The sequence below is a fragment of the Heterodontus francisci genome, chromosome 29 (assembly GCF_036365525.1).
Source record: "Heterodontus francisci isolate sHetFra1 chromosome 29, sHetFra1.hap1, whole genome shotgun sequence".
NCBI lineage: Eukaryota > Metazoa > Chordata > Chondrichthyes > Heterodontiformes > Heterodontidae > Heterodontus > Heterodontus francisci.
The window spans coordinates 15,712,841-15,784,929 of NC_090399.1; the positions used below are offsets into that span (position 1 = coordinate 15,712,841).

General features: G+C 45.7%; 1 protein-coding gene across 2 annotated transcripts; it reads left to right on the forward strand.

Moving 5' to 3' along the window:
• The first annotated feature begins 1,574 nt into the window (after positions 1-1,574).
• On the forward strand, positions 1,575-24,600 carry LOC137345953 (E3 ubiquitin-protein ligase TRIM39-like). Of its 2 annotated transcripts, XM_068009207.1 has the most exons (6): positions 1,576-2,294; positions 3,815-3,910; positions 4,729-4,959; positions 12,014-12,036; positions 20,232-20,347; positions 23,462-24,600. In XM_068009207.1, exons 1-6 carry the CDS (start codon positions 1,884-1,886, stop codon positions 23,974-23,976), a joined length of 1,392 nt encoding a protein of 463 aa, XP_067865308.1. In that variant the 5' UTR covers positions 1,576-1,883; the 3' UTR covers positions 23,977-24,600. The 2 variants fall into 2 exon arrangements, with proteins under 2 accessions (XP_067865309.1, XP_067865308.1); XM_068009208.1 differs by lacking the exon at positions 3,815-3,910 and having other exon boundaries at positions 1,575-2,294.
• The last annotated feature ends 47,489 nt before the right edge of the window (positions 24,601-72,089 follow it).

Consider the following 72,089-nt stretch of genomic DNA (forward strand, 5'->3'; position numbering starts at 1 on the left):
TGCACTATCCCCCGAACCCTAGATTCTCTTAGTATCCCAAAATTGATCGATCTCTGACTTGAATATACTCACCAAGTCAACATCCACAGGCAATTCCAAAGATTCACAGCGCTATCAGTGAAGAAATTTCACCTCATCCCAATCTTAATGGGCTGATCCTTTATTTTGTGCTTCCTAGGTCTGGACTCCCCAGCCAGAGAAAACTGTGCCCAATTTTAGGAGGAAAGAAGGCTGTAGAGAGTTCCTCCTCACCAAGTCAAGTCAAGTCAGCTGAGGAAACATCAGGAAGCCAGACTACAGGATCACAAGAGTTAACTGACTCCACACTGCATCATGAAATCATGCAGCATTGAATGAGGCAATTCTTCACATTATGCCTGTACCTGTTTGTTTCCCCATAGCCCTGCAAGTTTTTTCCAAGTATGGATCCAATTGCCATTATGACCCAATGCCTTTAGGAATGTAGGGCCAAATACAACATCGGAAAGCAACATTTCCACGTATTAATCTCACCGCCTGTCCATTCTATCACCCCTTCCATTCAATAGCCCCCTCTGTCAAAGCTTACTCATGACTATTGAAATCTATTGCATGTTCTGATACCATTATGAGTCCACAGCAAGTGTGTGTGCCGGGTGGGGTAGGGGGAAATGGGGGATATATACAAAATAAACAAGCCCCAAATTATACCGGAGATTCTCGGCCTATATTTTGTGACATGTAGCACTTGGTCAAAAAAAAATTGAAAGGTTTCGGAAGTGAGCTGTTTGGCTTTTAATGGACAACATATCAAGGTTGATGACAGATTAAGTACAGACACATTTAATCAAGAGGATTACGTCAGAGCAGAAGCACAGAATTGTTACAGCACAGAAGGAGGCCATTTGGCCCGTCGTGTCAGTGCTGGCTCTCTGAAGGGTCAATTTACCTAGTGCCACTCCCCCAGCTTTTCCCCGCAGTCCTGCACATTCTCCCTTTTCAGAGAACAATCCAATCCCCTCTTGAATGCCTCCATCGAACCTGCCTCCACCGCACTCTCAGGCGGTGCATTCCAGATCCCGACCACTCGCTGCGTGATACAGCTTTTCCTCATTTTGCCATTGCTTCTTTTGCCAATTATCTTAAATCTGAGACCTCTGCTTCTTGATCCTTCCACCAGTGGGAACGGCTTTTTTTCCCCCTATCTACCCCGTCCAGACCCCTCATGTCAGGATTGTGGGCTACAAACGGTGATGGGAAAATTCAGGAGGAATCTCCTCACACCAAGTGTTGAACACTCGGAAGGGTGCACAGGCCAGAGAAAGGGGTGCAGAGCTTAAGATGGATTCTGGAGTCTGTCAGTTGAGTTGGATGGGGGTGGGGAATACGTAATTCCTTTATTGTGAATGACAGGGTTAAGTTAGACCCCAGAACCTCCTTTCCCCTGTGCCTGTGCCTATACTAATGACTTCCTGCACAATGCAATCACCCAAGGCTTCACTTCCGCCCGACCAGCTCCTGCGTTTCTATCAGTTTCCGGCCACCACAGCGCCGCCTGTTGGCCGCCGATGGGGACTACAGCGGCAGAGCAATTGAAAAAAAAACCCTTGGAGACGTCACTTAGACCGGGTCAGTGCCGGCAACTGACGAAGGCAGTTCGAGTCCAGCAACTGCAATGAAATACACAATTATTAAAGACATTTGCAACTTGCGGCAGAAGGTGGGCGAGGAACAGATGGGAAAGGCGCTCGGCATTTCAGATGGGCAAGTAAGATCTGCTTTACAACCTCGCCGGTAATTGACAAGAAACTGACACGAAACTCTGCCAAAAGGAAGAGGGGCGAGAGGGAGGAGGTGGGTGTGGGTGTGAGGGTGGGAGATTAGAGGAAAAGATTGCCGGTGACATGGCAACCGAGAAGGATTTGGAAAACCTCATCAACGAGGCGATCTGCTCCATCTGCCTGGAGTTTTACCAGGAGCCAGTGATGATCGACTGCGGCCACAACTTCTGCAAAGCCTGCATCCTGAACTACTGGGATAAGCAGAAGGAAATCGCCTCCTGCCCCAAATGCCGAGAGGAGGTTCCGCAGAGGAATATCAGGCTCAACCGCTTTGCGGCCAACATGGTCGAGAGCGTCCGCAAGATCAGCCTCAAGCCCAAGGAGGGCAACGTCCTGCGGTGCGACCTGCACGACGAGAAGCTCAAACTCTTCTGCGAGGACGACAAGTCGGCCATCTGCGTCGTCTGCGCCGTTTCTCATGAGCACAAGAACCACAAAATCAGCCCCCTGAAAGACGTCGCCGAGGTCTACAAGGTAGGGTGGCTCTGGGAGCGCCCGCCCGCGGTTATAATTGGGCGGAAAGCCGGCGGGGATTGGCCGTTTTGGAGTGAGCTGGGTTGCCAGCCCAGTGCCCCAACGATTAGACGACACCTCGAAGAGTTTGTGTGCTTGGGTTGGGCTGAGAAACCAATCAGGAGGGGCAAAGTGTGGAGAACGGACGCACTTGTACTGAAGCAGACAAGGGTCGAAGAAGAAGGACGGTTTGCATTTCTATACAGCCTTTCGCAGATACTCCAGCCAGTGTCCACTCTTTCTGTAATGGGCAGTGGGAGTGGGGGGTGGGTTCCCCATTGGAAAATGCTTCCTTTTAGCAGTTCAGACCTGCCAGGGGTTGGTTGGCACCTTGCAGTCGGGAGGTCTGAAAATTCTGCACCCCCTCCCCCATTGCGTGGACGTAAAAGATCCCATGGCCTGATTTCAAAGTGTTGGGGGGGGGGGGGGGGGGAACAGGGGGAGTTACCCCTGGTAACTGATAGATAGTTATTCCTCAACCAACATCACTAGCATAGATTATCTAGCCACCATCACATTGCTGTCGGTGGGAGCTTGCTGTGCCGCCTTAAACTACAACATACATACACATGTGAAATTGACAGACAGGAAAAGGGCAACTTGTCCAACAAGCCCGCCCCGCGCTCCCACTGGCTGGAGTATCCTGAGTCGAGACTCCTTCCCTCCCTCTTTCCATTCCCCGCCTCATTGTAATCTCCTGAGAGAGTGGGAAAGGCAGCAATAATACTTTAAAAGTCATTGCTGTCAGCACCAAGGGATTTCCTGAGCTGCGAAAGGCTGTATAGAAATGCAAACCGTCCTTCTTCTTAGACCCTTGTCTGCTTCAGGACAAGTCCGTCCGTTCTCCACACTTTCCCCCTCCTGATTGGTTTCTCAGCCCAACCCAAGCACACAAACTCTTCAAAGTGTCGTCTAATCGTTGGGGCACTGGGCTGGCAACCCAGAGCTCCTCGGACCAGATGGGTTCTGCAAATGTGGGTTAGCTCCCAAAAAGTGATGGTGGAGGCTGTCGGATTGTCATTTATAAAAAAAGCCCATGGGTTCAGGGAGAGGGAACCCACTTACATGTGACTGCAAGTTCAGTTGAGTCTTACTGCCTTGTGAAATGACCCAGAAAGTGACGCTGTCAGTTCAGGAAGGCAACGTCCAACCATCAACTTCTCAGCTGAACTCTCAATCTAGCTCGGGTTGGGCAATAGGTCGTTCCTCGGTCTTGAGGACAAATGAATGTTGTGCTTGCCTTGTAAAACATGGGACTGACGTTCCCCTTAACTGCCTTAAGTCCAGAGAGGGAAATCAGGCAGAGGGAATATCGCACACTGAGTGGGATGCTATGGGTGGGGGGAGGGGTGGTGTTTTTTTATGGGACCTCCCACACAATTTTCCTCCCTGCTCCAGTGATACTTAACACCCTCAGCTCAAAGTCTACTCCGTGCCGTCTCAAGGCAGCATGCCATTTAATCATCCCATGTTCCTTTCAGGGAAAGCTGCAAATGGCGCTGGACTTACTCAACAAGCAAGCGGATGAGATTTCCAGCAGCCAAAGCAACCAAAAGGCCAACATAACGGAGCTGAAGGTGAGGCACTGACCTGGTCGCTGACCTGCTCTATATGGTGGCAGCAACATCCGGGCTACAAGGGAGGCTGAAAGCTCAGTATTGGTAATCGAGAAAAGGGGGCCACGGGCGAGAATGTCAGCTGAAAATTCAAACAAAATGGGGAAATCAGCAAGAGATGAATGGGCTTCGAAGTAGGGAGGAGGGGTAGTCTGAAGGAGGTAAGCACTTCCACAGTTTGGAGATCCTGGGAAAGAATGAGTAATTTTGGGGAGGGGGGCAGCTGAAGCTAACCCACCCATCGGGAGATGGACGGCATCATGTGCAGCACTGGTTTTCCTCATTCCCCCTCCCTGCCCTGACTTTACACCCTGTTGACATCAGTGGAGTTAATATTGGGCTGGTTGTAAGACCAGTGCTCCACCAGATCCCATGGGATTCCTGCCTGTTAGGTTAAAGTTAGCCCCCAAAGTGACTGAGTGAGGAACCTTCATTCGAGGACCTGGAGGTTGCAGGGTAGAGGAAGGATGTGGGGAAGAAAGGAAGTTACCCAGTGGGAGGGTGGGAGTTGAACATTCTAGTGTGGAAAATGGAGGAAGTTGCCACAGTGGGGGAAGGTTAGAGGCTAAAGGTGAGAGACGGTCCCCTCATGGAGGCCAAACGTGCTCCATTGTCCAGATGTTCAAGGGAGACATGTTAAAAGAGCCTGCTGGGATAAAAGACCAATATTAAAGCCTTGGGAGGACTTGATCAATGGTTAAGAGATGTCGGGGGGAGGGGTGAGGAGCCTCTGCTTCCTTCGGTCACTGCTGCCCAAATGCCATGTTCTCTTCATCCAGAAACAAGCCGACGCGATGCGGAAGAACATCGAGTCTGAATTTGCCAAACTCCGCCAGTATCTCCGGGACGAGGAGAAGGTCCTAATGGGAAAGATTAAAAAGAAGGAAGACAGCATCTTGCAGCATCTGGAAGCAAATCTGAAGGCTGCCGTGTCAGAAAGGGCCCTGATGAACCAACGAATCAGCAATCTACAGGAGAGGATGACCCTGCAGGATGCCGAGATTCTCAAGGTAAGGCACCTTCATGCCTCATACGTGAAATCAGGAATGCTGATGTTGTGGTAAAATTAAAATACCGCAGATGCTGAAAACCTGAAATAAAAACCCAAAGTGCTGGAAGTACTCAGCAGGTCTGGCAGCATCTGTGGAGAGAGAAGCAGAGTTAACGTTTCAGGTCTGTGACTTTTCATCAGAACTGGCAAACCTTAGAAATGTGATAACGTTATGGGCCTAATCGGCACCAAATTTGCCAGGAGGGAAATGCCTCACCCACCCAACATTGCTCCCCACTGACCTCACGGAGAGTAATATTGGGGCTGCGGGGTGAGGGGGGTTAAACCAGTGCTGCACGCTATCCCGTCCTTCCCCGGCACAGGCTGGGTTAAAATTGCTCCCACCTCAGGATACAGCATCTGAGACACGGTCGAGCTCACAATCACGTTGCATCTTGAGACGTGGGCAGAGCTGAAGCTTACGGATCCAAACAGTTGTGGTCCGAGGGCTGAGTGTGCGAAAGGCCAAACAGAATCACAATATGTCGGGACAAGATGCAAGGAGACAGTGCGAGGGGGCAGTCAGTACATTGGTAACATCATTCACAAGATGGATTGTAGTGCAGGAGGAGGAAGGAATTTGTTTCAGCTGATGCAAATATTTCGCAGGAGTGAATTTTCCAGCGGGGGAAATATTTCGCAGGGGGAAAATATTCTGGAGGAGAATATTCCGCACTGGGGAGAATGTTCAGGCAAGGGGAGAATGTTTCCAGAGGAGAATATTCCACAAGGGGAGAATGTTCAGGCAAGGGGAGAATGTTCCCAGAGGAGAATATTCCGCAAGGGGAGAATGTTCCCAGAGGAGAATATTCCGCATTGGGGAGAATGTTCAGGCAAGGGGAGAATGTTTCCAGAGGAGAATATTCCGCAAGGGGAGAATGTTCCCGGAGGAGAATATTCCGCATTGGGGAGAATGTTCAGGCAAGGGGAGAATGTTTCCAGAGGAGAATATTCCGCAAGGGGAGAATGTTCCCGGAGGAGAATATTCCGCATTGGGGAGAATGTTCAGGCAAGGGGAGAATGTTTCCAGAGGAGAATATTCCGCAAGGGGAGAATGTTCCCGGAGGAGAATATTCCGCATTGGGGAGAATGTTCAGGCAAGGGGAGAATGTTCCCGGAGGAGAATATTCCGCATTGGGGAGAATGTTCCCGGAGGAGAATATTCCGCATTGGGGAGAATGTTCAGGCAAGGGGAGAATATTCCCAGAGGAGAATATTCCGCAGGGGGAGAATGTTCAGGCAAGGGGAGAATGTTCCCAGAGGAGAATATTCCGCAGGGGGAGAATGTTCGGTCAAGGGGAGAATATTCCCAGAGGAGAATATTCCGCAGGGGGAGAATGTTCAGGCAAGGGAGAATGTTCCCAGAGGAGAATATTCCGCAAGGGGAGAATGTTCCCAGAGGAGAATATTCCGCAGGGGGAGAATGTTCAGGCAAGGGGAGAATGTTCCCAGAGGAGAATATTGCGCAGGGGGAGAATGTTCCCAGAGGAGAATATTCCGCAAGGGGAGAATGTTCCCAGAGGAGAATATTCCGCAGGGGGAGAATGTTCAGGCAAGGGGAGAATGTTTCCAGAGGAGAATATTCCGCAAGGGGAGAATGTTCCCAGAGGAGAATATTCCGCAGGGGGAGAATGTTCGGTCAAGGGGAGAATATTCCCAGAGGAGAATATTCCGCAGGGGGAGAATGTTCAGGCAAGGGAGAATGTTCCCAGAGGAGAATATTCCGCAAGGGGAGAATGTTCCCAGAGGAGAATATTCCGCAGGGGGAGAATGTTCAGGCAAGGGGAGAATGTTCCCAGAGGAGAATATTCCGCAAGGGGAGAATGTTCCCAGAGGAGAATATTCCGCAAGGGGAGAATGTTCCCAGAGGAGAATATTCCGCAGGGGGAGAATGTTCGGTCAAGGGGAGAATATTCCCAGAGGAGAATATTCCGCAGGGGGAGAATGTTCGGTCAAGGGGAGAATATTCCCAGAGGAGAATATTCCGCAGGGGGAGAATGTTCAGGCAAGGGAGAATGTTCCCAGAGGAGAATATTCCGCAGGGGGAGAATGTTCAGGCAAGGGGAGAATGTTCCCAGAGGAGAATATTCCGCAGGGGGAGAATGTTCAGGCAAGGGGAGAATGTTCCCAGAGGAGAATATTCCGCAGGGGGAGAATGTTCAGGCAAGGGGAGAATGTTCCCAGAGGAGAATATTCCACAAGGGGAGAATGTTCAGGCAAGGGGAGAATATTCCCAGAGGGGAATATTCCGGCAAGGGGAGAATATTCCCAGAGGGGAATATTCCGGCAAGGGGAGAATATTCCGGCAAGAGGAGAATATTCCAGCAGGGGGAAGGTATTCCGCAGGAGGAGAATATTCTGCAGGAGCAAAATATTCCGACAGGGGAAGAATATTCCACAGGGAAGAATATTCCTGGGGAGAATAATCCTACAAGGGGAGTATATTCGCAGGGGAGAAGGTTCTGTCAGGGGGAGAATATTCCACCGTGGGTGAATATTCTGGCAGGAGGTGAATGTTCCAGCAGGGGGATAATATTCTGCAGGGGTGAATATTCCCAGGGGAGAATATTCCCAGGGTACAATATTCCAGCAAGGGGAGAATATTCTGCAGCGGGAGAATATTCCAGCAAGTGGAGAATGTTCGCCAGGCTGGGGATATTCCGGCAGGGGGAGAATATTCCACATGGGAAGAATGTTCCAGCGTGGGGAGAATATTCCGGCTGAGGGAAAATATTCCACAGGGGGAGAATATTCTGGCAGATAGAGTATTCTAGCAGGGGTGAATATTCCGTCTGGAGGGAGAATATTCTGCAGGAGGAGAATATTCCGGCAAGGGGAGAATATTCCGGGGTATAATATTCTGCAGGGAGGGAATATTCCTCGGGGGTGAATATTGTGGCAGGAGGAGAATATTCCAGCAGGGGAAGAATTTTCCGGCAGGGGAGAATGTTCTACAGGGAGAGAATATACTGGCAACGGGAGAATATAGCCGCAGGGGATAATATTCCACAGGGGAGAATATTCCAGCAAGGGGTGAATATTCCTACAGGGAGAAAATATTCCGCAGGATGAGAATGTTCCAGCAAGTGGAGAACATTCCAGCAGAGTTGAATATTCCGGCAGGAGGAGAATATTCCTTCAGGTGAAGAAGATTCCAGTGGGAGGAGAATATTCTGGCAGGAGGAGAATATTCCAGCGGGGAATATTCTATAGTGGAGAGAATATTCCAGCTGGAGGAGAATATTCTGGCAGAGGAGGAATATTCCTGTGGGAGGGGAATACTCCAGTTGGAGGGGATTATTCTAGGAGGGGGAGAATATTCCCGGGATGAATATTCCACAGGGATGAATATTTCTGCAAGGGGAGAATATTCCAGCAAGGGGGGGTGAATATTCCAGCAAAGGGAGAATATTCCGGTAGGTAGAGAATATTCTGGCAGGGGGAGAATATTCCACAGGAGGAGAATATTCTGTCAGAGTTGAATATCCTGGCAGGAGGAGAATATTCCTCAGGGAGAGAATATTCTGGCAGAGTTGAATATCCTGGCAGGAGGAGAATATTCCTCAGGGAGAGAATATTCTGGCAGAGTTGAATATCCTGGCAGGAGGAGAATATTCCTCAGGGAGAGAATATTCCTGCAAGGGGAGAATATTGCAGAGAGGGGTCTGGTTATAAATTACTGGTACCTAGTGTAAAACAGCGTGAGGTGGAGCTGCGAATAATATAGTCACGGCTGGTCTGAGAGTGATAGACATGGAGTCTGGGTTAGGGTAATAGTGTCACAGTGGGGTTTAGGGTCTCTGGAGTTTAAGGTAATAGGGTCTCAGTGGGGTTTAAGGTAATAGAATCTCAGTGGGGTTTAGGGTCACAGTGGGGATTAGGGTAATAGGGTCACTGCGGTTTAAGGTCACAGTGCGGTTTATGGTGATAGGTCATAGTGGGGTTTAGGATAATAGGGTCACTGTGGGGTTTAGGGTCATGGTGGGGTTCAGGGTAATGGGGTCACAGTGGTGTTTCGGGTCATAGTGGGGTTTAGGGTAATTAGGTCACAGTGGGGTTTAAGGTTTCAGTGGAGTTTAGGGTCTCAGTGGGGTTTAGGGTAATAGCATCACAGTGGGGTTTAGGGTCACAGTGGGGTTTAGAGTGTCAGTGGGGATTAGGGTAATAGGATCACAGCGGGCTTTAGGGTAACAGGGTCACAGTAGGGTTTAGGGTCACAGTCGGGTTTAGGGTCACAGTGGAGATTAGGGTAATAGGGTCTCAGTGGAGTTTAGGGTCTCAGTGGGGATTAGGGTAATAGGGTCACAGTGGGGTTTAGGGTCACAACTGGGTTTAGGGTCACATTGGGGTTTAGGGTCACAATGCAGTTTATGGTAATAGGTTCATAGTGGGGTTTAGGATAATAGGGTCACAGTGGGGTTTAGGGTCATAGTGGGGTATAGGGTCATAGTGGGGTTTAGGGTAATATGGTCACAGTGGGGTTTAGGGTCACAGTGGGGTTTAGGGTAATAGGGTCATGGTGGGGTTTAGGGTAATAGGGTCACGGTGGGGTTTAGGGTCACAGTGGGGTTTATGGTAATAGGTTCATAGTGGGGTTTAGGATGATAGGATCACAGTGGGGTTTAGGGTCACAGTGGGGTTTAGGTTCACAGTGGGGTTTAGGGTCACAGTGTCACAGTGGGTTTTAGGGTCACAGTGGCGTTTAGGGTCACAGTGTCACAGTGGGTTTTAGGGTTACAGTGGGGTTTAGGGTAATAAGGTCATAGTGGGGTTTAGGATAATAGGGTCATAGTGGGGTTTAGGGTAATAGGGTCACAGTGGGGTTTAGGTTCACAGTGGGATTTAGGGTAACAGTGCCACATAGGGTAATAGGATCACAGTGTTGTTTAGGGTAATAGGGTCATAGTGGGGTTTAGGGTAATAGGGTCACGGTGGGGTTTAGGGTCACAGTGGGGTTTATGGTAATAGGTTCATAGTGGGGTTTAGGATGATAGGATCACAGTGGGGTTTAGGGTCACAGTGGCGTTTAGGGTCACAGTGTCACAGTGGGTTTTAGGGTTACAGTGGGGTTTAGGGTAATAAGGTCATAGTGGGGTTTAGGATAATAGGGTCATAGTGGGGTTTAGGGTAATAGAGTCACAGTGGGGTTTAGGTTCACAGTGGGATTTAGGGTAACAGTGCCACATAGGGTAATAGGATCACAGTGTTGTTTAGGGTAATAGGGTCATAGTGGGGTTTAGGATAATAGGGTCACAGTGGTGTTTAGGGTCACAGTGGGCTTTAGGGTCATAGTGGGGTTTAGGGTAATAGGGTCACAGTGGGGTTTAGGGTCACAGTGGGGTTTAGGGTAATAGGGTCATAGTGGGGTTTAGGGTCACAATGGGATTTAGGGTAATAGGGTCATCGTGGGGTTTAGGATAATAGGGTCACAGTGGGGTTTAGGGTCACAGTGTGCTTTAAGGTAATAGGGTCACAGTGGGGTTTAGAGTCACATTGAGTTTAGGGTAATAGGGTCACAGTGAGATTTAGGGTCACAGTGGGGTTCAGCATCATAGTGGTGTGTAAGATTACTGTCGGGGTTAAGATAATAGGGTCAGAGAGGGGTTTAGAGTCACAGTTGTGTTTAGGGTGGAATGGGGTTTAGGATAATAGGGTCTGAGTGGAGTGTAGGGTCTGAGTGGAGTGTAATGTCACAGTGGGCTTTAGGGTCTCAGTCGGGTTTAGGGTCACCACGGGTTTTAGGGTCTCAGTGGGGTTTAGGGTCACAGTGGACTTTAGGGTCTTAGTGGAGTGTCGTGTCACAGTGGGGTGTAGGGCCTGAGTGGGGTGTAGGGTCTGGGTGGAGTGTAGGGTCACGGTGGGGTTTAGGGTCTCAGTCGGTTTTAGGGTCAAAGTGGGGTTTAGGGTCACAGTGGGCTTTAGGGTAATAGGGTCTGAGTGGAGTGTAGGATCACAGTGGACTTTAGGATCACAGTGGACTTTAGGGTCACAGTGGGCTTTAGGGTCACAGTGGAGTGTAGGGTCTTAGTGGAGTGTAGGGTCTGAGTGGGGTGTAGGGTCTGAGTGGGGTTTAGGGTCTGGGTGGAGTGTAGGGTCACGGTGGGGTTTAGGATCACGGTGGTGATTAGGGTAACAGAGTGGTGATTAGGGCAATAGGGTCTGAGTGGGCTTTAGGGTCACAGTGATGTTTAGGGTAATAGGGTCACAGTGGGATTTAGGGTCTCAGAAAAGTGTAGGGTCACAGTGGGGTGTAGGGTAACATGGAATGAGTGCGGTTTAGGGTGATTTGGGCGAGGATGCTGAGGATATAATAGTTTACAGTATGGAAACGCCTATTTATTTGTTACTTGAGATGCAAATTGCATATAAATTTTAGTTTTGCTGAACATAGTCGATCCAGTCCCATTGTAATACTGCTGTGCTCGTTGACCTACCTTGGCTCCCAGTCAAGCAAACATCTTGACTTTAAAATCCTCACCCTTGTTTTCAAATCTTTCCACACCCCTCCCTATCTCTGTTATATCCTCCCTATCTCTGTTATATCCTCCCTATCTCTGTTATATCCTCCCTATCTCTGTTATATCCTCCCTATCTCTGTTATATCCTCCTGCCCTACATCCCTCTGAGATATCTGGGCTAATTCTAATTCTGGCCTCTTGAGCATCCCCATTTTTAATTGCTTGACAATTGGTGGCCATGCCATCAGTTGCCTCGGCCCTGAACTCTGGAATTCCCTCCCTAAACCTCTCCACCTCTCCTTCCTCCTTTCAGACGCGCCTTAAAACCTACCTGTTTGACCAAGTTTTGGCCAACTACCCTAATATCACCTTGTGTGGCTCCATGTCTAACTTTGCTTGATAATGTTCCTATGAAGCTGGGCCGTTTCATTACGATAAAGGCATGATATAAATATGGGTAGTTGTTGAATATGTTTGAATTTGGTAATGTTTAACTGTCTATTTGCATCTTCATGACCAAGTTGTACTCTAACCTCCTGCGTTCTTTATGTCTAGGACATCAAATCGTTACTGGAAGGGTATGTAATCTTTTCTCTAAATATCCAATTCTAATTCTGTTTTCGAAAACCAAGAATCCTTACGATTTCATTCAGTACGAATATAATTTCAAAGCAGATTGCATTCCGTGAGCGAGCTTACATCGTCAATGGGAATTCACTCATAAGTTCCTTGCTTGTGAATCCAGACCACCGGCCTTTGGCAGGAGAGTGTACAGGGACAGCACGTCCAGTTGGTATTTTGATATTGCACCCAGATGGATCTCCCAAACCACCACATATGCAGATAGTTCCATGTACGCATAAATAATGGTGAGCACCATTAGCCTCACCGACAATTTGCCAGCAAAATCTGGCCCAATTGAGTAAGCAATGTTGCTGCCTATTCGAATGGGGCGTCAGTTTTTCACAGGTACATGTATGAGATTCTGTGTTATTTTGATGGTGAGGGTTCAGAGATGATCATGATTTGGATCTGTGATAAACTTGGGAAACAAATATCAAATGAACACATTCCCTCCCCTCACCTCCACCTTTGTCAGGACTCGGGATGTCGGAGTCAATTAACCCTTTAACCCCCTTCACTCTCAGTTCTGAAAGGATTCAAAGTGATGGGCCTTATTGGTGACAGTGGTTATAATTTATTCAGTATAAGTAAGACTTGACACGTGCTAATTTCTGAGCAGCAGTATCAAAACGCATGAGCGTTACCATTCTGCTCTTGGTAGAAGCACGGTCTCCACGTGACAAAGCCAAACAACTGTGCCCCAGGCACCATCGCGCCAGCCAATGGGACACGTGTGGTCCCTCTGCCAGCCCGTCCTTTTGCGAGGGTCCATCTGCAGGATGGTTTCAAATTTCCCTCTACCTTTACTCTCTGCTCAGGGAATCCCTTCTTACAGTTTCTTTACACAGCAGAGTCTGTGGAGACTGATTTAACCCAATCATTAGCTCACTATTATTTGACCGGTTGATGATCCATCTCGGCCTCCTCCTGAAGTTCCCAGCATCACAGATGCTAGACTTCAGCCAATTCGATTCACTCTGCGTGATATGAAGAAATGGCTGAAGGCACTGGATACTGCAAAGGCTATGGGCCCTGACAATATTCCAGCAATAGTACTGAAGACCTGTGCTCCAGAACTTGCCACACCCCTAGGCAAACCGTTCCAGTACAGCTACAACACTGGCATCTACCCAGAAATGTGGAAAATTGCCCAGGTATGTTCTGTACACAAAAAGCAGGACAAGTCCAAACCGGCCAATTACCGTCCCATCAGCTTATGCTCAATCATCAGTAAAGTGATGGAAGGTGTCATCGACAGTGCCATCAAGTGGCAATTGCTTAGCAATAACCTGCTCAGTGACGCTCAGTTTGGGTTCTGCCAGGGCCACTCAGCATCTGAGCTCATTACAGCCTTGGTCCAAACATGAACGACAGAGCTGAACTCAAGAGGTGAGGTGTGATTGACTGCCCTTGACATCAAGGCAGCATTTGACCGAGTATGGCATCAAGGAGCCCCAGCAAAATTGGAGTCAATGGGAATCAGGGGGAAAACTCTCCGCTGGTTGGAGTCATACCCAGCGCAAAGGAAGATGGTTGTGTTTGTTGGAGGTCAATCATCTTAGTCCCAGGACATCACTGCAGGAGTTCCTCAAGGTAGTGTCCTAGGCCCAACCATCTTCAGCTGCTTCATCAATGACCTTCCTTCAGTCATAAGGTCAGAAGTGGGGATGTTCGCTGATGATCGCTCAATGTTCAGCACCATTCGCGACTCCTCAGATACTGAAGCAGTCCGTGTAGAAATGCAGCAAGACCTGGACAATATCCAGGCTTGGGCTGATGAGTGGCAAGTAACATTCATGCCACACAAGTGCCAGGCAATGACCATCTCCAACAAGAGAGAACCTAACATCTGCCCTAAACATTCAATAGCATTACGATCCCCCACTATCAACATCCTGGGGGTTACCATTGACCAGAAACTAAACTGGAGTAGCCATATAAATACCGTGGCTACAAGAGCAGGTCGAGGCTAGGAATCCTGCAGTGAGTAACTCACCTCCTGACTCCCCAGTCCCTGTCCACCATCTACAAGGCACAAGTCAGGATTGTGATGGAATACTCTTCACTTGCCTGGATGGGTGCAGCTCCAACAACACTCAAGAAGCTCGACACCATCCAGGACAAAGCAGCCCGCTTGATTGGCACACCATCCACAAACTTTCACTCCCTCCACCACCGACGCACAGTGGCAGCAGTGTGTACCATATACAAGATGCACTGCAGCAATGCACCAAGGCTCCTTAGACAGCATCTTCCAAACCTGTGACCTCTACCATCTCGAAGGACAAGAGCAACAGATACATGGGAACACCACCACCTGCAAGTTCCCCTCCAAGTCACACACCATCCTGACTCGGAACTATTCGCCATTCTTTCACTGTCACTGGGTCAAAATCCTGGAACTCCCTTCCTAACAGCCCTGTGGGTGTACCTACCCCACATGGACTGCAGCGGTTCAAGAAGGCAGCTCACCACCACCTTCTCAAGGGCAATTAGGGTTGGGCAATAAATGCTGGCCTGGTCAGCGACGCCCACACCCCTGAATGAATAAAAAAAAAGTCATTGAACTGTTTGCCTGCCTTAGCCAGCTCAGACTCTCAGGATTTCTGACTTCCCATGATCGGACTCTTAGCAGCTCATTATTGCTGGAATGTAAGTGACTAATCTAATGTCCTTTAGGGAAGGAAAGCTGCCATTCCTAACTGGTCTGGCCTACATGTGACTATAGGCCCACAACAATTTGGTTGGCTCTTAACTGCCCTCTGAAATGGCCTAGCAAACCAATCAGTTGTATCATCTGGACACACCACCCGGCATCGACCTAGGCATGGAAATGACAACGGCAAAACCCAGCCCTGTCGACCCTGCAAAGTCCTCCTTACTAACATCTAGGGGTTTGTGCCAAAGTTGGGAGAGCTGTCCCACAGACTAGTCAAGTAACAGCCTGACATAGTCATACCTTACAGACAATGACCCAGACACTGCCATCACCATCCCTGGGTATGTCCTGTCCCACGTGCAGGACAGACTCACCAGAGGTAACAGCACAGTCGTACATAGTCGGGAGGACGTTGCCCTGGGAGTCCTCAACATTGACTGCGGACCCCATGAAGTCTCATGGCATCAGGTCAAACATGGGCAAGGAAACCTACGACTGGTTACCACCTACTGCCCTCCCCTCAGCTGATGAGTCATGTGCTTCTCCATGTTGAACACCACTTGGAGGAAGCACTGAGTGTGGCAAGGCACAGAATGTACTCTGGGAGGGGGACTTCAATGTCCATTACCAAGCGTGGCTTGGTAGCACTATTACTGACCGAGCTGGCCGAGTCCTAAAGGACATAGCTCTGAGACTGGGTCTGCAACAGGTGATGAGGGAACCAACAAGAGGGAAAAATATACTAGACCTTGACCTCACCAGTCTACCTGTCGCAGATGTATCTGTCCATGACAGTATTGGTAGGAGTGACCACCACACAGTCCTTGTGGAGACGAAGTCCCGCCTTCACATTGAGGATACCGTCCATTGTGTTGTGTGGCACTACCACCGTGCTAAATGGGATAGATTTTGAACAGATCTAGCAACTCAAAACCGGGCGTCCATGAGGCGCTGTGAGCCATCAGCAGCAGCAGAATTGTACTCAACCACAATCTGTAACCTCATGGCCCGGCATATCCCCCAGTCTACCATTACCATCAAGCCAGGGGATCAACCCCGATTCAATGAAGAGTGGAGAGGCCATGCCAGGAGCAGCACCAGGCATACCTCAAAATGAGGTGTCAACCTGGTGAAGCTACAAAACAGGACTACTTGCCTACCAAACTGCAGAAGCAGCATGCGATAGACAGAGCTAAGTGATCCCACAAGCAACGGATCAGATCTAAGCTCTGCAGTCCTGCCACATCCAGTTGTGAATGGTGGTGGACAATTAATCAACTAACAGGAGGAGGTGGCTCCACAAATATCCCCATCATCAATGATGGGGAAGCCCAGCACATCAGTGCAAAAGACAAGGCTAAAACATTCGCAACCATCTTCAGCCAGAAGTGCCAAGTGGATGATCCACCTCGGCCTCCTCCTGAATTCCCCAGCATCACAGATGCCAGTCTTCAGCCAATTCAATTCACTCCACGTGATATCAAGAAACGACTGAAGGCACTGGATACTGCAAAGGCTATGGGCCCTGACAATATTCTGACAATAGTACTGAAGACCTGTGCTCCAGAACTTGCCGGGCCCCTAGCCAAGCTATTCCATGACAGCTGCAACACAGGCATCTACCCTGCAATGTGGAAAATTGCCCAGGTATGTCCTGTACACAAAAAGCAGGACAAGTCCAACCCAGCCAATTACTGCCCCATCAGTCTACTTTCGCTCATCAGTAAAGTGATGGAAGGTGTTGTTGACAGTGCTATCAAGTGGCACTTGCTCAGCAATAACCTGCTCAGTGACACTCAGTTTGAGTTCCACCAGGGCCACTCAACTCCTGACCTCATTATGGTTTTGGTCTAAACATGGACAAAAGAGCTGAACTCCAGAGGTGAGGTGAGAGTGACTGCCCTTATCATCAAGGCAGCATTTGACCCAGTATGACATCAAAGAGCCCTAGCAAAACTGAGGTCAATGGGAATCGAGGGAAAACCCTCCACTGGTTGCAGTCATATCTCGCACAAAGGAAGATGGTTGTGGTTGTTGGAGGTCAATCATCTGAGCTCCAGGACATCACTGCAGGAGCTCCTCAGGGTCGCGTCCTCGGCCCAACCACCTTCAGCTGCTTCATCAATGACCTTCCCTCCATCATAAGTGGGTCAGAAGTGGGGATGTTTACTGATGATTGGACAATGTTCAGCATCATTCGCGACTCCTCAGATACTGAAGCAGCCCTTGTCCATGTAGAACAAGACCTGGACAACATTCAGGCTTGGGCTGATAAGTGGCAAGTTACATTTATGCCATACAAATGCCAGGCAGTGAACATTTCCTACATGAGAGAATCCAACATCTCTCCTTGATATTCAAAGGCATTACTATCGCTGAATCCCCCACTATCAATATCCTGGGGGCCACCATTGATCAGAAATTGAACTGGACCAGCCCATACTAAATGCTGTGGCTACAATAGCAGGTCAGAGGCTGGGAATTCTGCTGCGAGTAACTCACTTCCTGACTCCCCAAAGCCTGTCCGCAAGTCAGGAATGTGATGGCATACACTCGAATTGCCTGGATGGGTGCAGCTCCAACAACACTCAAAAAGCTTAACACCATCCAGGACAAAGCAGCCCGATGATCGGCATCCCATCCACCAACTTCAACATTCATTCACTCCCTCCACCACCGGCGCACAGTGGCAGCAGTGTGTACCATCTGCAAGATGCGCTGCAGCAACGCATCAAGGCTCCATAGACAGCACCTTCCAAACCCGTTACCTCTTACACCTAAAAAGACAAGGGCAGCAGGCGCATGGGAACACCACCACTTGCAAGTTCCCCTCCAAGCCACACAGCGTCCTGACTCGGAACTATATCGCCGTTCCTTCACTGTCGCTGGGTCAAAACCCTGGAACTCCCTTTCTAACAGCAGCACTGTGGGTGTACCAACCCCACATGGACTTCAGTTGGTCAAGAAGGCAGCTCACTGACACCATCTCGAGGACAAGTAAGGATCGGCAAAAGATGCTGGCCTAGCCAGCGACACCCACATTGCATGAAAGAATTTTTTAAAACAATTATTTTGTCGTTATTTTGTCTCGGCCCTACCCACATCTGGACCCTCTGAGATTCAGCTAAGTTAGAGTCACAGAGTTATACAGCACAGAAACAGACCCTTCGGCCCATCGTGTCTGTGCCGGCCACAAGTCGTTTATCTTTTGGTCCTCGCAGACCACCTGTTTACACACTCTGCTGGATTTCTGCTGAACTTTACTTTTTTGATCATTTGGTTCCTTTTCAACCTTCCAAGCCAGTAAAACATTTGGTGAGTGAAAACCCAAACCCCGTATCCCTACCCCTGCTCCTAATTTGTACGTTTGTATGTTCATATATCCTGTCATGTCACCTCTCAACTACTTCGAACCAGAGCAGGATTAAAAATACAATTCAGTATAAGCATTATCATATGGCAGCTAGTGAGTGCTCTGAATTACTAACAAGTCACTCATAATAGTTAAGTTAGTGTTTGTTTATTAGCAAGAAAACCCGATGTAGGGATTTCCCAGGATTCTTACAGCTCCCCAAGGACAAAATAGCCATTGATATAAGTAAACAGCAGATGAGATCGAGCGAGCATGGGGAGAGTTTGAAAGAAACCGGGGACCGACAGCAAACTCGTCACTTTCAATACTTAGAGAAGGGATGAAAACGTCGAGTAGAATGCTGCTTGCTTGGCCTGTGAGGTAGCAGTCTGTAAACGTACATCGAGTTTCACAATACGCTGACCAGACATCACTTGGAACAATACGCTGAATTCGGGACACGTGAAAATTATTTGGGGGCAGCTGTTGAGGTATGGAAATGTTAAGCTAACGCGCTGGTGGGGAGGGGAGTGGGGGATATCCCATGGGATTGAGTGCAATGCCAAATTTACACCCTGCCCAATATAACTTGGCACTGTCATCAACAGAGATTAAAATGGGAACAGGGTGGGGGTGGGGGGGAGAGGGGGTGGGGGGGATGTAAAACAGGGATGCACTCTATCCCGTCAGATTCCTGACCACTGGATCAGGTTAAAATTGACTCCGACCAGGATTAGTTTTGGGAAGGATTAAAAAGCACAAACGTTCCATTGGAAAGAGGTGGTTAAAGAGTCTTTTATTAAGCTGCATGAGATAATAATTGACATGGATAAGGTCATTCAGACTATTAACTCTGGAAAGTAGGCCAGTGGATATAAATTTAAGTTAGTGAGAAGCAAATTTCAAACAGATGGGAAATATTTTCTTTACTGAAAGGGTGAGGAATGCTAAGAATAACCTGATAGAGGGAGGATAAGCAAATAAACAATACATTGACAATTACGTTCAAAATGCAGCTAGATACTATCTAGGGAATAGTCAAAGACTTTGATTCTAGTTCGGACTGTCTCTTTGGGGCTTTTCAGCATATGCTCCAAACAGAACTCAGTGGAATATGAGGATGGGACCGATCTCTAATTAAGAACACCCACAAGCATGGAAGTTATGCTAACTGTTTGTAAACCACTGCGTAGATCCCAGCTAGAGTATTGTGACCAGATCTGGGCAGCCCAATTTAGGAAGCATGTCAAAGCCTAGGAGACAGTGCAGAGGAGATTTACTAACTATCAGACCAGGGATGAGGGACGTCAGTTAAAGGGAGAGACTGGAGAAGCTGGGGTTGTTCTCCATAGAGCAGAGGAAATCATGAGTGACTTTGATAGAGTAAATAAGAAGAAAGTTAGTGGCAGAAGGGTTGCTAAACAGAGGATACAGACTGAAGGTGATCGGCAAAAGAACTGGAGGTGACTTGAGGAAACATGTTTCGACACAGCGAGCAAACATAGGAGCATAGGAAATAGGAGCAGGTGCAGGCCATTCAGCCCCTCGAGCCTGCTCCACCTATTCAACTACATCAACTAGCCAATTGTTGTTATCTGGAATGCACTGCCTGAAATGCTGGTGGAATTAGATTCAGTAGTCACGTTAAAAAGGAAATTGGACAAATACTTGAAGGGGGCGAAAAGTTACAGAGCTCTGGGGAGAGAGCAGGGGAGTGGGACGAATTGGATAACTCTACCAAAGAGCCAGCACAGGTGCCATGGGCTGAATGGCCTCCTTCTATGCTGTATCAGTCTATGATCCTATGGCCTGTTTAGATACGACAAAGTCGAGCCCAATTTACTTGTGCAAAGCAACAGTCAACGCTAAGATATGTTCATCCAGAACATGAATTTGTGGCACTAAATTTGAACACTATCTAACGAATCCTCTATCTGTCCCTTGATTTTAAAATGTACCAAAAGCATCATCTAGCTAGGCATACATTAAATTCACCACCTTTAAATAAGAATGGAATATCTCACCCAACTGGCTGCTTATTTGTATATTTGTCATATATATGTATATATTTAATAAAAGATTAGAGGCAATATTCAATTAGATTCAATAACATTACACAAACGTCAATATTTACACAGAGCGGAGGCGCCCCACATCAAAACCGCAGAAACTCATCTTAATATGAATCTATATGAGCCCATTGGACCTCTGCAGTATATAGTGTGGAAACGGATGCTAAAGGTTATCAATCCAGGTAAGATTAGCCTCAGTGGAAAATGATTCAACTGAACTTCAGGGGTTTGCTAACAGAATGAATGCAAGCAAAGTGATGAAGCAAACAAAATTCTTCCAGGGCTCGACAGGGTAGGTACAGGAAGGATGTTTCCCCTGAGGTGGGGTGCGGTTCTAGAACCAGGGGGGACACAGTCTCAGAATAAGAGGTAGGACAGAGATGAGGAGGAATATCTTCACTCAGAGGGTGGTGAATCCGTGGAATTCTCTACCCCAGAGGGCAGTGGAGGCTCGGTCAGTCAGAGATCAGTATGGCATATATTTGCATAGGTCTCCGAGATAGCGCAGAGGAGATTCGCTAGACTGATGCCTGGGTTGTGTGGAGAGACTGGAAGTGCTGGGATTGTTCTCCTTAGAGCAGAGAAGGTTAAAGGGAGCTTTCATAGAGGTATTCAAAAATGATGAAGGGTTTTGATCATGTAAATACGGAGAAATTACTTCCACTGGCAGGAGGGTCACAGAGGACTCGGGTTTAAGATGATTGGTAAAATAGAGCGGAGATGGGAAGAAATTGTTTTACACAGCGAGATGGGATGGGATTGAGATAGTAGTTGAAAGGGTTATGGAACTGAAACATAGGAACATCGGAAATTGGAGCAGGAGTAGGCCATTCGGCCCCTCGAGCCTCCTCCATCATTCAACTAGATCATGGCCGATCTACCTCAACGCTATTTTCCAACACTATCCTCATATCCCTTGACATCTTTAATATCTAGAGATCTATCGATCTCTGCCTTGACTATACTCAATGACCGAGCCTCCACAGCCCTCTGGGGCAGTGAATTCCAAAGATTCACCATCCTCTGAGGTAAGGGTATGTTAGCCTTTATCGCAAGAGGATTTGAGTACAGGAGTAGTGAAGTCTTGCTTCAATTATATAAAACCTTGGTTAGACCGCACCTGGAGTACTATGTGCAGTTTTGGTCCCCTTACCTTCGAAGGGATATTATTGCCATAGAAGGGAGTGCAGCAAAGGTTCACCAGACTTGTTCCTGGGATGGTGGGACTGTCCTATGAAGAGAGATTGGGGAAACTGGGCCTGTATTCTCTAGGGTTTTGAAGAATGAGAGGTGATCTCATTGAAACCTACAAAATACATAAAAGGGATAGACAGGGTAGATGCAGCTAAGAGTGGTTCCCCTGGTTGGGGAATCTAGAACCAGGGGACACAATTTCAAAATAAGGGGGAAGCCACTTAGGACAGAGATGGGGAGGAATTTCTTCACTCAGAGGGTTGTTAATCTTTGGAATTCTCTACCCCAGAGGGCTGTGGAAGCTCAGTCATTGAGTATGTTTAAAGCAGAGATTGACAGATCTCTAAATACAAATGACATAAAGGGATATGGGGATAGTGTGGGAAAAAGGCACTGAAGTGGATCATCAGCCATGATCATATTGAATGGCGGGGCAGGCTCGATGGGCTGCTCCTAAGTTCCTGAGTGACGAAATTCCTCCTCATCTCAGTCCTAAATGACCTACCTCTTATTCTGAGACTGTGTCCCCCGTTCTAGACCCCTCCCCCACCAGCCAGGGAAACTTTCTTCCTGCATCTACCCTGTCGAGCCTCTCATTCTTCTATATATAGGTCCAGTCTCCTCGATCTCTCCTCATAGGACAATCCTGCCATCCCAGGAATTAGTCTGACTATCAGAATATCCAGTCGCAACTTTCATAAGGGAATTGGATAAATACTTGAAGGGAAAACTTTTGCAGAACTCTGGGGAAGGGAACAAGCGGAGTGCGACCAATGGGATTGCTCCTTCAAAGAGCCTTCAGAGGAACGATGGGCTGAATGGTCTCCTTCTGTGCTGTTTGATTCTATGATTCTAGGCAATGCTCCAGAAAATAGCACGGTGATTTAAAATATTTTAATAAATAATCACATGATATTTTTTCTTGGTCAAAATTGCTCTGGTGTTCAAATTTGTTCCAAAAGATTTTGGACCCAGTTGACCTGTTAAACAGTAGCCTGGTGATAATGTAATGTGTGAACTCAGCAGGAAATGTCCAATTGTTTCACTGGGTTCTCTGAAGGTTGTTTTACTGCATAAGGTTGGGTACAAAATATCCATATCTGTGTTAAGCGAGAGGACAAAGAGAATCTAAAACAGCTGGCCGTACTTGTGCGAACTCTGTGTTTCCTTTATTCAGTGTCACAGTGTACAGAATCAAACTTCTAGATATAATGGAGAGAATTGTTCAGGCTGGAAATCGGAACTGTCCAGCCATTCTTCATTTTAATGGTTTGAAGGAAGTTGACATATCCCCTCCCACTCTTTTTCCTTATCAGAACCACATTGGGACTGTCTCTCAGTTTGACAAATCTTTTCATTGACGGCGGATGTTTTGTTTCCCTACCCACCCACTCCCCCCTCCCTCCCCAATGGTCTACAATGTCAATAATAATGTATATGCAATGCACACGACTGACTTCAGTGTATAGCAGGCGGCCTGATTCACCCTTGCCCATTTTGTGCTCCCGCCCGAGCCCAAATTCGTCCCAGAGGACCACAAATGCCTTTTTAATTATCCGTTATCGGTGTTTCTGACCCATTCCTAGTTGAGAAGGCCTTCATGAGCCACTGCAGTCCATGTAGCTGTGTTGCTTTGCTGGGCCATTTCAGAGGGCAGCCATCTTTCTGTGGGCCCGGAGTCACACGTAGGCCAGACCGGGTAAGGGTGGCAGATTTCCTTTCTCTGAAGGACATTAGTGAACCAGATGAGTTAAAATAAAAATACAATTCAGTAGTTTTATGGTCGCCATTACTGAGGTTAACATTTTATTCCAAATTAATTGAACTCCAATTCCTCCCCACTGCCATGGTGGGATTTGAACTCATGTTTCGGGCGCCTCTAGATTACTAGCCCAGGGGGCATCGGAATGGTACTGCCAGATATTCGTTCCTGCTCTCCCAGCCCCCACCCCCACAAGATAGGGCGTAATACCACCCAGGGGAGGACAGAAATCCAGCCCATTCACATTCCCCCCCCTCCACCTCCCCACCTCACAAGCTGCTGTCTCTCAAATGGCTCACATGCACAAGCAATGGAGACTTGACCTTCTTTTCTCCTTCAGTTCCAGCTCTCCTGACCTTGGACCCACAAACTGCCCACCCCCGGCTTGTCCTGTCGGACGATGACACCCAGGTGAGGCGGGGCGAATGGAGGAAGGTGCCCGAGTACCCTGAGCGCTTCAATTTCCTGCTCAGCGTGCTGGCCACGCAGGGATTCACAGCGGGCCGGCACTACTGGGAGGTGGACGTGGGCAACAACACAGCCTGGGACGTGGGCGCTGCCAAGGCGTCGGTGGCGCGGAAGGCGATACCGGAGAATGGAGTCTGGGCGGTGGGCCTTTGGGACAAGGAGTACACGGCGTTCACCAACCCTCGCACCGTCCTGCAACTGGGCGACTTGAATCCCAAGAGGGTGGGGGTCTATCTGGACTATGAGGAAGGGCAGGTATCGATTTACAACGCTGACACCATGGCGCACATATACTCATTCAGTGAAACATTCACTGAGACCGTCTACCCTTATTTCAGCACTGAGAGTAAAACAGAGCCGCTGAAACTGGTCGCACTTCAGCTGTGAGCAACAGTTGACTCTTAACTCCCAAAGAGCTAAGGACTGACCCTGCAGCGATGGGCAGTTTCAGCGTGAAGTAATGCGAAGTTTTAATCAAAGACCTGTCATTGCACACTGAAATCATGTGTGTGGCGAAAACAGGTTTGTCCTGGGCGTGCGTCATCCTGTTTCATTGGTATAATAAAGAAACAATTAGCAGACTTATAATGAATGGTTTCGCTCGGTAGAAAGCAATTACAGGAAGAGCGAAACTATCGATAAGGCAAGGAAGTAAGGGAGTTGTACTTGTTAGCTCGAATGGGGAGGGAACGAGCTTGTTAAGAAAGGAAAACTAAGGTTATTGATAAAAGATAAGTCAGTTCCATTTCACTTTATATGGAGTTGCATTGCAACTTTTATCAAATTATGGAATGCAGAATGTTGTGGATTGCCGTGTGAAGGGAGAGAGAGAGAGAAATGTCGAACAATTGGCTGTTTATGGTGAATATTTGGATTGTAACAGTCTGAGATAGTGAGCTGAGAACTTTAACAAGGTTTGAATGCCCAACCAAACCATCAGGTCTCGTTGTTAGTACTGCCTTTTAAGTGTATGTTTCAGTCCTGTTGCATGTGCTGTTTGATTAATAAACACATGACACCTGAGTTTCAATGTTTAAGAACCTTATTGATTTGAGGAATTATTAATAAGAAGGTCTCCTCTTAACAGTTGGTGTGAAACCTCAGATAGCCAGGTAGTGAAGGATAGTGTTTGTTTTACAAAACATACCATGCAGCTCCACCATAAATCTCTTGCAGTCTGCTCCCATATATAAAAGTACAGGTAAGTCCCCAAATTAATGCCTCCCACCTGAATACGGATAACACCCAACTGATATATAATCAACAGTTGGGACGTCAGCCTAGCTTTGTGTCATAGAATGCAGATTTAAGCCTTCTACCTGTTTTCACTACTGACCTGTTCGTGTAAAGTCACGACAGAATTAAAACTTAACGTTGATGAGAGTTTAGAGAAAGTTATCCTTGGAAATCCAGGGACAGAATCTATGTTGGACGCAGGGATGCATTTAATTGGGTTAAAGCCCTCTTTGATGAGTCTAAGATCAAACAAATCTTATGGGTCCAAGGATTATATATAACCTGTCAAGTCTACATCAAGCAGTTAGAACAGTGCCCAGCACCGTGCAAACAAATTGATTTAATTGAGGGGCTTGAGTATAGATTTCAGAACAGCAAATGGCTGGGATAGTTCTTTCAGTGGTTCCACTTAAAGTTTCTGTACAAAGGGGCCATCTCGAAATTGAGAGTGAGATATTAAAGATTCAACTGGGAGAAATATCAGCTGTGTGGAGGTCCTTATCAGTAATATTGCAGAAAGCAGAATGGAAGTGCTACAGTCTGTGGGGCCAGCAGGGAGAGAGACAGTTGTAGCAGTTCTGCAAAGTGAATGAAGAAAGGGATTGGGTGTCTCAACTGGTTATGATATCATTACACCCTCCCTTATACGAAAGGAGAAAGAAGCAGAATCTGTGCAGCAAGAGGGAGCGAGAAATTAAAAGCCCACACCAAACACCAGAAATTGGAAGTTAAACTGAAATGAGAGAAAAAAAGGACAGGATGTCTTTTCTTTTTGTTTTTAATGTGCTGCCACTTTAAAAATGTCTGCAGAACTGTTTAATTTTTGAAGCTTCTGGCTTTAGTTAACATGAAGGCTGTTACAAAAATTTTAATCCTTTTATTCCTGCAAGAACTAATCTTTCCTGAGTTATTTTCAGTAGGTGTATCAGATTATTTAAAACGACACACCAAAGAAAAAAGATAACTTGTGATCTGTTGGGTGTTGGTAAGCATTTGCGAAGCTTAATTTGTTTGGCTGCGTATCTGTATACATATATGTGTCTTCTTTTGAGATATTAACTTCCTGCGTTTCTGGGTCTGAATTGAAACTAACTATCTTGAGTCTACAGAGTGGACTAGTGGTAATATCACTGGACTACTAATCCAGATGCCTAGCCTAATGCTCTGGGGACATGAGCAGATGGTGAAATTTGAATTCAATTGATAAATCTGGAATTAAAAGCTAGTCTAATGGTGACCATGAAACCACTGTCGATTGTTGTAAAAACCTATCTGGTTCACGAATGTCCTTTAGGGAAGGAAATCTGCTGTCCTTACCCAGTCTGGTTTACATGTGACTCCAGACCCACAGCAATGTGGTTGACTCTTAACTGCCCCCTGAAATGGCCTAACAAGCCACTCAGTTGTATTAAACGCTACAAGGTGTAAAAAAGGAATGAAACCGGACAGACCACACAGCATCGACCGAGGCACAGGAAGTCTCAACACCGAACCCAACCCTGTGAACCCTGCAAAGTCCTCCTGACAAACATCTGGGGGTTTGTGCCAAAGTTGGGAGAGCTCTCCCACAGACTAGTCAAGCAACATCCTGACATAGTCATACTCACAGAATCATACTTTACAATGTCCCAGATGCTGCCATCACCATCCCTGGGTATGTCCTGTCCCACTGGCAGGATAGACCCACCAGAGGTGGCAGGAGGCACATGGTATATAGTTGGGAGGGGGTTGCCCTGAAAGTCCTCAACATTGACTCCGGACCCCATGAAGTCTCATGGCATCAGGTCAAACATGGGCAAGGTAACCTCCTACTGATTACCACCCACTGCCAATGCTGAGCTGATGAATCATTACTCCTCCATGTTGAACACCAACAGGAGGAAGCACTGAGGATGGACAATAAATGCTGGCCTAGCCAGTGGTGCCACATCCCATGAATGAATAAAAAAAACCATTCGGGATTCCTCAGATGTTGAAGCAGCTCATGTCCAGATGCAGCAAGACCTGGACAACATCCAGTCTTGGACTGATAAGTGGTGAGTAACATTCGCATCACACAAGTGCCAGGCAATGACCATCTCAAACAAGAGAGAATCTAACCATCTCCCCTTGATGTTTGATGGCATTACCATTGCTGAATCCCCCACTGTCAACATTGACCAGAAACTGAACTGGACTAGCCCCATAAATACTGTGGCTACAGGAGCAGGTCAGAGACTGGGAATTCTGTGACGAGTAACTCACCTCCTGACTCTCCAAAGCCTGTCCACCATCTACAAAGCACAAGTCAGGAGTGTGATGGAATACTCCCCACTTGCCTGGATGGGTGCAGCTCCAACAGCACTCAAGAAGCTCGACACCATCCAGGATAAAGCAGCCTGCTTGATTGGCACACCATCCAGCAATTTCAAGTTCAATCCCTTCACCACCGACGCACAGTAGCAGCAGTGTTTACCATATACACATTGCACTGCAGCAACGCACCAAGGCTCCTTCGAAAGCACCTCCCAAACCCGTGACCTCTACCAACTAGAAGGACAAGGGCAGCAGATGCATGGGAACACCACCACCTGGGCAAGTTTACCTCCAAACCATACACCATCCTGACATGGAACTACATCACCGTTCCTTCACTGTCATTGGGTCAAAATTCTGGAACTCCCTTCTTAACAGCACTGTGGATGTACCTGCACCCAAAGACTGCAGCGGATCAAGAAGGCAGCTCACTGCCACCTTCTGAAGGGCAATTAGGGATGGGCAATAAATGCTGGTAAGGAATGAGTGTTGAGTGTAATTAAGGGAATTGGAGTTTGCTTTATTTCATTGAAAAAAAAGCTTGTGGTCACCCTTATTAATGCGAAAATCGACCAGCAATGGGAAGCAAGGAAGCACTACCCCCATGTATCACCACAACTTGCTGGCCAATTTGCAACACTCCCCTGTAAGCTTCATGCAAGTGAAATCTCATGCTTAATCTTCCCGTGGCTTCCTTGGGCTTGCAAGATTTTCACATTAATTGCTGATTAAACTCGCCATGCAAGTAAGCAAGTCTAGTAAGTGACAATGTAAAGTACCCTTTTAACAATGGATAATTGTTAATGAATTCAAATCAAAGCTATGTTGACCAGAAAGTAAATAATTCGAAGTGTGGAATCTCATTCCTTTGTTCAGGTTCTGAATTGTTTTTAGAAGATTTTAAAAATTGCACATTTTTAAATTTTAATTTTTTCCCTGCTTTTCCTTTCTCTGTCTCTCTCAATCTTTCTTTCCCTCTCTTCATTCTCTTTAGGTAAAACAAGAACATGAGAAATAGCAGCAGGAGTAGACCATATCTCCCCTCGAGATTGCTCCGCCGTTCAATACGATCACAGCTGATCTTCTGTCTCAACTCCACTTTCCCACCCGCTCCACGATTCCCTGAAAGACTAAAAATCTGTCTATCCCAGCCTTAAATATTTTCAACAATGGCACATCCACAACCCTCTGGGGCAGACAATTCCAAAGATTCAAAACCCTCTGAATGAAGAAATTTCTTCTCATCCCACTCCTAAATGTTCGTCTCCTTATCCTGAGACTGTGCTTGTTTTCTAGATTTCCCCAGCCAGGGGAAACAACTCTCAGTGGCGACCCTGTCAAGCCACTTCTGAATTGTGTATGTTTCAATGAGATCACCTCTCATTCTTCTAAACTACAGAGTATATAGGCCCAATTTACTCAGCCTCTTATCAGAGGGAAATCCTCTCATTCCAGGGACGAATTGTTGTACTGCCTCCAAGGCAAGTAGATACTTCCTTAAATATGGAGGTCAAAACTGTGCACAGTACTCTGTGTGTGGTCTCACCAAATCCCTATAGAATTGTAGCAAGAATTCTATATTCCTGTGCTCCAATCCCCTTGCAATAAATGCCAATATGCCATTTGCCTTCCCAATTGCTTGCTGTACATGCATGCAAACTTTCTGAGTTCCTTGTACGAGATACACAAGTTTCATGCCATTTTTAAAAAAAAATTAGTTTTTCTATTCTTTCTACCAAAATGAATAACCTCACACTTCCACTGTTATACTCCTGTAGGTACCTGATATAACATTGAATTCACCCACTCTAATTCATCACACCTCCCCACCTCGCCAAGTCCTTCCTCTGATTACTTTTCAATCCATAAATCTCATTGATTAAGGAGATACCCTGTTTGTAGTGTTGTTCACCAAAGGTCCCAGATGCCCTGTTGCCCTCGCTGCACTGTTTATCAGCTCGCAGTTTGAACACATTTGTGGGCAGATTGTTCTTAAATCTAAACATGCACGAGCAACTCTCAATGGGTCATGTGGTGAGATGCCCAATTCCACGGAGCAGGCTTGACGGACTGAATGGCCTACTCTTGCTCCTATTTCCTATGTTCCAGCAAAATGTCGAGTAACGGAGAATGTGAATGCTTCATCTCAGTTAAAGACATTAGCTTCATCTCAGTACTAGACATTAACTTCATCTCAGTACTAGACATTAACTTCATCTCAGTACTAGACATTAACTTCATCTCAGTACTAGACATTAACTTCATCTCAGTACTAGACATTAACTTCATCTCAGTACTAGACATTACCTTCACCTCAGTACTAGGCATTAGCTTCACCTCAGTACGAGGCATTAGCTTCACCTCAGTACTAGATATTAGCTTCATCTCAGTAATAGACATTAGCTTCACCTCAGTACTAGACATTAGCTTCACCTCAGTACTAGATATTAGCTTCATCTCAGTAATAGACATTAGCTTCACCTCAGTACTAGGCATTAGCTTCACCTCAGTTCTAGACATTAGCTTCATCTCAGTTCTAGACATTAGCTTCACCTCAGTACTAGACATTAGCTTCATCTCAGTTCTAGACATTAGCTTCATCTCAGTACTAGACATTAGCTTCATCTCAGTTCTAGACATTAGCTTCATCTCAGTTCTAGACATTAGCTTCATCTCAGTACTAGACATTAGCTTCACCTCAGTACTAGACATTAGCTTCATCTCAGTTCTAGACATTAGCTTCATCTCAGTACTAGACATTAGCTTCACCTCAGTACTAGACATTAGCTTCATCTCAGTACTAGACATTAGCTTCATCTCAGTACTAGACATTAGCTTCATCTCAGTACTAGACATTAGCTTCATCTCAGTACTAGACATTAGCTTCATCTCAGTACTAGACATTAGCTTCATCTCAGTACTAGACATTAGCTTCATCTCAGTTCTAGACATTAGCTTCATCTCAGTTCTAGACCTTAGCTTCATCTCAGTTCTAGACATTAGCTTCATCTCAGTACTAGACATTAGCTTCACCTCAGTACTAGATATTAGCTTCATCTCAGTAATAGACATTAGCTTCATCTCAGTAATAGACATTAGCTTCACCTCAGTTCTAGACATTAGCTTCATCTCAGTAATAGGCATTAGCTTCACCTCAGTACTAGACATTAGCTTCATCTCAGTACTAGACATTAGCTTCACCTCAGTAATAGGCATTAGCTTCACCTCAGTACTCGACATTAGCTTCACCTCAGTTCTAGACATTAGCTTCATCTCAGTAATAGGCATTAGCTTCACCTCAGTACTAGACATTAGCTTCATCTCAGTAATAGACATTAGCTTCATCTCAGTAATAGACATTAGCTTCACCTCAGTTCTAGACATTAGCTTCACCTCAGTACTAGACATTAGCTTCATCTCAGTACTAGACATTAGCTTCACCTCAGTTCTAGACATTAGCTTCATCTCAGTACTAGACATTAGCTTCACCTCAGTACAAGGCATTAGCTTCACCTCAGTTCTAGACATTAGCTTCATCTCAGTACTAGACATTAGCTTCACCTCAGTTCTAGACATTAGCTTCACCTCAGTTCTAGACATTAGCTTCATCTCAGTACTAGACATTAGCTTCACCTCAGTTCTAGACATTAGCTTCATCTCAGTTCTAGACATTAGCTTCACCTCAGTACTAGACATTAGCTTCACCTCAGTTCTAGACATTAGCTTCACCTCAGTAATAGGCATTAGCTTCACCTCAGTACTAGGCATTAGCTTCACCTCAGTACTAGACATTAGCTTCATCTCAGTAATAGGCATTAGCTTCACCTCAGTTCTAGACATTAGCTTCACCTCAGTTCTAGACATTAGCTTCATCTCAGTAATAGACATTAGCTTCATCTCAGTTCTAGACATTAGCTTCATCTCAGTACTAGACATTAGCTTCACCTCAGTTCTAGACATTAGCTTCATCTCAGTACTAGACATTAGCTTCACCTCAGTACTAGACATTAGCTTCACCTCAGTTCTAGACATTAGCTTCACCTCAGTACTAGACATTAGCTTCACCTCAGTACTAGACATTAGCTTCACCTCAGTTCTAGACATTAGCTTCATCTCAGTACTAGACATTAGCTTCACCTCAGTACTAGACATTAGCTTCACCTCAGTACTAGACAGTAGCTTCATCTCAGTTCTAGACATTAGCTTCATCTCAGTACTAGACATTAGCTTCACCTAAGTACTAGACATTAGCTTCATCTCAGTACTAGACATTAGCTTCATCTCAGTACTAGACATTAGCTTCATCTCAGTACTAGACATTAGCTTCACCTCAGTACTAGACATTAGCTTCATCTCAGTACTAGACATTAGCTTCACCTCAGTTCTAGACATTAGCTTCATCTCAGTAATAGTAGCTTCATCTCAGTTCTAGACATTAGCTTCATCTCAGTACTAGACATTAGCTTCACCTCAGTACTAGACATTAGCTTCATCTCAGTACTAGACATTAGCTTCACCTCAGTACTAGATATTAGCTTCATCTCAGTAATAGACATTAGCTTCATCTCAGTAATAGACATTAGCTTCACCTCAGTTCTAGACATTAGCTTCATCTCAGTAATAGGCATTAGCTTCACCTCAGTACTAGACATTAGCTTCATCTCAGTACTAGACATTAGCTTCACCTCAGTAATAGGCATTAGCTTCACCTCAGTACTAGACATTAGCTTCACCTCAGTACTAGACATTAGCTTCACCTCAGTTCTAGACATTAGCTTCATCTCAGTACTAGACATTAGCTTCACCTCAGTACTAGACAGTAGCTTCATCTCAGTTCTAGACATTAGCTTCATCTCAGTACTAGACATTAGCTTCACCTAAGTACTAGACATTAGCTTCATCTCAGTACTAGACATTAGCTTCATCTCAGTACTAGACATTAGCTTCATCTCAGTACTAGACATTAGCTTCACCTCAGTACTAGACATTAGCTTCATCTCAGTACTAGACATTAGCTTCACCTCAGTTCTAGACATTAGCTTCATCTCAGTAATAGTAGCTTCATCTCAGTTCTAGACATTAGCTTCATCTCAGTACTAGACATTAGCTTCACCTCAGTACTAGACATTAGCTTCATCTCAGTACTAGACATTAGCTTCACCTCAGTACTAGATATTAGCTTCATCTCAGTAATAGACATTAGCTTCATCTCAGTAATAGACATTAGCTTCACCTCAGTTCTAGACATTAGCTTCATCTCAGTAATAGGCATTAGCTTCACCTCAGTACTAGACATTAGCTTCATCTCAGTACTAGACATTAGCTTCACCTCAGTAATAGGCATTAGCTTCACCTCAGTACTCGACATTAGCTTCACCTCAGTTCTAGACATTAGCTTCATCTCAGTAATAGGCATTAGCTTCACCTCAGTACTAGACATTAGCTTCATCTCAGTAATAGACATTAGCTTCACCTCAGTTCTAGACATTAGCTTCACCTCAGTACTAGACATTAGCTTCATCTCAGTACTAGACATTAGCTTCACCTCAGTTCTAGACATTAGCTTCATCTCAGTACTAGACATTAGCTTCACCTCAGTACAAGGCATTAGCTTCACCTCAGTTCTAGACATTAGCTTCATCTCAGTACTAGACATTAGCTTCACCTCAGTTCTAGACATTAGCTTCACCTCAGTTCTAGACATTAGCTTCATCTCAGTACTAGACATTAGCTTCACCTCAGTTCTAGACATTAGCTTCATCTCAGTTCTAGACATTAGCTTCACCTCAGTACTAGACATTAGCTTCACCTCAGTTCTAGACATTAGCTTCACCTCAGTAATAGGCATTAGCTTCACCTCAGTGCTAGACATTAGCTTCACCTCAGTAATAGACATTAGCTTCATCTCAGTAATAGGCATTAGCTTCACCTCAGTTCTGGACATTAGCTTCACCTCAGTTCTAGACATTAGCTTCATCTCAGTAATAGACATTAGCTTCACCTCAGTTCTAGACATTAGCTTCATCTCAGTACTAGACATTAGCTTCACCTCAGTTCTAGACATTAGCTTCATCTCAGTACTAGACATTAGCTTCACCTCAGTACTAGACATTAGCTTCACCTCAGTTCTAGACATTAGCTTCACCTCAGTACTAGACATTAGCTTCACCTCAGTACTAGACATTAGCTTCACCTCAGTTCTAGACATTAGCTTCATCTCAGTACTAGACATTAGCTTCACCTCAGTACTAGACAGTAGCTTCATCTCAGTTCTAGACATTAGCTTCATCTCAGTACTAGACATTAGCTTCATCTCAGTACTAGACATTAGCTTCACCTCAGTACTAGACATTAGCTTCATCTCAGTACTAGACATTAGCTTCACCTCAGTTCTAGACATTAGCTTCATCTCAGTAATAGTAGCTTCATCTCAGTTCTAGACATTAGCTTCATCTCAGTACTAGACATTAGCTTCACCTCAGTACTAGACATTAGCTTCATCTCAGTACTAGACATTAGCTTCATCTCAGTACTAGACATTAGCTTCATCTCAGTACTAGACATTAGCTTCATCTCAGTACTAGACATTAGCTTCATCTCAGTACTAGACATTAGCTTCACCTCAGTACTAGACATTAGCTTCATCTCAGTACTAGACATTGGCTTCATCTCAGTACTAGACATTGGCTTCACCTCAGTACTAGACATTAGCTTCACCTCAGTTCTAGACATTAGCTTCACCTCAGTACTAGACATTAGCTTCATCTCAGTACTAGACATTAGCTTCACCTCAGTACTAGACAGTAGCTTCATCTCAGTTCTAGACATTAGCTTCGTCTCAGTACTAGACATTAGCTTCATCTCAGTACTAGACATTAGCTTCATCTCAGTACTAGACATTAGCTTCACCTCAGTACTAGACATTAGCTTCACCTCAGTAATAGACATTAGCTTCACCTCAGTACTAGACATTAGCTTCATCTCAGTACTAGACATTAGCTTCATCTCAGTACTAGATATTAGCTTCATCTCAGTAATAGACATTAGCTTCATGTTGATGTGGGGCCTACAAAATTTTCAAATACTTAAGGTGTTCCTGATGTGTCACTGATCCTTGTGTGTGCATGAGGTTGGGCCAGGCGCATCTTCAAGCCATGAGGATGAGTAAAATTTACCTGTACGTTTCCCATTTTAGAACGGGTGATAATCAGATTTTATTATAAAAGTAACGCGGGGTAATTATTTGACTCTCAATGTTAGTATCAATCTGGTTATTGTGACTGTGCAGTGCATTGCATGTCTCTCCTGATGTTTACTTCCGTTTGCTTCACGTCTTGAGTCCAAACCTTGAGTCTCCATTCAAGGACTTTGGCTGTGTGATCTAGGCTGAAACTTGAGTGCAGTACTGAGGGAGAGCTGTGTCGCTGGGCTGAGACCTTAAAGCAGGGCTTCCCTCAGCTGCATGGAAACCATTCCTATTGTTACTGAAGGAAAAGCAAAGCTGTTCTCCTGGTGTCCTCCTGGTCAATGTCTATTCCTCAACTACTAGTGCCAAAATAAATGTTCACGTTATTTTTATCATTGATGTTTGTGAGATTTTACTGTGCTGTTGCCTCCAATACAAACATGCTTGTCAGTTTTCCTCTCTTTTTAACTCTCTCGCTTTCTTTCTCCCTCTCTCCCTTTTTCTCACTCTTTCTCTGTCTCCTTCTCTCTCATGTTCTTTCTCTCTCCCCTTCCCTATCCCCTTTCTCTCTCTCTTTCTCTCTCCCATTCTCTCTCTCTCTGTCTTTCTCTCTCCCCTTCTCTCTCTCTCTTTGTCTTTCTCTCTCCCTTCTCTCTCCATTTCTCTCTCCCCTTCTCTCTCCCTTTCCCAATCCTCTTTCTCTCTCTCCCCTTCTCTCTCCCCTTCTCTCTCCATTTCTCTCTCCCCTTCTCTCTCCCTTTCCCTATCCCCTTTCTCTCTCTCTCTCTCTGTTTCTCTCTCCCCTTCTCTGTCTTTCTCTCTTGCCTTCTCTCTCTTTGTCTCTCTCTCTTTGTTTCTCTTGCTTTGTCTCTTTCTCTCTCCCCTTCTCTCTCTTTCCCTATCCGCTTTCTCTTTCTCTCTCTCTCTTTCTCTCTCTTTGTCTCTCTCTCCCCTTCTCTCTCCCTTTCCCTCTCCCCTTTCTCTCTCAAAATTTGTCTCTCTCTCTTTCTCTCTCCCTATCTCTCTCTATTTTCATTTCCCTTTAATTCATTTTAACTTGGTTGGTGCCCTGCGGTTCTCGATTACATTTTAAATTATTTTCTGTCGTGCTTGACACAATAATAGTCCAGGGGTGTTGCAAATGTCACTACTTTTTCAGCCTGCCCTTCTTTCGTACAAAGGTTAGCACAATTTCTCGAGATAACTGAAACTCAAACCCTGAAGCTACATTGTTTGCAAATGTATCATTGTTGAAACCACTTGACAGAATCCCTGCACAACCCAGTTGGTGTCCAACTGGCAACTAATTTAGTGAACTCTTGTGAGTGTTAGCAGTAAATTCCGGAGCCTCTTGCTGCTGAAATTCATTTTGTTCAGTGATTTTCCTGCTGTCTCTGTGCCTCATGCTGTAATGCCTTCTCACAAATAAGTTTCTTGTGATTATCCTGGCAAGCAGGATTATTGCTCCTAATTTTTCAGATTTGTGATACTGGGCAGAGTTCCTTTTTTTTAAAAAAAAACTGTTAAACTTTTCTTTCTCATTCTCGCACCCCCGAGTTTAGGACAGCATTTTAATTTGGGGGAAGAGTTATGCTGTATATTAATCTGCATTCATTGTCGTCAGCTTGAAAGCAAATGCATCCTGATCATTTTTATGAGCATGGCGCTCACATTAATTGGTCCCAATTTTGCCCGACTGGGATGACCCCAGTTGATCCAGGAAGCCTTACCCTGCCGCTTTGTTAATGGGTACAAGTAAGTGTGCTGAGTTGAACTCAGGCAGGACCCATTCTACACTGCAAACATCTTACAAGGCAAGCAAAGTACAGCTGACGCCCCCTTTGAGGAATTTCGATAAGCTGTGTTTCATTTTCTGAGACCCTGTTGTTTTCCCATCCTCCTCCAACAAAGGCTGAGCTTCATGATTAGGGATGGGGTGTCCTTGGAGCTGAACAGGGAGACGTTCAGTTCCGTATCTGTCTGTAAAGTACGCGCTGTCCACAAAACAACCCTGCTTTTGTCTGTTTTTGTCCCTTGACCCTGAAGATGACAACTGTGTCGGAGCCTCCGCATTCAGAAGGTTCTCAGTCCCATTGCCGTGTTTCAAAAAAAAGAAACTGACATCAACACATTTCCTCTTTTATATTAGGAGCCGGGGGGGGGGGAAGGCCATTCAGCCCATCCCAACCTGTTACACCACACCGATCATGGCCAATCTGCACCTCAACTCCCCCTAACCCACAAAAAAACCTCTCGATCTCAGTTTTGAAAGCTCCAGTTGACCTACAAGGTCCACAGCTTTTATGGGGGAGAGAGTTCCAAATTTCCACTACCTTTTGTGTGTAGAAGAGCCTTCCCCAACTCCCCCCACCCCCCAACTCCCCCCGCCCCCGATTTCACTCCTGAATGTCCTGGCTCTATTAGTTATCTGAAGAGCGAAAAAAAAATTGCAGGGCTTCGGGGAAAAGGCAAGGGACTGGGACTAACTGAGTTGCTCTTGCAGAGAACCAGCAGGGACACGACGGGCTGAATGGCCTCTGTCTGTGCTGTAACCATTCTGTGATTCTGTCATTTTAAGATTATGCCCCTTGGTTCTTGAATTCCCCCAATCAGAGGAATCAGTTTCTCCATCTCCGCCCTATCGAAACCTTTTAACGTTTCAAACACCTTCATCAGATCACTGGTCAATCTCCTATAGCAGGGGAAATACAATTTACAGCCAGTATTTGGTAAGCTGACTGGTCCCTTGAGCCTGCTGTTTGAAGACCCCCATGTAATGACCTGTGGGAAGGAATTGACATTTTGCGCCATCTTCGCTTACACTTGTACAATTCGACTACGGGGGGCACATTCCCACCCATTGTGCTTCTCGCCCTACTTGGAGGGAGGGGCTGGGTAGCAGACTATTTGACCCCGGGGTTCGTCAGAATGTGGACTAGTTCTATTCCATGCTTTCGGGTGGGTGATCATTTTCCCAACACCACCCCACCCGTGGTACACTGCTACTGAGGCAGCTTCGAGGGTTCCAGCCACCATCATGGGATAGCTCAGCAATAAATTGTGATCCAATCCATTTGATACGATCTAGGGCAGCTTGTACTTTACAGAGTTAGCTGTGGCTCAGTGGCAAGCGCTATGAGGTTGCGGGTTCAAGGCCCACTCCCACTCTGAGCTGAAAATCCAAGCTGATGCTGCCAGAGCAGTGTCGAGGGAGCTCAGCAACCGTCAGAGGCGATGCCTTTTATGTGAGATGTTAAACCGAGGCCCTGTCTTCCCCCTGGTTGAGACGTAAAAATCTCGGGAATTTGGCCTGGCGTCCTGGACAATATTTATTCCTGAACCAACAGCAATAAAACAGATTATCTGGTCTTCCTAACAGCACTTTGGGTGTACCTACCCCACATGGACTGCAGCGGTTCAAGAAGGCAGCTCACCACCACCTTCTCAAGGGCAATTAGGGATGGGTAATAAATGCTGGCCTAGCCAGCGACGCCCACATCCCATGAATGAATAAAGAAAAATTGATGCATCCTTGTACTTTGGGCTTGGTAATGGGGTGAAATTGGACAAGGTGAATCAGACAGAATTGCACCATCACCAGATAGACATCAAAACTCATATTCAACTCTATTGTCTTCTATTGATTGAAAATTGTGTATATCCTACAACAGGCAGCAGACGTGAATTATCCTGTTCTGTTAATCCACCCAAGTCCACATTCACCCCATGTGCAAACATGCACACAATATTCTGAATATATCCCTTGGAATGTTTTTTTTTTACACTTAAAGTGAAGAATAATCTTGCATCTTCAGGTGCTTCAGTGATTAACAACCACTTCCTGCCTTTGCTCACAGAGAACACAGGATCAGGATGAGGCCATTCAGCCCTTTGAGCCTGTTCTGACAGTCAATGAGATGCTGGCCGATCTGTGATCTAACTCCATGTATCAGCCTTTGCCCCACACCCTTTACTGCCTTTGGCCAACAAAACTCTCAAGAGTTAAAATTATCAATTGCTCTGCCATCAATTCCTGTTTGCGGAAGAGAGTTCCAAAATTCTACCACCCTTTTGTATGTGGAAGTGTTTCCTAATTTCACTCCCGAAAGGTCCAGCTCCCCGGGTCTCAGACTCCCCAACAGCAGAAACAGTTTCTCCCAATCTGACCTATCCGTTCCCCTCAATATCTCGAAAAAGACGAGACGCTAAAACCGAGGCCCCCTCCGCCCTCTGCGGTAACGTAGAAGATCCCATGGCAATATTTTGAGGAAGAGCCAAGGAGTTGTCGCTGGTGTCCCAGCCAATATTTACGTCTCACCCAACATTACTTGTTTTAAAAAAAAAACGGCCAGATGATCTGGTCATCATCGCGTTGCTGTCTGTGCGAGCTTGCTGTGCCCAAATTGGCTGCCGTGTTTCCTACATCACAACAGCGCCTTTTTTTTTGGGATGTCCTGAGGTGGTGAAAGGCGCTATATAAATGCAGGCTCTTTTATTCGTTTCGTGCATTTGCTCTTTCCCCATCCCGAGCACCTGGCCTCATATTTCTTCACCTTCAATCCGTTGCTTGATAACAGTCAATTGCAAAGTATCTGCATCGCGGCATTCTGCACTGTAGGTGCAGACTAGGCTGTCAGAAAAGCGAATACCTCAAAGAATTCGCCTTAATAAATAAAGCAAATTGAGCAAAAGTCAGAGCAACACGTCTCGGCTGGTAACATTGCCACCAGGTGGTGGAAACACATCAGTACAACCAACATTTCCTGGGGCTGCCCAACTTGAAGCATGACAGGATAACAAATCTTAACCCAAAATCCAACCCTATCCTGGCTCAAATACAGGACACAATCTCTAACCCTAACTTTAACCTCAGCACCGACCCTAACCCTAAAACTGACTCGAATACAGGACAGAATCCCTAACCCTAACCCCAACTCGAATACAGGACAGGATCTCTAACCCTAACCATAACACTGACTCGAATACAGGACAGGATCTCTAACCCTAACCCTAACACCAACTCGAATACAGGACAGGATCTCTAACCCTAACTCTAACACCAACTCAAACACAGGACAGAATCCCTAACCCTAACCTTAACACGATTAGAATACAGGACAGGATCTCTAACCCTAACCATAACACTGACTCGAATACAGGACAGGATCTCTAACCCTAACCCTAACCCCAACTCGAATACAGGACAGGATCTCTAACCCTAACTCTAACACCAACTCAAACACAGGACAGAATCCCTAACCCTAACCTTAACACGATTAGAATACAGGACAGGATCTCTAACCCTAACCCTACCACTAATCCGAATACAGGACAGGATCTCTCACCCTAACCCAAACCATAACACTGACTTGAATACAGGACAGGAACTCTAACCCCAACCCTAACACCGACTCTAATACAGGACAGGATCTCTAACCCTAACCCTAATTCTAACACGAACCCTAGCACTGACTCAAATACAGGACAGGATCTTAAATGTGGAGACCAAAACTGCACACAGTATTCCCGGTGTGGTCTCACCAAAATAAAACCAAAGTACTGCAGATGCTGGAAATCTGTTTTTATTTGTGGTCTCACCAAAGCCCTGTGCAATCGTAGCAAGAATTCCTTATTCCTGCACTCCACCCCCTTGCAATAAAGGCCAATATGCCTTTGCCTTTCTAATTGCTTGCCGTACTTGCATGCTAACTTTCTGTGTTCCTTGTAGGAACACACCCAAAACTCCCTGAATGTCAACATTTACAAGTTCCATACCTGTTAAGAAAAATTCTGCCCTTCTAGTCATACGACCAAAGTGAATCACCTGACCCTGCCCCACATTATATGCAAACTGCCACCTCAATTAACTATCTATATTTCTTTGCAGCCTCCCTGTGTCTTCCTCACAGCTTGCACTTCCACCTACCTTTGTATAATCAGCAAACTTAGATACATTAATCTCTATCTCTTCATCTAAGTCATTAATACAGATTGTAATTAGTTGAGGCCCCAGCACTGATTCTTGCAGCACACTACTAGTCACAGCTTGCCAACTTGAAAATGCGCCATTTATGCCTTCTCTTTGCTTCCTGTCCATTAACCGATCCTCTATCCATGCTAATATATTACCCCCCAACACCATGAACCCTTATCTTGCCTATTAACCTTTTGTGTGGCACCTTATTAAATGCCTTTTGGAAATCGTGGTTTATGACTTCTACTGTTTCCCTTTTATCTATCTGACCAGTTACATTCTCAAACAACGCAAATAAATTTGTCGAACAGGATTTCCCTTTCGTAAAACCACATTGATTTTGCTTGATGATGCAATGATTTTCTATGTGCACGGTTAAGTCTTCCTTAATAACTGATGCCAGCACTTTTCCAATGACCTTTGGTTCCTTGTTTCCTTTCTTCCTCCTTTCTTGAATACATTTAGAAACCTCAAATCATATCATTAAATATTAACTGAAATACTGTCCACCCCAATCCTATACCCTTAACCTTCAACACTCACCCAAACCCTAACCCTAACTCTAACCCTAACCTTAACCTTAACCCTAACCCCAGTCCTATATGCTTAACCTTCAACACTCACCCAAACCCTAACCCTGACCCTCAGCCTAACCCTAACCCCAATCCTATACCCTTAACCTTCAACACTCACCCTAACCTTCAGCCTAACCCTAACACTAAACCTAACCCTAACCCTAACCCTAACCCTGGCAGAACGACATGACAGGATAACAAATCTTAACCCAAAATCCAACCCTATCCTGGCTCAAATACAGGACACAATCTCTAACCCTAACTCTAACCTCAGCACCGACCCTAACCCTAAAACTGACTCGAATACAGAACAGAATCCCTAACCCTAACACCAACTCAAATACAGGACAGGATCTCTAACGCTAACCGTAACACCAACTCGAATACAGGACAGGATCTCTAACCCTAACCCTAACACCAACTCGAATACAGGACAGGATCTCTAACCCTAACCCTAACACCAACTCGAATACAGGACAGGATCTCTAACCCTAACCCTAACACCAACTCAAACACAGGACAGAATCCCTAACCCTAACCTTAACACGATTGGAATACAGGACAGGATCTCTAACCCTAACCCTAACCATAACACTGACTTGAATACAGGACAGGAACTCTAACCCCAACCCTAACACCGACTCTAATACAGGACAGGATCTCTAACCCTAACCCTAATTCTAACACGAACCCTAGCACTGACTCAAATACAGGATAGGATCTTTAACCCTAACCCTGACTCGAATACAGGACAGGATCTTAAATGTGGAGACCAAAACTGCACACAGTATTCCCGGTGTGGTCTCACCAAAATAAAACCAAAGTACTGCAGATGCTGGAAATCTGTTTTTATTTGTGGTCTCACCAAAGCCCTGTGCAATTGTAGCAAGAATTCCTTATTCCTGTACTCCACCCCCTTGCAATAAAGGCCAATATGCCATTTGCCTTTCTAATTGCTTGCCGTACCTGCATGCTAACTTTCTGTGTTCCTTGTAGGAACACACCCAAAACTCCCTGAATGTCAACATTTACAAGTTCCATACCTGTTAAGAAAAATTCTGCCCTTCTAGTCATACGACCAAAGTGAATCACCTGACCCTGCCCCACATTATATGCAAACTGCCACCTCAATTAACTATCTATATTTCTTTGCAGCCTCCCTGTGTCTTCCTCACAGCTTGCACTTCCACCTACCTTTGTATAATCAGCAAACTTAGATACATTAATCTCTATCTCTTCATCTAAGTCATTAATACAGATTGTAATTAGTTGAGGCCCCAGCACTGATTCTTGCAGCACACTACTAGTCACAGCTTGCCAACTTGAAAATGCGCCATTTATGCCTTCTCTGTGCTTCCTGTCCATTAACCGATCCTCTATCCATGCTAATATATTACCCCCCAACACCATGAACCCTTATCTTGCCTATTAACCTTTTGTGTGGCACCTTATTAAATGCCTTTTGGAAATCGGGGTTTATGACTTCTCCTGTTTCCCTTTTATCTATCTGACCAGTTACATTCTCAAACAACGCGAATAAATTTGTCGAACAGGATTTCCCTTTCGTAAAACCACATTGATTTTGCTTGATGATGCAATGATTTTCTATGTGCACGGTTAAGTCTTCCTTAATAACTGATGCCAGCACTTTTCCAATGACCTTTGGTTCCTTGTTTCCTTTCTTCCTCCTTTCTTGAATACATTTAGAAACCTCAAATCATATCATTAAATATTAACTGAAATACTGTCCACCCCAATCCTATACCCTTAACCTTCAACACTCACCCAAACCCTAACCCTAACTCTAACCCTAACCTTAACCTTAACCCTAACCCCAGTCCTATATGCTTAACCTTCAACACTCACCCAAACCCTAACCCTAACTCTAACCCTAACCTTAACCCTAACCCCAGTCCTATACCCTTAACCTTCAATGCTCACCCAACCCTCACCCAAACCCTCAGCCTAACACTAACCCTAATGTGTACACCCCAATCCTATACCCTTAACCTTCAACACTCACCCTAACCTTAACCCTAATCCTCAGCCTAACCCTAACACTAAACCTAACCCTAACCCTAACCCAAACCCTAACTCTAACCCCAACTGCCCTTAAAAACCTAAAAAGCCCTGACTGCCTTCACAGCCCTAAAGTCATTAAATTTCCAGGCCTTTTACCCAACTCAGCTACTCTAAAGACTGTCTCTGACCTTTTAAACCTTCACCTTCAATTCTATGTTCCTGATCCTGGCCCTGGGCAGGACTGCTTTTTCAATTAGATATGTTTCTCTTGAAAGCAATCAATATATGCTTTCAATTCAAATTGCAACACCAGGTGGGTATGGCAAATGGCAAGAGAAACTGGACATATATCCATGCAGACCATGAGCCAATCTAAAGTGGCAGCTGCGAAACTCAAGAAATGAGTATATGAGCACAACAGGGGAGGCTTTTCTACCCCTACTGCCTGATTACCCTAACCCTACCTAACCCTAACCCTAACCCTACCATGATCCTAACCCTAAACCTACCCTAACCCTAATCCTAACCCTAAACCTACCTTAACCCTAATCCTAACCTTACCCCTAAATCTGTCCTAACCCTAAACCTAACTATAGCCCTAAACCTACCCTAATCCTAACCCTAACCCTAAACCTACCCTAACCCCAAATCTAACCCTAACCCCAATCGTAACCCTGTAAATCTGCCCAAAACCTAAACTAAACCCTAACCCTAAACCTAATCCTAAATCTACCCTAAATCTGCCCTAACCCTAAACCTAACATTCATGCTAAACTTACCCTAATCCTTATGTTAACCTTAACCCTAAACCCACTCTGATCCTAAACCTAACCCTAAACCTACCCTAATCCTAACCCTAAACCTAAACCTACCTTAACCCTAATCCTACCCTAAGCCTAACCCTCAGAGTAACCCTATCCCTAACCCTAAATTCTATGCTCCTCATCTTGGTCTTAGACACAACTGCTTTTTCAACTCAATATACTCTCTTGAAAGTAAGTACTATCTGCCTCGAACACTAATTATAACCCCAGGTGGGGATAGGTAAAGGAAAGAAAAACTGGACAGACAGCAATGCAAAGCGTGAGCCAAATAAAAGTGACAGGTACCAGAGAAATAAAGCTTGAGAAATGAGTAAAGGAATACAGGAGGGGAGGATCCCTCCCTCTGCTGTCTCAATACCCTGCCGTAACCATAACCCAGGCTCAAAGACAGGACAGAATCCCTCACCCTAACCCTGGCTCAAATAGAAGACAGAATCCCTAGCCCTAACCCTCGCCCTGGCTCAAATACATGACAGGATCTCTAACCCAAACCTGCAATTTCCCTTTGCACGACCACCTACAAGTGAGCTAAGCTTGCTGTTCCCGAAGGCTGTGGAGTTGTCCTCTGCTGGGATGTTTACCTCCAGTGAGGACAAGTTTGCTGTGAACCAGCTCCAATAGGCATGTCTCAGTGGGTAACCACTCTCATCTCTGAGTCTGAACGCTGTGGGTTCAAGTGTCGCTCTGGAGACTTAAGCATGTAATCCAGACGAACTCTTCCATGCAGAACTAAGGGAATGCGGCACTGTCAAAGGTGTTGTTTTTCAGACGAGAAGTTAAACGGAAATCTCATTTTCCCTCTGAGGTACAGGTGAAAGATCCCACCATGTTTCCGAGCAGAGTAGAGATGTTATCCCTGGTATCCCTGGCTAATGCTTATCCCTCAATTAACACCTAAAAGCAGATTATCTGGTCATTATCACATTGTTGTTTGAGGGATCTTGCTGTGTGCGAATTGGCTGCTGCGTTTCCTACGTTACAAAAGTGACTACACTTCAAAAAGGACTTCATTGGCTGGAAAGCGCTTTGGGCCATCCTGCAGTAAATGCCGGCCTTTTTTAAAAAATAGACTTCAGACATCGATCATGTTCTGATAAAAGAATTGACACCAGCAGAGGACGACGGATGCCTGATACTCTCCCTCTGCATGCACCATCTTTTGCCTGACAGATTAGGCAGATTTCCGGATTCTCAGGCCTGGGGCTGTTGGACTGAGTAGGTACAACGGATGCTGGAAAATCAGGCAGTGAGGAGCACACATCTATAAGGCACCACATGTAATCGGGTCCCGTTGGGTTCGGGTCGGGTATCAGGCCTTTAACATGAGGGGAGAACTGGCTAAGGTAAATGGGTAAATAGACTAAAAGCTAGGGCGCTAAATGAAATGTGGGGAAACCTTTCAAGAAACAATTCCAAATGTTCAACAAAAATACATTCCTTTGGAAAACAAAAACTGAGCCAAAAAGATCCATCTGTGACTCACTCAGGAAGTTAAGGATAGTATTAGACATAGAGAGATACAGCACTGAAACAGGCCCTTCAGCCCACTGAGTCAGTGCTGACCAATAACCACCCATTTATACTAATCCTGTATTACAATGGCCAATTTACCTATCAACCTGTAAGTCTTTGGCTGTGGGAGGAAACTGGAGCACCCAGTGGAAACCCACACAGTCATAGGGAGAACTTGCAAACTCCACACAGACAGCACCCAGAACTGAACCTGGGTCACTGGAGCTGTGAGGCTGTGCTGCTAACCACCGTGCCAATCCTTATTAGATTAAAAGAAGAGGATTACAATGTTGCAAAAAAGAGTAGCAAGTCTGAGGATTGGGAGTGTTTTAGAAACCAGCAAAGGGCCACCAAAAAGTTGATTTAAAAAAAAAGAAAAAATAGAATGAGAATAAACTAGCTGGTAATACAAAAACAGATTGTAAGAGCTTTTATAGGTATATCAAAAGGAAGAGAGTAGCTAAAGTAAACACTGGTCCCTTAGAAACAGAGAGAGGATAAATTATCATGGGGAATGAGGAAATGGCAGAGGCATTGACCAATAATTTGTGTCTGTCTTCACAGTAGAAGACACAATTCCATACCAGAAATAGACAGTGACCTAAAAAGAGTGAGGAAATTAAGGAAATTCATATCAGCAGAGAAAAGGGTTTGGAGACGCTTAAGGGACTAAAGTCTGACAAATCTCCAGGACCAGATGGCCTACATCCTAGGGTTCTGAAAGAGATAGCTGCAGAGATAGTGCATGATTTTCCACAATTCATTAGATTCGGGAACAGTCCCATCAGATTGGAAGTTGGCAAATGGTACACTGCTTTTTAAGAAAGGAGGGAGAGAGCAAACAGGGGACTACAGGCCAGTGAACCTAACATCAGTCGTTGGGAAAATGCTGGAATCTATTATTAAGGAAGACTTAACAATGCATTTAGAAAAGCACAGTATGATTAGAACAAGTCAGCATGGTTTTACTAAAGGGAAATCCTGTTTTGCCAAATTTGTTAGAGTTTTTTGAGGATGTAACTAGTAGGGTAGATGTAACCAGTAGATGTGATATATCTGGATTTCCAAAAGGCATTTAATAAGGTGCCACACAAAAGGTTAATAGGCAAGATAAGGGATCGTGGAATTGGGGGTAATATATTAGCATGGATAGCTGATTGCTTACAGACAAGAAGCAACAAGTGGGCATAAATGGGCTATTTTCAAGTTGGCAGTCAGTAAATAGTGGAGTGCGGCAAGGATCAGTGCTGGGATCTCAGCTATTTACAATCTATATTAATGACTCAGATGAAGAGACAGAGAGTAATCTATCTAAGTTTGCTGATGATACATAGATAGGTGGAAATGCAAGATGTGGGGAGGGCACAGAGAGGCTGCAAAGAGATATAGACAGGTTAAGTGAGTGGGAAACAAGATGGCAGATTGAGTATAATGTGAGGGAAGTGTGAAGTTATCCATTTTGGTTGTAAGAATAGGAAAGCAGAATTTTTTTTTAAAGGTGTGAAACTGGTAAGTGTTGATGTTCAAAGAGACTTGGGTGTGCTTGTACAAGGAACGCAGAAAGTTAGCTTGCAGGTACAGCAAGCGATTAGGAAGGCAAATGGCATGTTGGCCTTTATTGTAAGGGAATTGGAGTATAGGAATAAGGAAGTATTGCTGCAATTGTAGAGGGTTTTAGTGAGAGCACATCTGGAATACTGTTTGCAGTTTTGGTCTCTACATTTAAGAAAGGATATACTTGCATTGGAGGCAGTGTAGTGAAAGTTCACTAGATTGGTCCCTGGGATGAGGGTGCTGTCCTATGATGAGAGTCTGAGTAAATTGGGCCTGTATTCTCTGGGGTTTAGAAGAATGAGAGGCGATCTCCTTGAAACATGATTCTGAAGGGGCTGGATAGGGTAGACACTGAGAGATTGTTTCCGCTGGTCGGGGAATCTGAAACACAGGGGCCCAGTCTCAGGACAAGGGGCTGATAATTCAGGACTGAGATGAGGAGAAACTACTTCACTCAAATCTTTGGAATTCTCTACCCCAGAGGGTTGTGGATGCTCCATCATTGAATACATTCAAGGCTGGGATAGATAGATTTTTAGTCTGTCAGGGAATCAAGGGATATGTGAGTGGGCGGGAAAGTAAGGTTGAAGCCCAAGATCAGCCATGATCGTACTGAATGGCGGAGCAGGCTCGAAGGGCCATATGGTCTACTCCTGCTCATATTTCTTGTGTTCTTGTTCCCCAAAATCAGAAAGCTGACCTGTCCATTTTCTCATTTTAGCCTCAAATTACAAACATCTGACTCTGTGGGGGGTGAATTTTTGAGGTCAATTTTCACCTAACTCACCGGACGGGAAACCCTCAGGATTGGGGGCAAAGCTGGTTTCATCCCTGCCTGATTGTACTCTCTGTCGAAGTCATGTTGGTGAGTGATATCGGGTAGGATGCAAACATTGGTATTTCACCTGATCCCGTGGGGGTAATGGAGGAGTGGACCAGGGTATCGCGGAGGGAACAGTCCCTTCGGAATGCTGACAGGGGAAGGGAGGAGAAGATGTGTTTGGTAGTGGCATCATGCTGGAGGTGGCAGAAATGGCGGAGGATGATCCTTTGGATGTGGAGGCTGGTGGGGTGGAAAGTGAGGACAAGGGGAACCCTGTCATGGTTGTGGGAGGGAGGGGAAGAGGTGAGGGCAGAGGTGCGGGAAATGGGTCAGACACGGTTGAGGGCCCTGTCAACCACAGTGGGGGGGGAATCCTCGGTTAAGGAAAAAGGAAAACATATCAGAAGCGCTGTCATGGAAGGTAGCATCATCAGAGCAGATGCGTCAGAGATGGAGAAGCTGAGAGAATGGAATGGAGTCCTTACAGGAGGCAGGGTGTGAAGAAGTGTAGTGAAGATAGCAAGGTGTTGCAATGGGTACCCGCATGGGTCCTAGTTATGCCTGTCTTTTTGTGGGATATGTTGAACATTCCTTGTTCCAGTCCTACTTAGGTCCCCATTCCCCAACTCGTTTTCCAGAACATTGATGACTGTATCAGTGTTGTTTCCAGCTCCCGCCCCGAACTGGAAAACTTTAGCAACCTTGCTTCCAATTTCCACCCTTCTCTCAACTTTACATGGTCCATCTCCGACACTTCCCTTCCCTTCCTCGATCTCCATCTCTGGGGATAGACTGTCTACTAATATTCATTACAAACCCACCGAGTCCCGTGGCTTCCTTGACTGCACTTCCTCACACCCTGCCTCCAGATGTCCAGCATCTGCAGTGTTTTACTTTTATATTATTGCTTGCATTAAACCTGCGGCCAACACCAAGCAAACTTTTGTCAGGCATACACGGGTGATTTAGAGGCTATCTCAGTCTCTATTGTGTTGGATCAGTGGGCTTCAGCCTCAACTTCTGACCACTGCAATTTTTTACACATCCCATACCAACTATTACTCTGGCTTCTCTTTGTTGGATGCAAAACATGCAACTCAATGTAATGATTAATGGACAGACTCTTATTGCTAATGACCAGGTATTAAGCAGTGCCCTGGGTGGAGCACAGAAAGGAAACCCTTGAACAGGCTGATGGAGACAGGAGAGGTAAATCAGTTGGGGTGAAATTGGACATAGGCAGGGGGCCAGAACCCAAGAAATAGGAGCAGGAGCATACAATCCGCCATGTAAGATTATTGTTGGGGTGGAATGACTAAATGAATCACTCGACACCCAGATCCGATTCAACCGTCAAAGAGTTTGTTGTTTTACACTGGTGGGGAGCAGGCCTCTGGGCAGTCCAGGTACCTCTCCACCGAACAGCAGAAATTACAACAGTTTAAAGACAGTTACTCAGCCCATATCGGCTGGATATTGTCCAATTGTTTAGGGGTCTTATAATCACGTGGACGCGTGATCAGGGGCATGTTCGACCCCTTATTCTGAGGGTCTTATCATCTTGTGATTATGTGATCAAGTCTGTCGTACCACTTATCTCTTTCGGTGAAGAATAACAAGATGTGGAACTTTAAGCTTGTTTAGAACAATGAGACCCCGTATCAGTGTGTGTCCAGGGCCTCTTCTTATCTAACTGGGTTTGCCTATGATTATGCTTAACTGCCTTGTTTTCTCAAGGCCCATGGTATACATTATTTCTAATCTAGTTTCTATTGAGACAGCTAATTAATCTAGTCCCTACTACAATTTGCTATGTGTTACACATTACTATGGCAGGCTACAATCTGCTGTTTCAGCCAAATACCTTCTTCAGCCATTTTGTAGCCGTCCCTGTCATTTTGTTCATTTGCGTGCTGCTTCTGCCACGGCTGTCCCTTACAATTATCATGGATTGGTAGAGGCACAACTGAGCAGGAGGACAAGTGTTTGCAATTATGAGGTCAGGTGGTAAAGAAGTAGGGGTATAAGAAAGGGTGGATTTCGAAGGAAAAATGCGGAGCTAGAAATCACAGAATTGGGTTCCATTGCCCAAGCAAATGCTGGCTGACGCCTAATGCCTGCCTTGCTATCGAAACAGGACCGAGGGTAGAAGAGAAGTGAATGAGAGAGAACGGGCGTGCACTACTCTGCCCGGTATCATTATGGGTAATATATAATGTGTTAGGTACTGTAAATCCGCTGCCTAAAACATTGTAATATGTTGAACTCTCCTGCGTGACAATCAAAGAGAAGTGCTACAACTTTTGGTTGTCAGGTATGAATCCCTTGCACGAAATTAATCTTACAAAATTTTGGGTCACCCAGATGAGTCCTGATGTATAGTGATTTCTTTTTGCATTATGCAGCTGGGTCCTATGATTCATGAGTGTGACCGACACACAGATTTAGGAGAGGAACCTTACAGAGTGTGGGAGATCTAATCACACACTAGTGCTAAAAAGCGCATTGAGAGGATGTCAAAGGACATCCAAGAAGCGTTTTTTTTATTCATTCATGGGATGTGGGTGTCGCTGGCCAGGCCAGCATTTATTGCCCATCCCTAATTGCCCTTGAGAAGGTGGTGGTGAGCTGCCTTCTTGAACCGCTGCAGCCTATGTGGGGTAGGTACACCCACAGTGTTGTTAGGAAGGGAGTTCCAGGATTTTGACCCAGCGACAGTGAAGGAACGGCGATATAGTTCCAAGTCAGGATGGTGTGTGACTTGGAGGGGAACTTGCAGGTGGTGGTGTTCCCCTGCATTTGCTGCCCTTGTCCTTCTGGTTGGTAGAGGTCGCGGGTTTGGAAGGTGCTGTCGAAGGAGCCTTGGTGCGTTGCCGCAGTACGTCTTGTAAATGGTACACACTGCTGCCACTGTGCGTCGGTGTTGGAGGGAGTGCATGTTTGTGGATGGGGTGCCAATCAAGCGGGCTGCTTTGTCCTGGATGGTGTCGAGCTTCCTGAGTGTTGTTGGAGCTGCACCCATCCAGGCAAGTGAAGAGTATTCCATCACAATCCTGACTTGTGCCTAGTAGATGGTGGACTGGCATTGGGGAGTCAGGAACTGAGTTACTCGCCGCAGAATTCAGAGCTTCTGACCTGCTCTTGTAGCCACGGTATTTATATGGCTACTCCAGTTCAGTTTCTGGTCAATGGTAGCCCCTAGGATGTTGACAGTGGGGGATTCAATAGTAATGCTATTGAATGTCAAGGGGAGATGGTTAGATTCTCTCTTGTTGGAGATGGTCATTGCCTGGCACTCGTTTGGCGCGAATGTTAGAATGTTAGAGAGTAAGTTGAGTAACGAGAATTTACAAGTGTTGTTGTCAGTTTGCCTGACAAAGGAGAATGGAAGATTGGAAGAATGGCTGGGAGGTTACATTCTGAATGACCCTGACCGCGACCCTGGAGCACCCCGCCAGTTTGTGGCCTCCCTACCCATTCAACGTACAACCCCCCCCCCCCAAGATGGTCTTGTGGAGAGGAACAGTCACTCACAGCCACTTGCACAAAATGAGATGGGGGCCCAAATATGGGAAGTAGGTCCCGCAAATGAAGGAGATGACACCATCGTCGTCACTAGATGGTGGTTAAAGTAGAAACTTTACACATTAGAAGCAGAGGACCTGAGGAACGTCCTCTTATGTGCATTGGATAGCAACATTAAGGCTAACGTTGACAGGGCATATGGGCAGCGAGGGGCCTGTTGGACGCAGCCTTGGAACACCCAGGGTTACGAAACCTCAACCTAACGCTGTGCCCACAAATAGTCCAAGGAAAAGGGAGCAGGCCCTGGTTGGAGCCTACTTCCTGATTGAGGACGGAGATAAACTGGCTGAAGAAGTTGTAAAAAAAAAAGCTAAAGGGAGAGCTGGGGGCAGGGGGCAGTGTTCGGAAGAAAAGAAATAAGTTAAATTGCTCAGAGCAAAAAGTTAAAACTGCTTGTTTTCTTTTAAAGGAAAAAGCAGTTCGATTTTGGTTTCAGTTCTGAGAGTGTGGGCTGAATTTCATGGACCCCTGGGAGACAGGATGGGAGGTGGCGGAGGCATAAAATAGCGACAGAAGGTGGTGGGTTGAGTGCCCACCTTCCTGTGGTTAAGTCGAGGACGGGAAAGGTTGAAGGCACCTTTCCTGCCAGAGGCCAGTTGAGGCCCTTGTGGCAAATTAATAGCCAAATTAAGGGCTATATTCACACCTTGGAGAGCCATTCTACTTTGTCCCAGTCCAGAAGTCTGGTCAAGTGCCCTTTTATTAGTGATCGGCACTTGCCAAAAAGACATCAGACTCCTCCCATACCAATATTGAACTAATACTGCGGGGAAATCGAAACTTAGAGCTGAGTTCATCTTGCTGGAGTAATGGCTTCCAGAAAGCAATTGCAGACGATGCTGAATGAAAGCGTATGTCCAATCTGCCTGGACTTCTACCGGAACCCGGTGACCACACCGTGCGGGCACAGCTTCTGCCGACCCTGTCTCCTGCGGAGGTGGGAAATAATGCAGACACCGTTCCCGTGTCCCCAGTGTCAGCAGGAGTTTCGCCAGCGCAGTGTCAAGACCAACAAAACCATGACGAGAAAGGCGGAGAGGGCCCGGAGGCAGCTTGCCTGTCTGGAGGAGGAGCAGCAAGGCTCTCCAGCCCAGGCACGGAGGCTGTCACCCACTGGGCAGGAGCTGGGCGAGCCGGTGTTACCCAAAGCTGGTGCTCGCAGAGCCCGTTCAAGCGCTTCAAGGAAGGAGGTCGCTGACCTGTACAAGGTAAGGTGAAAGCGAGGAAGGAAGGGAGGGAGGAAGAGAGAGAGAGAGAGAGAAAGGAATGAGAAAAAGAAAGGAGAGAGAAGGAGAAATACATGGGAGAAAGGTGAGAGCGAATGAAATGAGGGAGAATGAAATGAGACAGAAAAAAAGGAAAGAAACGAGAAATAAAGGAGAGAGAGAGCAAGAAATGATCAGAAAAACGAGGGAGAAAGAAAGAAATGAGAAGGAGTAAAAATTGGGAAAGAAATGAAAGAATGAGTGAGAGAGAGAGAAAATCTGGGAAAGAAATGAGAGGAAGTGGGAAGTGAGAGAATGAAAGGAAAAGAGAGAAAGAAATGAGAGAATGAAAGGAATACAATAAAATTGTCCATCCCTTGCACTGAAGTCAATAGAGTTGAATATCAGGCAGGGAACATCATGGGCCACAGGTTTGATTCCGAGTGCTTTGCATTCCCTACCCTGCCTAGTTTCACCCCCATGCCCGGTTTAACTGCATTCGTTCTGATCCAGGAAATGTGTCGGAATAAGCTGGATTCTCTTCAGAAGCAAAAGGATCGCCTTTACCAATGCCGAGGTATCGAGGAGGAAAACCGAGAGGAGCTGAAGGTGAGAAGGTCGGATTCTCCAGCAGCCAAATCGCAATGGTCGCCTGTTCTCCCTCCTGCCCGATGTCCAGCCACATCGACTCCAGTCGAACCAGATATCGGGCGTGTTGTAGAACAGGCGACAAAAGTAACTTTGTCTCTTTTGTGTCCTGGCCCCCCAAGTCCAATTTTAATTCCCAATTCCGAAAACACATTAGCAAGCAGAGGAAAAGACTTCTGCACTGCAATGTGGATTGAACTAGAAGGTAAAGGCCTGTGCAAAGGCAACAGAAAGTTTCTATTAGTGAAGAAAAGAATTGTATCCATTGCTATTTATAACATAATCTCAAAGTGATTCTTAATCTCACTAATGTAACCTTGGGGAAAGTATATAAATGTGGTAATCAGTGCAACGTTCCTTGCACCTTTTGTTTGTATTATTGATATCTATTTGTTCTTTCATTGGAGTGCTGTGCACAGTCTTGGCTGTCATATTATAAAAGGGATATAGAGGCACTGGAGAGGGTGCAAAAAAGAGTTACAAGGATGACAGCAGAACTGTGAGGTTATATTATCAAGGAAAGGGCAAACAGGCTGGGTCTCTTGTCTCTTGAAAAGAGAAGGTTGGGGGGTGACCTAATAGAGGTCTTTAAAACGTTGAAAGGTTTTGATACAGTAGACACAAAGAGAATGTTTCCACTTGGGCGGAAGAGCAAAAATAAAGGCCATGGATGTAAAATAATCACCAAGAAATGCAACAGAGAATTCAGGAGAAACGTCTTTACCCAGAGCGTTGTGAGAATGAAGAACCTGCTAAGACAGCGAGTGGTTGAGGTGAATATCACAGATGCATTTAAGGGGAAGCTAGACAAGCAGATGAGGAAGAATGGCATAGAGGCTTGCGTTTGTATTTATAAAGTGACAGGTAAATATTACAATATATCTTGAGGTTCGATACACTCTGTGCCAGTGAGGGATGTCTAATAGTTGACCTCATGTCATAGAATCTTACAGCACTGCAGGAGGCCACTCAGCCCTTCGTACCTGTGCTGGCTCTTTGATAGAGCTATCTAAATTGACCCAATCCCAACCCCCATTTTTTCCCCATAGCCCTGCAATTTTTGTTTTCCCCTTTTCAAGTATCTATCCAATTCCCTTTTGAAAGTTACTATTGAATCTGCTTCCACCGCCCTTTTGGCAGTGCATTCCAGATCATAAAGCTCACTCCGTTAAAAAAATTCTCTGTGTCTCCCTTCTAATTCTTTTTCCAATCACCTTCAATCTGTGCCCTCTGGTTACTGGCCCTTCTGCCCCTGGAAACATTTTCTCCTTATTTAATCTCTCGAAACCCTTCCTAACCTTCCCTTAGAAAATAGGCAACAGGTTTAGATAGAGGATCTGGATCGGTGCAGGCTTGGAAGGCCGAAGGGCCTGTTCCTGTGCTGTAATTTTCTTTGTTCTTTGTTCTAATTTTGAACACCTCTATTAAATATCTTCTTAACCTTCTCTGCTCTAAGGAGAACAATCCCAGCTTCACACAGTACTCCAGCTGAGGCCTAACCAGTGATTTATAAAAGTTTAGCATAGCTTCCCTGCTTTCGCACTCTGTGCTTCTATTTATAAAGCCCAGAATCCATTATGTTTTCTTTCACAGCCATTTCAACCTGTTTTGCCACCTTCAAAGATTTGTGTACACACACCCTCAGGTCTCCCTCTCTCTCCTGTGGCCCCCTTTAAAATTTACCATTTAGTTCATATTGTCTGCCTTCCAAAATGTACCACTTCGTGATTGTGTGCCTTAAATTGCACCTGTCATATGTCTGCCTATTTCACCAGTCCGTCTGTGTTCTCCTGAAGTCTGTTACCACCCTCCTCACTGTTCACTACATTTCTAAGATTTGTGTCACCTGCAAACACTGAAATTAGCACTTGTGATGCTTTCGGTAATGACATGGATTACATTGATTAGGGGAACTGCTGCTGCATTAAAACCAGTGGCTCCACAATAAGTATCAGACAACAGCTGACTGGTCCAATAAAGTATAACTGGGGAGCCACTAGTGTCTGCTGCAGTGATTGAAACCTTTTAATTTCACTGCAATGACTCAACAGATACCTGACCCTGGGTCCTTTCTGCTGCTACCCTTTCTTTCCTCTCCCACCGTTCAGTCTACTGGGGAAAAGATATGTGGATTTCACATTGCCCCGAGGTTTGGCTGCTCTGAATTAGTTTCCTGGCCTGTCCAGTCATAGTGAGAATTGCATCTAGGAATTTAGAGAGGGATGTTTGAAATGTTGTACCAGGAGTGGTTAAGGTGAATAGCATAGATGCATTTAGGGGGGAGCCTGATAAACACATGGGGGAGAAAGAAATAGAAGGGGATGTTGATAGGTGCGAAGAGGTTCACATGGAGCGTAAACACCAGCACAGACCTGTTGGGCTGAATGGCCTGTTTCAGTGCTGTAAATTCTATGTAATTAAGAAGAAGTCTATTGCTATATGTTCATAATAGAGGAAAACTTAACTTCCACAGAAATACGCCGAAGATCTCCAGGAGAATATTGTCTCTGAGTTTGCGCAGCTGCAGCAGTTTCTCAGGAGTGAAGAGGCAGCTCTGATATCAAGACTTGAAGCAAAGCAGAAGAGGGTGTCACAACAAATAGAGGATAATCTGATGAAAATTTCAAAAGACATCGCCTCTATTAATCAAACAATAAGTGATGTACAGAACCTGGTGGCTCTGCAAGAAACGGAATTGCTGCAGGTATTAATGTATCTATATTGTAAGTAACCCGCCAATCACAAACCTAAAAGGGCTTACTGCCAATTCTAATTGCGCAACCCAATGATGTGTTACACTACAAAAAGCAGCTAGCTAGAGTTCAGCCATGGCTCACTGGCTAACATTTGTTTTGCCTCTGAGCCAGAGGCTGTGGTCTGAAGTCCCACTCCAGAGCTGCGAGCACGTAGGGCTGGGGGTGGGTGGGTAGTGGGGTCAATAAAGGCCTGCCCACCCCAGGCTAATCGAGGCCCTTAAGTGGCCACTTAACGGCCACTTAAGAGCCTCCGGCCGCCTCCACGTAGATTTTACGCGTGGCAAGCGGGCATCCTGGAGCAGGGAAAAGACGCCTGTGAAAAGCAGGTGGCTTCTCAGTGCCCAATGAAGGGCCGCCCCCGCTTCCCCAACCACTCCCGGGACCCAACATGCCCCCTTCCCCCCACAAAGGACCACCCTTGCCTCGCCGGGGCCCGACTGATTACCCTCAGCGAGGCAACCAAAACTTACTTTAAATCCCAGTACCATGTCTTCCTCTGTGGTCGGTTGGGCTGCAGTCCCAGCTGTGGCCAGCACTCCCAGTGGCGCTGCTGGGACTATGAGCTGCCGGCCCGCTGATTGGCCGGCAGCTCAATGAGGTGGGACCTCCTCCCTCAAGCGGGTGGAAGTCCCGCCTCGGAACAATTAAAGCCTGGGGACCCGTAAAATATGGAACGGATCCCCTGGCGAGGCGGAAGCGGGTTCGCCACCGACTTTTCAGTCAGTGGCCGGTTCCCGTCTGTCCAAAGTAAAATCCAGCCCTTTAGCACAAAATCAGAGCTGACACTTCAGTGTTGTACTGCCTTTTGGATGAGATGTTAAACGGAGGCCCTGTCTGCCCTCCGCGGTGGACGTAAAAGGTCCCATGGCACCGTTTTGAAGAAGAGCAGGGGAGATCTCGCCAGTGTCCCAGCCAGTATTTATCCCCCCTACCAACACCACTAAAACAAATTCATTATTTTGCGGCTGTGTAGCTGCTGCATTTCCTGCATTGCAATAGTGCCTGCACTTCAAAAGGTAATTCATTGGTTCTGAATCGCTTTGGGATGTCCTGAGGTCACGAAAAGTGCTATATAAATGCAAGTTATTTCTTTCTTTATAATGTTATGTGTGACACAGCGTTTACAGCTCAGAAACAGGCCGTTTGGCCCAACTGGGCCATGTCAGTGTTTATATTCCAAGTGAGCCTCTTCCCACCCTAATCCCATCTAATCCCATCAACATTTCCTTCTATTCCTTTGTCCCTCATGCATTTATCCAGTTCCCTGTTAAATGTATCTATACTGTTCACCTCAACTACTCCCTGTGGCAGCAAGTGTCACACTCTAACCACTTTTAGCCCCATTGACATTAACACTGAATTCAACGTGGGACCTGCAGCTAAGGAATGGCTCTCTATTCTGTGAATGCAGGAACCTGATAGGAGTGGAGGCGATAGCCAGCTTTGTGCTCCATGGGGTAGGTCTTAATTTGTGTGACAGTCAACAACGGCTGATGGCCAGTCTGCATCTTTATTTCCATTTGCTTCACAAAATTGGGAGGGATGCAAAATGCGTGGCTGATTCGCTATCACCTATTTCCTGCTATCGCACAAAGTTCAGATTTGAAGAGTTCCAATTTACTATATTTACTCTCCTGCACTCTTCGATCCCATCTGGCACCAAATTCCAATCACGTTTTCTCCTGAATTTGCGAAGACCACCAGGCCCTACTGTTGTCACGCCCACACAATACGAACTACAAACTATAAAATGAACTTATGAGATAAATCCAAAATGGACACTTATCTCATGAACCAAAATGGAGTAAGAGGTCAGGTGACCTTTCATCTTCCCACCAATGCACATAAACCTACAAGACCCCTGAGCCAGTTTTCATGTCTGGACAAGTCTTGGAGAAGTCATTAAAATATGAATGAGCTTGCGGGACACATCCCTGAGAAGTCATTAAAATGCAAATGATCCTTTTTGTGATAATGACTGCTTTGCTTCAACTGATTAGGTTAACAAAGATGTGACAGACTTTTTGGTTACAAACTCAAATTCCAAAGAATAGGTGTGAAAAGCTCTACTTTATCAAGATGAGATGAGGATGAATGACACCCAGACTCCATTGTCTAGCAATGGCCTCACCATCAGAAATCATTTATGAAGACAATGGAAAGTGTCATGCTCATGAGAAGTACAGCAATGGAAATACAAAAATAAAATGAAGTTATAAAAAAAAATCAAAAAAGATTGGTACACTTGCCTTCAACAAGATGGAGGACAAAGTCACATGACACATACCTTCACCTGCACTGAAATACACATTCATGTCTGCTAGAACTGAAACTCATTAACCCCATCTGCATTGAAATTAAGCAGCTCGTCACAGATAGATGTGAACTATCCAAAAAATGAGCTAAAACAAAGGCGCTCACATCCCTCATCTTAATAAAATTGGCTGCCACCAGAAGCTATTTTATAGCCCTCCTGGAAACTGAAACCTAAAGCCACATGAGTGAAACTAACACTTCATGAGTTTACCTTTAAAGGCCTTTTAGAGAACAAAGAAGTCATTAAGTCATCAGAACATCAGACATCAAGACACCTGCAGAAATCTCCAGCCACAGAGAGAACATCAAAAGCCATCTTCAATTCCAGCACAAGGCTGAGAAACAGAGAGATCAATTTCAGCAAAGCCAATTGAACCCTGCTGTGATGAGTTGGAAACCAACTGCATCAGAGAAATGAGAATGCCTTTTAAACAACTCCTCACCTGTGAAAATTGAACTAAGAAATACCAGCATTGTCTTCAAATTGAAGTGTTGAATGCCAGAAGACTTCAACAACGCAGCAAATACAAGACAACCAGCAAACAGGCCTGCAACTTTAGGACTCATCGTCCAAGAGGATCCCACAGGTTTTTACTGAAAACAGCAGACTTTTACATCTTGAACTCTGAATACCTCTTACTCTTTACTTTCTATTTTTTCTTGATTTGTGTGTGTGGTGTTGCGATCATTTCAGGTGATTATTGTTCAATAAATATTTAATCTAGAACTGTACTCCAGGGAGAATGTTGTCACTGATACCGCCCTCAATGCAGCCCAGCCTCTGCCAGTCATGGATGAGCTGGACGTACAGCCAACAAAATCGGAACTCAGTGATGCCATTGATTCTCTAGCCAGCGGAAAAGCCCCTGGGAAGGACGGCATTACCTCTGAAATAATCAAGTGTGCTAAGCCTGCTATACTCCCAGCACTCTACGAACTGCTTTGCCTGTGCTGGGATGAGGGAGCAGTACCACAGGACATGCATAATGCCAATATCATCACCCTCTATAAAAACAAGGGTGACCGCAGTGACTGCAACAACTACCGTGGAATCTCCCTGCTCAGCATAGTGGGGAAAGTCTTCGCTCAAGTCGCTTTAAACAGGCTCCAGAAGCTGGCCGGGTGTGTCTACCCTGAGGCACAGTGTGGCTTTCGAGCAGGGAGATCGACCATTGACATGCTGTTCTCCCTTCGCCAGCTACAGGAGAAATGCCGTGAACAACAGATGCCCCTCTACGTTGCTTTCATTGATCTCACCAAAGCCTTTGACCTCGTCAGCAGACGTGGTCTCTTCAGATTACTAGAAAAGATCGGATTTCCACCAAAGCTACTAAGTATCATCACCTCATTCCATGACAATATGAAAGGCACAATTCAGCATAGCGGTGCCTCATCAGACCCCTTTTCTATCCTGAGTGGCGGGAAACAGGGCTGTGTTCTCACACCCACACTGTTTGGGATTTTCTTCTCCCTGCTGCTCTCACTCGGGTTCAAGTCTTCAGAAGAAGGAATTTTCCTCCACACAAGATCAGGTGGTAGGTTGTTCAACCTTGCCCATCTAAGAGCGAAGTCCAAAGTACGGAAAGTCCTCATCAGGGAACTCCTCTTTGCTGATGATGCTGCATTAACATCCCACACTGGAGAGTGTCTGCGGAGTCTGATCGACAGGTTTGCGGCTGCCTGCAATGAATTTGGCCTAACCATCAGCCTCAAGAAAACAAACATCGTGGGGCAGGACATCAGAAATGCTCCATCCATCAATATTGGCAACCACGCTCTGGAAGTGGTTCAAGAGTTTACCTACCTAGGCTCAACTATCACCAGTAACCTGTCTCTAGATGCTGAAATCAACAAGCACATGGGAAAGGCTTCCACTGCTATGTCCAGACTGGCCAAGAGAGTGTGGGAAAATAGCGCACTGACACGGAACACAAAAGTCCGAGTGTATCAAGCCTGTGTCCTCAGTACCTTGCTCTACGGCAGCGAGGCCTGGACAACGTATGTCAGCCAAGAGCGACGTCTCAATTCATTCCATCTTCCCTGCCTCCGGAGAATCCTTGGAATCAGGTGGCAGGACTGCATCTCCAACACAGAAGTCCTCGAGGCGGCCAACATCCCCAGCTTATACACTCTACTGAGTCAGCGGCGCTTGAGATGGCTTGGCCATGTGAGCCGCATGGAAGATGGCAGGATCCTCAAGGACACATTGTACAGCGAGCTCGCCACTGGTATCAGACCCACCGGCCGTCCATGTCTCTGCTTTAAAGACGTCTGCAAACGCGACATGAAATCCTGTGACATTGACCACAAGTCGTGGGAGTCAGTTGCCAGCGTTCGCCAGACCTGGCGGGCAGCCATAAAGGCGGGGCTAAAGCGTGGCGAGTCGAAGAGACTTAGCAGTTGGCAGGAAAAAAGACAGAAGCGCAAGGAGAGAGCCAACTGCGTAACAGCCCCGACAACCAATTTTATCTGCAGCGCCTGTGGAAGAGTCTGTCACTCTAGAATTGGCCTTTATAGCCACTCCAGGTGCTGCTCCACAAACCACTGACCACCTCCAGGCGCTTACCCATTGTCTCTCGAGACAAGGAGGCCAAAGAAGAAATATTTAATCTATTTCGAACCAACAAGAAAACCTGTCACGGTCTGTTTATTTGGCAAACAAAACACGGGCTGAAACGCTAGTTTAACAAAACACTATATGTACTCAGTTGGGAGGTGAAAAGTGGAAGCCAGTCACGCCATTTCCCACCTGTCCATAACAAAAGAGAAACTATGACTCTAGATTTCTGATGAGAAGCTTTAATAAAGATATATTCTGGCCAAACAAAGGAGTTCCAGCTATGTCACGAAGAGAAAGAGCCCTACCTGAGAAATCGTACCAGGACTTGCTATTGACCTTTGGCTGGAACATAACAAGGGCTGTCTGCAATAGCACATCCGTCTTCTTGAACCTCCCAAGTCTTTCTTCAGTGAACAAGGGAAAAGATTACAAGCCTGCACCGTTTCACGTCTTCACCAAGGGCAGAAACAAGTTTAACAGAGAACTCTTTATAATCATCAGACGTAATGCATGTTATCTTTATAATATCTATCTTTTCTTGAGTGTGTGTGTATCTGTATGAGTGTGAGAGTGGGTGTTGTATATATTTCGGGTGTTGTACAATAAACATTTATTTTTCTTTTCAACTGATGAGAAAACCTGTCATTTGTCTGTTCTTGACAATTAAAGCACTCGGGTTAGAAACCCTTTTTTAAAAAAGAAAACATGGTTTTCAGTCAGTCGAGAGATGAAAAAGGGGGGACCATCCCTATCATCTCTCACCTGTCCGTAACCCATTATGGCACAATATAGAAGCGATTTTGACTATTGGCAGTAGTTTACAACCCTCCTGGGTGTATTCAATATTGCTTGTCTATGCTATGCCCAAAAATCAAAATTATCCCAGCTCTCCCATAGATTCGCCACTGAAATCTAAATTGTCTTTTCACTTGGCCTTTTCTGAGTTTAAACCCAGATGTAGCTCCTGGTTATAGAGTTTGTGGCGGTGCTAAGTAATTTATTGCGGATGAGTTCACCTAGACCAATTAAATATTGAACTTTTATAAGATTTGGCTTGAACCGTGTAATTATTCCCAGCGACTCTAGTCTCTCCTCATAGCTCAGATCCATATTCCACAGGATCAGTTTGGCTTCCTCGCCCTGTATCCTCTTCACAGCCAGAGTGAGCCGACTATAGTATGGAAACCTGAACTGTGGGCAGTTATCACCCCGAGGACTTGTGTTCCACAGTTACCCAAGACTTGTATTTACATTGTGCCTGTCACAACCTCAAGATGTGCCAAAGCGCTTCACAGCCAATTTAAGTTATTTTAGCTGAGTAGCTATGCAGGAAATGCTGCAGCCAATTTACGCACAGCAAGATCGCAGTAACAGTGAAATAAATGACCCGATCATCTGTTTTAGTGATGTGAGTTGAGGGATGAGCCAGAGTGGGGAGAGCTTTTCTCCTTCGAAATACTGCCTTGGTATCTTTTACGTTCGCACGAGAGGACAGACTCAATTTAACATCTCATCTGACAGACAGCACCACTGACAATGCAGCACTGCCTCAGGCACCTCTGACAATGCAGCACTGCCTCAGGCACCTCTGACAATGCAGCACTGCCTCAGCATTGCACTTGGTGCTCAAATTGGATTGGAATTGATGGCGTTCTGACTCTCGGCAAAAGTGCAACCCACTCTATCTTTATACGGGCTGCCGATTTGCAATTGCTTATTTTACACCCAAATTACTCCCAATCAAACTTGAGGTCAGTTGTTCACTCACTCAGTTAATTCGTAATTCTGTTTCAAAACAAAGAGAGGAGAACAGATTTGTGCAATCTTGAAATAATTATTCACTGAGGGTGTCACAATTTCCTATGGAAGTTTAATTCTGATATTACTTTTTTGTTTTCATTTCAGGATCTGAGGTCCAACATTAAATGGTATGTCCTTTTTTTTCTGCATACTTAACTGATATATACATCATTCTGTTCCAATACCTCCAAGGCATCATCCCTTTCTATCTCTAAAACCTCCTCCAGCCCTGCAACTGACTGAGATCTCTACGCTCCTCCAATTCCAGCCTCTTGCATTATCAGTTTACAGCCTTCCCTCTTGGGCAGCTGTACCTTCAGCTGCCTAGACACTAATCTCTTGAATTCCCTCGCTACACTATTTTGCCTCTTTGCCTTCCTTGCTTCCTGTAAGATGCTCCTTCCAACGTACCTGACCAAGTTATTCATCACCTAATCTAATATCTTCTTATGTTTCTTGATGTCAGATTTTATTTGATAACCGAATCCCATTCCCCTATCGACCCCTGTGCTCGCTGAACCACACTAGCAATGCCAGTCACTCCAACAATTTTGGAAAACAGAATCGAGCAGGTGAATAAAATAGGCTGTGATTCTCCATCGCCTGAACATCTGCCGGGTATCTCCTGCTGTAATTGTGACAATTACATAAAAACATACGAATTAGGAGCAGGAGTAGGCCACTCGGCCCCTCGAGCCTACTACGCCATTCAGTAAGATCATGGCTGATTGTAACCTCAACTCCACATTCCCGCCTACCCCCAGTAACCTTCCACCCCCTTGCTTATCAAGAATCTGTCTACATCTGTCTTAAAATATTCAAAGACTCTGCTTCCACTGCCTTTTGAGGAAGAGAGTTCCAAAGACACACGACCCTCTGTGAGAAAAAATTTCTCCTCATCTCTGTCTTAAATGGGCGACCCCTTATTTTTAAACAGTGACCCATCATTCTAGATTTGCCCACAAGGGGAAACATCCTTTCCACATTCACCCTGTCAAGACCCCTCAGAATCTTATATGTTTCAATCAAGTCGCCTCTTACTCTCCTAAACTCCAGACGATACAAGCTTAGCCTGTCCAACCTTTCCTCATAAGACAACCCGCCCATTCCAGTATTAGTCTAGTAAACCTTCTCTGAATGGTTTCCAACGCATTTACACCCTTCCTTAAATAAGGAGACCCCAATACTGTAAACAGTACTCCAGATGTGGTCTCACCAATGCCCTGTAATAACTGAAGCATAACCTCCCTACCTTTTGTAATCAATTCCCCACGGAATAAATGATAACATTCTATAAGCTTTCCTAATTACTTCTTGTACCTGTATACTAACCTTTTGCGATTCATGCACTAGGACACCCAGATCCCTCTGCATCTCAGAGCTCTGCAATCTCTCGCCATTTAGATAATATGCTTTTTTATTCTTGCGGCCAAAATGGACAATTTCACAATTTCCCACATTATATTCCATTTACTAGATCTTTGCCCACTCACTTAACCTATCTATATCCCTTTGTAGCCTCCTTATGTCCTCTTCACAAGTTACCTTCCTATCTATCTTTTTGTCATCAAATTTAGCAACCATACCTTCCATCCCTTCACCTAAGTCATTTATATAAATTGCAAAAAGTTGAGGCCCCAGCACTGATCCCTGTGGCACACTCGTTACAGCTTGCCAACCTGAAAATGACCCATTTATGCCTACTCTCTGTTTCCTGTTAGTGAACCAATCTTCTTTCCATGCAAATATGTTACCCCCCCTACAGCATGAGCTTTTATTTTCCGCAATAACCTTTGATGTGGCACCTGATCAAATGCCTTCTGGAAATCTAAATACAGTACATCCACTGGTTCCTCTTTATCCACAGCACATGTTACTTCTTCAAAGAACTCCAATAAATTGGTTAAACATGATTTCCCTTTCACAAAACCATGTTGACTCTGCCTGATTACCTTGAATTTTTCTAAGTGCTCTGCTATAACATCTTTACTAATATCTTCTAACATTTTCCCTATGACAGATGTTAAGCTAACTGGCCTATAGTTTCCTGCTTTCTGTCTCCCTCCCTTTTTGAATAAAGAAGTTACATTTGCTATTTTCCAATCTAATGGAACCTTCCCCGAATCTAGGGAATTTTGGAAAGTCAAAACCAAAGCATCAACTATCTCACTAGCCACTTCTTTTAAGACCCTAGAATGAAGTCCATCAGGACCCGGGGACTTGTCAGCCTGCAGCTCCAACAATTTGTTCAGTACCACTTCTCTGGTGATTGTAATTTTTTTGAGTTCTTCCCTCCCTTCCTCTGGACAAGTGGTAGAAGTGTCAGTGGGGGAACATTTCGGGGATAGTGATAAAGATGGACCAGAAATAAAGGTACTGAATTGGGAGAAGGCTGATTTCAATATGATAAAACAGGATCTGGCCAAAGTGGACTGGGAACAGCTACTTGCAGGAAAGTCTACATCAGACCAGTGGGAGTCATTCAAAAATGAAATAGTGAGAGTTCAGGGCCAACATGTTCCCATAAAGGTGAAGGGAAGGACCAATAAGTCCAGGGAACCCTGGGTGTCAAGGGATCTAGAGGACTAGATAAAGAAAAAAAAGGAGGCTTATAACAGATTCAGAGGGCTGAAAACAGTGGAGGTTTTAGAGGAGTGTAGAAAGTGTAGGGGGGTAATTAGGAGAAAAAGTAATTAGGAGAGCAAAGAAGGGGCATGAAAAAGCACTGGCGGGCAAAATAAAGGAAAATCCCAAGGTGTTTTATAAGTATATTAAGGGCAAGAGGATAACCAGAGAAAGAGTAGGGCCCATTAGGGACCAAAGGAGCAATCTGTGTGTGGAGCCAGAGGACATAGGTGCGGTTTTAAATGGCATCTTTTCATATATGTTCACTATGGAGAAGGAGGATGTGGGTATAGAGATCAGGGAGGGGGATTGTGATATACTTGAACAAATTAGCATGGAAAGGGATGGGGTTTTAGCGGGCTTAAAAGTGGATAAATCCCCAGACCCAGATGAGATGTATCCCAGGCTGTTATGTGAGGCAAGGGAGGAGATTGCAGGGGCTCTGACACAAATTTTCAAATCCGCTCTGGCTACAGGAGAGGTACCGGAGGACTGGAGAACAGCGAATGTGGTACCATTGTTCAAGAAGGGTAGCAGGGATAAACCAGGTAATTACAGGCCAGTGAGTCTAATATCTGTGGTAGTGAAACTATTGGAAAAAATTATGAGGGACAGGATTAATCTCCACTTGGAGAGGCAGGGATTAATCAGGGATAGTCAGCATGGCTTTGTCAGGGGACATCATGTCTAACAAATTTGATTGAATTTTTTGAGGAGGTGACTCAGTATGTAGATGAGGATAAAGCAATTGATGTAGTCTACATGGACTTCAGTAAAGCTTTTGATAAGGTCCCGCATAGGAGATTGGTCAAGAAGGTAAGAGCCCATGGGATCCAGGGTAATTTGGTAAATTGGATCCAAAATTGGCGTAGCGGCAGGAGGCAGAGTGTGATGGTTGAAGGTTATTTTTGCGATTGGAGGCCTGTGACCAGTGGTGTATCACAGGGATTGGTGCTGGGACCCTTGCGGTTTGTAGTGCACATTAATGATTTAGACGTGAATATAGGAGGTAAGATCAGTAAGTTCACAGATGACACAAAAATTGGTGGTGTAATAAATAGTGAGGAGGAAAGCCTTAGATTACAGGGCGATATAGATGGGCAGAGCAGTGGCAAATGGAATTTAATCCTGAGAAGTGTGAGGTGATGCATTTTGGGAAGACTAACAAGGCAAGGGAATATACAATGGATGGTAGGACCCTAGGAAGTACAGAGGGTCAGAGGGACCTTGGTGTACTTGTCCATCGATCACTGAAGGCAGTAGCACAAGTAGATAAGGTGGTTAGGAAAGCATATGGGACACTTGCCTTTATTAGCCGAGGCATAGAATATAAGAGCAGGGAGGTTATGATGGAGCTGTATCAAATGCTAGTTAGGCCACAGCTGGAGTACTGTGTACAGTTCTGGGCATCACACTATAGGAAGGATGTGATTGCACTGGAGAGGGTGCAGAGGAGATTCACCAGGATGTTGCCTGGGCTGGAGCATTTCAGCTATGAAGAGAGACAGTAGGCTAGGGTTGTTTCCCTCAGAGCAGAGAAGGCTGAGGGGGGACATGATTGAGGTATACAAAATTATGAGGGGCATTGATAGGTTAGATAGGAAGAAACTTTTTCCCTTAGCGGAGGTGTCAATAACCAGGGGACATAGATTTAAGGTAAGTGGCAGAAGGTTTAGAGGGGATTTGAGGAACATTTTTTTCACCCAGAGGGTGGTTGGAATCTGGAAAACACTGCCTGAAGGGGTGGTAGAGGCAGGAAACCTCAGAACATTTAAGAAGTATTTAGATGAGCACTTGAAACGCCATAGCATACAAGGCTATGGGCCAAGTGCGGGAAAATGTGATTAGAATAGGTAGGTGCTTGATGTTTGGCGCAGACACGATGGGCTGAAGGGCTTGTTTCTGTGCTCTATAACTCTATGACTCCCTTCCATTTCCTGATTTACAGCTGTTTCTGGGATGTTACTTGTATCCTCTATAGTGAAGACCGTGCAAAATACCTGTTCAATTCATCTGCCATCTCCTTATTATCCCTTATTAATTCCCCAGACTCACTTTCTATAGGACCAACGCTCACTTTGTTAACTCGTTTCATTTTTAAATATCTATAGAAACTCTTCCTATCTGTTTTTATATTTCTAGTCAGCTTTCTCTCGTACTCTAATTTTTCCCTTCTTATTAATCTTTTAGTTGTTCTTTGCTGCTTTTTATATTCTGTCCAATCATCTGACCTGCCACCCACCTTTGCGCAATTACATGCTTTTTCTTTCAGTTTGATACTATCTTTAACTTTTTTAGTTAACCACAGATAGTGGGTCCTCCCCTTGGAATTTTTCTTTCTCGTTGGAATGTATCTATTCAGTGTATTCAGAAGTATCCCCTTAAATGTCTGCCACTGCATCTCTATTGACCTATCCCTTAACCTACTTTGTCAGTTCACTTTTGCTGGCTCTGCTTTCATGCCTTCATAACTGCCCTTATTGAAGTTTAAAATACTAGTCATAGACCCACTCTTCTCTCCCTCAAACTGAATGTAAAATTCAATCATATTATGATCGCTGCTGCCTAGGGTAATTGCACTCATGCTGTAGAGCAGAGGCTAGGGTGGCCACTTTTGGGAAACATTAAAGAAAGACTCTCCAGTAAAGTCTGTCAACTGGCAGGAGGTTGAATGTTTCAGTGCCGCCCTGACGTGACACTGGAGGCTTACTCCACAATCTGGGGAGCCCAGACGCTGTTCACCACATTGATGTACTTCACTGGGGATTCTAGAAGCACATTGGGGTCTGACTAGAGTTGTGCTGCTATGGGTAACATAAAAGAGGCAGTGTATCTCAACGCTCCTCCAATTCTGGTCTTTTGTGTCTCCCTGATTTCCTTCGTCCCGCCATTGTCGGCCCTCCTCCAGCTGCTGCATGTTCTGGAGGTCCCTCCACCTTGTTTCCCCTCTATCCTCTAAGACGCTCCTTAAAACATACCTCTTTGCTCAAAGATTTGGTCAAGTGCTCTAATATCTCCTAAATATCTCCTCTGTGTTAATTTTTACCAGAGAATAACAACAACTTTCATTTATATAGCACCTTTAATGCCGTAAAGCATTCCAAGGTGCTTCACCGGAGCGTTATCAAACAAAAGTTTGGCACTGAGCCAGATTGTGCACGATGACCAAAAGCTTGGTCAAAGAGGTAGCTTTTGAGGAGTGTCTTAAAAGAGGAGCGAGCAAGAGAGAGAGAGAGTGAGAGATGCAGAGGTTTAAGAATGGAATTTCAGACATGAGGGCCCAGGCAGCTGAAGGCACGGCCACCAGTGGTGGAGCGATGAAAATTCTGTGAGACACATTAAAGGTGCTCTGTAAATGCAAGGTGATGTTTTCACATCTTTCCAGATTTTCAGTAAAACCTACCCAGCCCATTCTCTCTCTCTCTCTCGTCCTTCCCTTCACCCTGTTGCAGTCCTATTAAAGAGCTTGGCTACCTACCAGAATTCACTACTGACTGCGGTGCCATACCCAAAGCTTTGGCTTTCCTTTTCTCTTTACGGATAAGTGGCTTTGCACCCGCTCAGCAACGGTCACCTTGACGAACGTGTTTTTGGATGCTGCAAGGTTCGGCACAAAGTGGGTGAAATTGGACATGGGCGGGGACGTAAAACAAAAGGGAGCACATGGGTTGCCTGTTAGATGCTCCTCCGCTCGATGTTTTGACTTGCAGTGTGAAGCAAAATTGAGCGGGGTCTCAATGGGCAACTGTCCATCATTTTACACCCATTGCCCAAAGTTAGCATGAATCTCCGCCCCTTTTAAAGTGTTTAACAATCTGAACTTTCAAATTAAACAATCTCCAATGTTTGGTCAGGTCTGCTGCCAATTATCAGAATCCCACGAGGCTTCCTGTCGCTCTATCTCCGGGAGAGTTCAGTGGACCTCTGCAGTACGTGATGTGGAGACGGATGCTGAAAACAATCAGGACAGGTAAGATTGGGCCTTCATTCTTTTGATAAACCCGAGGAGAGATTAAGGTGACACAAGAAACCGTCAACAGTATCTCGATAGCAAAGGCATTGGGGGTAATATTGACTTAATTGGCCAGCAAGGTCATTGACCACCAGTTTTACACCTCGCCCAATATTAACTTCGATGGGAGTAAAATTGGGCAGGGATTAAATCAACATTGCACACAATCCCATCAGTTTCCCTCTAGCTGGGTTAGATTAAAATTGGCTCCTAAAATTTTTTCTTTTTCCAAAAATACACAACAGTTCAAATTTGACAATACAGATCAGTTTCTTTCAATACAGTACATGAGGACCCTCACTACACTTACCTTTACAAGTTATATTTACAATGCATATTTACATTTCATGTCAAATATTCTCTGGTACATACAGCCTGAGGGGTTTTACACTGGTTCCAACCCCTTGGTTCACTATGGCGGGAGGACCCTACACTGTGGTCTTTCCCCACTGAGCCTTTGCAGCGGCTGTCCCAAGCTTTAGTGCGTCCCTCAGCACGTGGTGACCTTGGAATGTGCCAGTCTGTAACACTCAGTCGTCGACAGCTCTTTGCGCTGGAAGACCAGCAAGTTTCGGGCAGACCGAAGAACATCTTTCACCGAATTGATGGTCCTCCAGCAGCAGTGGATGTTTATCTCGGTGTGCGTCCCTGGGAACAGCCCGTAGAGCACAGACTCCTGTGTTACAGAGCTGCTTGGGATGAACCTCGACAAAAACCACTGCATCTCTTTCCACACCTGCTTTGCAAAGGCACATTCCAGAAGGAGGTGGGCAACAGTCTCTTCCCTACCACAGCCACCACGGGGGCATTGTGCGGAGGGGGTGAGACTTCGGGCGTGCAGGAAGGATCTGACGGGGAGGGCCCTTCTCACCACCAGCCGAGCTACATCTTGGTGCTTATTTGAAAGTTCTGGTGATGAGGCATTCCGCCAAATGACTTTGGCAGTCTGCTCAGGGAACCATCCGACAGGATCCACCATCTCCTTTTCCCGTAGGGCCTTGAGGACATTACGTGCAGACCACTGCCTGATGGATCGGTGGTCAAAGGTGTTTTTCTGCAGAAACTTTTCCACGAAGGATAGGTGGTACAGCACGGTCCAACTGAATGGAGTGTTCCGTGGCAATGTGACCAAGCCCATCCTTTGCAACACCGGGGACAGATGGAACCTCAGCACGTAGTGGCACTTGGTGTTTGCGTACTGGGGTTCTACACACAGCTTGATGCAGCTGCACACAATGGTGATTACCATCAGGATGAGGGCAATGTTGGGTATATCTTTTCTCCATTTATCTAGAGGTTTGAATGTCATGTTCCTCCGGACCCGGTCCATTTTGCATCTCCAGATAAAGCGGAAAATGGCTCAAGTGACCGCCACAGCACAGGAGTGGGGTATGGGCCAGACCTGCGCCACGTGCAGTAACAACGTGAGTGCCTCGCACCCGCTGACCAGGTTCGTACCCACAATGGAGAGAGATCCCTGAGTAGCGCGAGACTATCAGAGATCTTCCTGCCAGGTACAGTACAGGTCTGGTCAGGGTGAATCACGAACTCCAGAGCAGACTTGACTCGACTGGCGATGACTTTGAACAGAATTTTGTAGTCAACATTAAGCAGTGAGATGGGCCGCCAATTTCTGATTTCTGCCCTCTCACCCTTCCGCTTGTAGATGAGGGTGATGATGCCTTTCCTCATGGATTCTGACATGCTCAGTTTATGGTTTACCCTGGCTACTCGCTCCTTCCAGTTTTTGGCACACACTTCTGCCCTTCCGAACAACATCCCTAGCACCTTCTGGTAGTCGGACCTGACAGTGAAGGGGGCAAAGGATCGGTCGGCCCAGTTCCCAAAGAACATGGCCTCACTCTTGCCACGATTTACTTTGGTTCCAGAGGCCAGTCCGAACTGGTCGCAGATACTCATCAGTCTGCGAACGGACAGTGGGTCCGAGCAGAAGACGGCGATGTCATCCATGTACAGGGAGGTTTTCACCTGAGTGCCTCCACTGCCTGGGATTGTCACCCCTCTTATGCTCGCATCCTTCCTAATAGACTCAGCAAAGGGTTCATTACAGCAAACAAACAAGACAGGGGAGAGAGGACAGCCCTGTCTGACTCCAGATTGGATCGGGAAACTTTCTGATTCCCACCCATTAGTTGAGACTGCGCTACTGATGTTTGTGTAGAGCAGTTGGATCCAATTGCGGATTCCCTCCCCAAACCCCATTTTGGAGAGCACGTCCATCATGTAGGTGTCAAAAGTCTTCTCCTGGTCCAAGCTGATGAGGCAGGTGTCCACCCTCCTGTCCTGTACATCGGCGATTGTATCCCTGAGTAGCGCGAGACTATCAGAGATCTTCCTGCCGGGTAGAGTACAGGTCTAGTCAGGGTGAATCACCAACTCCAGAGCAGACCTGACCCGACTGGCGATGACTTTGAACAGGATCTTGTAGTCTACATTAAGCAGTGAGATGGGCCGCCAATTTCTGATTTCTGCCCTCTCCCCCTTCCGCTTGTAGATGAGGGTGAAGATGCTTTTCCTAATGGATTCTGACATGCTGCCGGCCAGGAGCATACTCTCGTATACTTCCAGCAGGTCTGGGCCGACCCAGTCCCACAGTGCCGAATACAACTCAACCGGGAAGCCGTCACTTCTGGGAGTTTTACTCGTCCCGAAGGACCTGACGGCGTTTGTCAGCTCATCCAGAGTTAACGGTTTGTCCTCATGCTGTCATCTAAGACCTCTGTGATAGATGACAGGAAGGACTGGGAGGCCGTGCTGTCCGTGGGCTTCATGTCGCACAGCCCAGCATAAAAGGATTTGCTAATCCTTAGTATGTCGGACTGCGAAGACGTTACCGAGCCATCCTCTTCCTTCAGGCTGCTGATCACAGAGCTCTCTCTCTCTGTACCTCATCCTGCTCAATGGAGCGGACTCTGGACCGGAAGTTGATCTTGGAGGCCTCCGTGGCAAAGAGCGAGGCCTGCTGGCTCTT

Excerpts from the sequence above, each read along its gene's own strand:
- LOC137345953 (XM_068009207.1), top strand. The coding sequence starts at position 1,884 with ATGGCAACCGAGAAGGATTTGGAAAACCTCATCAACGAGGCGATCTGC. Across the intron at positions 12,037-20,231 it reads ATCAAATCGTTACTGGAAGG|AGCGGAGGCGCCCCACATCA; the intron begins GTATGTAATCTT and ends ATATTTACACAG. Across the intron at positions 20,348-23,461 it reads GCTAAAGGTTATCAATCCAG|TTCCAGCTCTCCTGACCTTG; the intron begins GTAAGATTAGCC and ends TTTCTCCTTCAG.